This window comes from Gorilla gorilla, chromosome 20 (assembly GCF_029281585.2).
Source record: "Gorilla gorilla gorilla isolate KB3781 chromosome 20, NHGRI_mGorGor1-v2.1_pri, whole genome shotgun sequence".
Classification (NCBI taxonomy): domain Eukaryota; kingdom Metazoa; phylum Chordata; class Mammalia; order Primates; family Hominidae; genus Gorilla; species Gorilla gorilla.
Window position 1 is genome coordinate 42,326,123 of NC_073244.2, and position 72,089 is coordinate 42,398,211.

The 72,089-nt window shown below is 45.1% G+C and overlaps 1 long non-coding RNA gene across 1 annotated transcript; it reads left to right on the forward strand.

Moving 5' to 3' along the window:
* The first annotated feature begins 31,095 nt into the window (after positions 1-31,095).
* Positions 31,096-36,462, forward strand: LOC129528722 (uncharacterized). Its single transcript, XR_008674010.2, has 4 exons — positions 31,096-31,218; positions 31,688-31,849; positions 34,114-34,210; positions 35,316-36,462. It is a non-coding gene; the product is annotated as an uncharacterized lncRNA (long non-coding RNA).
* The last annotated feature ends 35,627 nt before the right edge of the window (positions 36,463-72,089 follow it).

Here is a 72,089-nt window from a genome sequence, read left to right on the forward strand (position 1 = left end):
TTACTTTACTTAGAATACTAGTCTCCAATCTCATCCAGGTTCCTGCAAATGCCATTAGTTCATTCCTTTTATGGCTGAGTGGTATTCCATTGTACATATATACCACAGTTTAGTTTCTTTATCCACAAGTTCATTGTTGGGCATTTGTGTTGGTTCTACATTTTGCAATTGAGAATTGTGCTGGTATAAACAAACGTGTGTGCAAGTATCTTTTTCATATAATGACTTCTTTTCCTCGGTGATTGCTGGATGAAATTGCAGTTCTACTTTTAGTTCTTTAAGAATCTCCACACTATTTTCCACAGCGGCTGTACTAGTTGACATTCCCACCAGCAGTGTAGAAGTGTTCCCTGTTCACTACATCCGCGCCAACATCTATTATTTCTTGGTTTTTTGGTTATGGCCATTCTTGCAGGAGTAAGGTGATATCACATTGTGGTTTTGATTTACATTTCCTTGATCATTAGTGAGTTCAGCGAGGTTAGCATTTTTTTCTTTTTTATTTGGCCAGTATATATTCTACTTGAACGACCCGCATTCTATAAACTCAGACATCCAACCCGGAAGCCCTTCTTCTTCATCGATCAGAAGGGGAGGAGAGGCCTGGAGAGGGGAAAGGAATGGCTCCCAGCCATGCAGCATATGGAGCCAGGAGTAGAGCCACTGATGCTGTCTCCCAGTCTAGGGTTGAGCCAAGAGCACCTTTTTGGCCTATGCCTTGCAGGTGACCATCTTTCTCTCCCATCAACACTGCACCGTAGACCCAACCTTGTGAAATTTTTGCACTTTCACAAAACCCAGTTCAAATCAATGAGGCTTTCATGAGTTCTTATTGACTGCTCAGTAGTGTCCTCAGGCTACAAGGAGGCAAGAAAGAGAGGAGTCAAGGTGCTGCCTTTGGTCCAGGAAACAATAACCACGGCCAGAAAGCAACCAGGAGTGGTGGCTCACGCTTGTAATCCCAGCACTTTGGGAAGCCTAGGAGGGTGGATCACTTGAGGTCAGGAGTTTGAGACCAGCCTGGCTAACATAATGAAACCCCATCTCTACTAAAAATACAAGAAATTAGTCAGGTGGGGTGGTGCGTGCCTGTAATCCCTACTACTCGGGAGGCTGAGGCAGAAGGATTGCTTGAACCCAGGAGGTAGAGGTTGCAAAGAGCTGAGATCGCACCACTGCACTCCAGCCTGGGCAACAGAGTGAGAGTTGGTCCAAAACAAAACAAAACAAAACAAACAAAAGGCATGGCCAGAGAGTAAAGGGAGAGCACAGCCAGGCAGGCCGGAAGCAAACACCCTGCAAGCATATTCCGACCCAAGGGGCAGGTGTACACTGCTCAGGGTGGGCCAGGAGAGAGGCTGTGGAGGAGGCTTGGGAATGACTTTCTGTCCTGGCAGTAGTGTAAGGATGTCAAGAAAGATGTATGGGAGGACAAAGGCATTGCCTAGGGTGGGTGGTCCAGGCAGGGCACCCCTGCACCTCTTAGCAGAACTTGAGGTGAGCCGGGAAGTCACATTGCAGAAGGACAGAATTGTGTCTGATGGTCACTGTGGCAGGCCCCTGTCCTACCTGGGAAAAGGCCACTCTCTTTGGAGTTCAGTCAATGAGTGGTCACACTGGAGAACAGCAATCCTTGATGCTCTGGTGACATCCAGAGTTCTGCAGAGGACCTGCCATGGTCGGGGGTTGTGATTCATAAGGAGGCCACTCGCTGCAGGCAGGCCAAGGCTGCAGAAGGAGACATCAGGGAAACAGAGGGAGGACACAGCAGCGGGGACATCCACATGGTAAAGATCACAGCAGATATAGCCCTGCAGGAATTAAAGCCACCAGAGATTAGAGTCAACGGCAGCAAAGGAGAATTTTGGGGGCCTTGCTGGGACATTGGGCCATCCCAGGCTTTTCCATGAAGGTGGGGACATCTGGTGTTTTTATGGTGAGGGCCACCCAAGCCAGGCAAGTGTCTTTCCCAGGCTGCTGCAGAGTGGGGCGGCATTGGGTGCTCATAGGCATGGGGTTGGCCAGCAGCAGCCCAGGGGTCATTGTACTTTGCAACATTGCACTTGCACTCCCAAAAAGCTGCATTCCTGGAGCTCCTTCCCAGTTGTGTTGGAAAAGGTCAGAGCAACAACTGCATTTCTAGTACCACATCAGCAATCAAACTCCATGCCTGGATTGGCCTTGTTGAGGGGATGATGTTTCTAAGTGGTTGAATGGTGGAATACGAGCCCATGAATGCAGGGGTGACAGGGACTATTGCTGGGTCCCTAGGCTCTCCTTCTACCAACATGTGCCCTATGTAATAGTCATTAGTGTCAGCAACAAGTATTCCTGAAGAAAGGCAAGCATTAATAGCTAGCTTTGTCAATGAAATGGGACAGATGTTACCTGTGTTTCTCCCAGGGTGGACACCTTTGGAAGAGTGCCTGATTTGCAATCTGCTCTGCTTCATGTTATGGGGACCAACAACATTCCAGGAAGCAGATTGCCTGTCAATCTGAGATTTCTGATGAAACCGCAAAGAACAGATTTCCAACACCATCCAACCCTGCAAAGATGGAGAAATTGTTCTAAGTTTGTGAATTCGTAAAGTTGTTTGTTACTGCAGCACAACTTCTCCTATCCTGACTAATACAGCACATCTCTGCTTAAACTCTTCAATGGTTTTCCTGGAAACTATGATATAATCCCAAATCCCCATCACAGCCTATAAGGCTTTATTTTTCTGCCTCTCTTCCAACTTCATCTTCCACTGGTCCTGCCTTGCTCACTCAGTTTCAGCCACAGTGAACTTTCTGTTTCTCAAATACGCCATGCTTATTCCGGTCCCAGAGTCCTGGCACTTGCTGTTATCTCTGCCTGGGATAATCTTCCCGACCCTCAGCTCTGACTGGATTCAGATCCTCTTAGATACCACCACCTTGAGCAGGCATTTATTTCCCTTACCACTCTGTCTAAAGTAGCCCAGTCACTGTCTATCATAGTAACCTCTTTTAAATTTTCTTTTGAGCATTCATTACTCTCTGAAGTTACTTAGGATTGTAAGTAAAATGCTTCTCTTTTCCCCTGGAATGTGAGACAGGAATCTTGTCTCTTGACAGCACCTAGAATAAGGCCTGGTATGCAATGAGAGTTCAGTGAACATTTCATGAGTGAATGAATGGATGTGTTATCCGTGGAATTCATTGCCTCATGGACAACACACAAAGGAGACACTAGATGAATGGTTCCATTTTTACAAACAGACAACTCAATGCGTCCCAGAAATCCAGCACTGCTGGCCCTACCTAGTTCCTGGCAGGGAACTCAGCTGATTTGGAGCGCTGACCATTTCCTCCCAGATTCGGGCACGAGATTCACTGTGATAAATGGCCTGAGCTCCTCGTTGCATTTAATGGAAAACCCTGATCCAAGTGGAACTGCAGCCAGGTGGCCCGTGGGAGCCCTGGGATATGACTTCCAGGGAGACCACAAAACCTGGATAGGCGGACGCTGTTCCAGATACATTAACTCATAATCCCCAGGAAGCGCGCACTTCTGATGAAGGAAGAGGAGGCTTCCCCTCTCACAAACACTAATAGCCGTGGTTAATCCTCATCCCAGGAAAAGGTTCTTGCCCAAGCGTCTGGAGAAGCTTCATCAACGTCAGCACAGGGACCCGATGCAGGGACAGATAATGGTTCCAGAAGGCGTCTGCTCAGCGGCCTTCTTGGATTATGGATTGTGTGGGGCCGTTGCTAGGGTGGTCCCTGAGCAGCAGGGAGACTGGTGCAGCCCCAAGCAGCTGCCTGGCTGAGCTCACCTGCTTGTTCTTGGTGTCCAGAGGTGGCTGTGGCTGTTCCTGGAATTTCGGATGTGTGCTTTTATGCTCAGTAGGGATGCGGGAGCCTGTGTCTGGGCTCCTAAAGTGAAAAGGGCAGGGCTCCAGTGATTTTGAATCAAGTTGGAAGTCCGAGATGCCCATAGAGCCAACTAGGCCGCCTCAGCCCTCCAAATGCATCTCGCCTGAGCTCCTCCTGCTGCCCTGCGACCCCGACACTCACCCCTTCCCCTTTGTCTCCTGCTCTTTTTCTTCTAGACTTGGCTGAGAACATCCTCCAGGTCTTAAAACCCAGCCTCCTGATTTTTGTTTCTCTCCCCTAGGCTGCGTGGTGCTGGGGGGATCCTGTGTCCTCCCAAATTTCCCATCTTCCCTCTCATGACTACTGCCAAACTCCACCCTTGGTCTTTCCCCCCACCCCAGTTTCTTCTTGCGAGCCAGAACAGAGGCTCTCAAACAGCAATTCACACACCTGTGTCATTTGTGTTAAACGAAATAAAAAGAAAGGCCAAGAAGTAAGTTTTTTTAAAAAAATATTTTTTGAAACAGGTTTTTTTTTCTTTCTTTCTTTTTTGAGACAGGATTTTGCTCTGTCATCCAGGGTGGGATACAGTGGTGCAGTCATAGTTCACTGAAACCTCAATCTCTTGGGCTCAAGCAACCTGCCCACCTCAGCCTCCCGAGTAGCTGAGACTATAGGCACATGCCACCGCACCCAGCTAATTTTTTTTTCTTTTTTTCTTTTTTTGTTTTGTAGATACGGGGTTTTGCCATGTTGCCCAGGCCAGTCTTGAATGCCTGTCCTCAAGCAATCTGCCCACCTCAGTCTCCCGAAGTGCTGGGATTACAGGCGTGAGCCACCATGCCCAGCCTTCCAAGGAGTAAGTTTTTCATAAAAAGCTAAATGTATTTTCTTTAAAGGATTATCTGTTATTTGGGGAGGATTTTCATTCTGAGACAACATAGAGATGGCAGCTATTTATGCTCACATTTTTATCATGTGGACTGCACCTGGTATCCCGAAGCCTGAGCACATCCAGGACATGGGACATTTCTACCTGCCCGTCCTGTTGCTACCTGGAGTGTGTTAGGCTGAGACCTCATCATCCACCTTTCTGGGTCCTGTGTCTCACAGGGAGGTCTCTGGGCTCATCTGTCCTCTAACCTCTTGACCCAGGGATCTCCTGCAGGAACCATCATGAGCTCACCCCTCATTCAGTGGATCACATTCATTAGTTCTTTTTCCTCTACTTCTTTGGGCTCCTCCTCCATCTCTCCATGCCACTGCCACTCCTGAAATTCAGAGACCTGTCATCTCCTGCTCACATTGCAGCATAGCCTCCAACTATTCCCGAGCCAGTGTGTTTTCAGCTCACCCTCATCCGCCAAGCAAAGGCCAGTGTGCCCATCTAGTTTAAACATGGCTTTAGTCTAGAAGTCACACACTGGAGGCCTTGGGGCTGTGCCCAATAAGAAGACATAGTAGCTACCCAGGGATGGCTTCTTCTTCTTCTTTTTTTCTTTTTGGTCAACATGTGTATATCTAAATATCAGAAGGCCCTGGCAAGGCTGGGTTTGCATTCTCGCATGTCAGTAATTACTTGGGGCTAAGCTTCCCCTTTTAGGCAGCTGGCCCTCTCCAGTTTGCCCAGATCCTGCCACTGCATGTTGTCTCTCACATGGTCCACTCCATTCATGAAGGTCACCTACCCATCATCTGAAGGCCCTGGTGGCTGCAACCCCTACGTGGTTTCCATCACCCTTCTTTCCAAGGAAAGTAAGCCCATAGATTCTGCACAGAACTGAAAGAAAACTGTTAAGTTAGGAGGCTGCCGTTAAGTTCCTTCCATGGTTTGGTGAGCCAGCAATAGCTCTCTACCTTGACTTCCCTTTCTGTGAAATGGGGACGCAATCAATCTTCATGTCTGGAGTACAAAGAGATGCCATGAAGAAGCACATTCACTTTGAATGCTCTGATCTCGTTGGAGAGCAGGTAACATAAAAATCCAAGGTGTTATTATTAGATAGTAAGAAATTTTGTTCCATGCTAATTAAACTCACACCTTACCACTTCCACACAGGGAAGAGGCAGCATGACAGCCTGACATGTTAGGAGCGGGAAGAGTTCTGCATGCGAGCACAAGACAGGCTGCCTCCTCCTCGCCGCGCCTGGCCGTGATGTGTGTGTAAATCTGCCTTCCAGCTCCTTCCTCTCATCCAGCCGGGACTCCGACATTTGCAGAGAGGCTGATGGAGCTCTCAGCTCTGCACAGAGCATTGACTGTTCTCCGCGTGTGTTAAGAAGTTGTCAGGCTGGGGTCAGGCAGGTGAAGATTTAGTGAAGCAGCCAACAAAGTTTCCCCGCCATTGGGTTGCCACCACTTATGGAAACGCCTGCAGAACGCAAGCGAGAAAACAGATATTTCTCCTGCGATGGCTTTAGCACTCCTTTGGGGATGGGGACATTAAGTCTTCCTCCACCACCAGGAGGCTGCTGACAGGGCTGCCTCCCGAAGACTTGGTAGGGGGCCCCTTGAAGGAGAGTGGGCGCCAGCTCTATCGATCCGATTGCCCTATTGCAAGGGACAATTGCAGGAGAAAACAACGGATTTTTTTTCTCCTCCTTATTCCAGGGCCAAAGAAAAGACTATCCATGGAAGGTAATGTAGCTGTCACCAAGGAGAGAGAAGTGGAAATTCACGGTTCTCTTGTGAGGCAAAGACATCTGTGTTATTGCACCCTAAGCCAATAGTTTTTAAAACAAAGTCATAAAACAAGCTACTGTATATAAAAGAGGTGGAAGATATGCAGGGCTCTCCCCTACTCTGTGCAGGGATTTGAAAAGAAGCAAACCTTAAAAGAAAAAAAGCAGAATGAGGATGACTGACTACAGGAAGCCTGAGGGATGTGGGTGGAGCTAAGAGGTGGTGGGGTGGCTTCCCTCCAACAGGAAGGATGCCTGCTTGCACTCAGGAGGGAGGGTTTGGGGGCACATGAAGAGTGAGGAGCTGGACAGAGGTGACACCCAAGCCTCCTTCAGCTCCAGCCCGGGAGAGGGTCAGGGCATGCGCAGTCCCAGAGCTCTGTCACTGTCATGCACACACTCACCTGTGCTGAGCACCCATGGGCATACTCAGCTTCCACAAACATCTACCCATCTGATTTCCAAAACCACCTGGGAGACAGGCCAGATGGAATTACCATCCTCATTTTTTTTTTTTTTCCAGATGAAAGAACAGCAGCTTGGAGAGATCCTCCTAGTTGGCCAAAGCCGTGGTGCAGGTCTTCTGACCTAAAATCCAGTGCCCTATTTTTTTTTTTTTTTAATAAAACCTTCTTCCTTCTTCTCTGTCAAGGTAGGTCCATCAGCCTGAGTCTAAAACCCACTTCACTCCAGTGGATGGTGACATGCACCAGGCTGTTCTTGCCAATCCTATAGAAAGCCATGTGTTTGGCCCTCATGGCCATTGTAGATCACCAGGACCTGCTAGAATCCTACTACAGCCTGTTGGCAGACTGTTTCTTGGATGGCTGGACTGGAAAGACTTCACCAAATGGGACAATTATCTAAATGGTGAGTTGCTGTTCTGTTTATTTCTAAGGGATACAGTTTGGGCCCTAGAATTACAGAATTCAGAATGGGAGGGGGCCTTCATTCAACCTCCCATCAGCATAAGAATCTTCTCCCAAAGTTCTTGACTGGTGATGCTCTGGTCTTCCTGCACTACAGGAGGCATGGAGCCTGTCCTATGCACAGACATGGTGAAGGGCACCGACCACCCTTTTGTACCAGGTATTCCCACCCTGTGTCCTGGCCACGCCCTTCATTGCACTGGGATGATGCCCACATGTACCAATCCCTATACTGGCCGGTGACCTCTGACCCTGCAGCAAAAGATAAGCTGAACCACTGTCCTTCCAGGAATGGGAGGTAAGATCAGTGTCAGAGGGCAGGGGACTTCCAGGTTGTGGGTCAGTTTCAGGTAGACAGAGCCACATTGGCAAGCCAACAACAAATAAGAGCTGGGGTTTTGTGGAATGGAAACTGTGAGAAGGAAACAAGGCTAGTGGGATGCAGGGAAGGATGCAGTAGACCCATGCCATGTGGCCGGCCTATGCTAGCATTGATCATCCAGGTCACCACTGGGGTCTGACCCTAGCTCAAGTCAGTATGAACAGGGGCAGACCTGCGGTATACGGCTGCACAAGCTGTGCACTGCACAAATTATGACCTCTTCTGGTTGGCAACATTATGGGAGCCTTTGCCTGGCTTCCAGAACCCAGGCTAGAGGTCACACACTGGAGGGTTGGGTTTGAGCTCAGCTCTGCCTCTGACTGGGTGGCTTCAATGGAACCCTGCCTCTCTCAGGGCTCAGTGCTGGCTGCCTGTGAAATAGAATAGCAATGCCAGTCCCACCTGCCTCAATGTGCTCAGGAAATGAGAAGATTGTGATGAGAAGGGGCGTTTAACATAAAAGCCCCATGCAAATATAAAAGTTATCGTTCTTTAAAAAATGTTCTGTGATGTGAAGAGTGGACATGGATTCAGCAGTGGAAACAGGAAATGGGTGGATGAGTCAGCTGGGCCCAGGTGGACACAGTTCATAGGGGAAACACTTGCTCTCCGGCATTGGGAAAAAGAGTGTGGATGGCTATTAGCAGCCAGTGCCCTCCTCCTCCAAGTGCAGCAAGTGTGGCCACAGCTCATAGGTGCCCCTTCTCTGGATAACCGCCTGTGCCATGGAAGCTGCCATGCCTGGGAAGCTATGTTCCCGTCACCCCCTCCTAGGGCAGCCACAACCACTTACTGGCTGAGATGAAAGGCCAGGCCCTTCCCGCCAGTTGCAGGCTGTGCTCCAGAACCCTCTCCCAGTGGAGCCAAGGTGAGGCTTTCCCTGAGACCATGTCCTGATGGGGTGTTTCTCAAGCCCTATCCTGCACCCTCTATCTCTTTTTTTATTTTTATTTTTTAGAGACAAAGTCTCGTTCTGTTGCCCAGGCTGGAATGCAGTAGCAGGATCATAGCTCACTGCAGCCTTGAACTCCTGAGCTCAAGTGATCCTCCTGCTTCAGTTTCCCAAAGTCCTGGGACTACAGGTGCATACCACCTGTAGTGCCTGACTCTCCCTCCATCTCTTAATAGGCCTTGCACAAAGATACTCCTTCAGAGGTCATCTCATAAAAATCCCTGGGGCAGGCCCTACTTCACCAGAGGCCAACGTACAGTGGCAGCTGGCAGAGAAGTGAGTGTGGGAGCACTTGATTGAATCTTCATGTAGCCAGGCCCTCCACACGCCTGAGCCACTGTACTGGGGCATAGGGTAGGGGAGCCTGGAAGCAAACTCTGTGTCCTAGATTCACATGCAGACATGTCCTTAAGAGGGGTCCCTGAATCCAAATGTCCATCAATGATAGACTGGATAAAGAAAATGTGGCACATATACACCATGGAATACTATGCAGGCTTAAAAAAGAATGAGTTCATGTCCTTTGCAGGGACGTGGATGAAGCTGGAAACCATCATCCTCAGCAAACTGATACAGGAACAGAAAACTAAACACCGCATGTTCTCACTCATAAGTGGGAGCTGAACAATGAGAACACATGGACACAGGCATGGGAGGCCTGCCAGGGGGAAGGGGGAGGGAGAGCATTAGGACAAATACCTAATGCATGCGGAGCTTAAAACCTAGATGACAGGTTGACAGGTGCAGCAAACCGTGGCACATGTATACCTATGTAACAAACCTGCACTTTCAGCACGTGTATCCCAAAACTTAAAGTAAAATTAAAAAAAGAAAAAAGAGGGAAGGAGGAAAGTACTGAGCAGAGGGAGAAGGTGAACTGGGATGCAGGCACACGTGAGGCCTTGGCCAGTCCCACAGGCAGCTCTGAACTGAATGTCTATGTCCTCTGCAAATTATATGTTGAAATCCTAACCCCCAACGTGACGGTGTCAGGAGTTGGGGCCTTTGGGAGGGAGTAGGTCATGAGGGTGGAATCCTCGTGAGTGGTATTAGTGCCCTTATGAGAGGCCCCATGGCCAGGCACAATGGCTCATGCCTGTACTCCCAGTACTTTGGGAGGCTGAGGAAGGAAGATCACTTGAGCTGAAGAGTCTGAGACCAGCCTGGGCAACATAGCAAGGCCTTGTCTCCACTAAAAATAAAAATACCAGCTGGACATGGTGGTGAATGCCTGTAGTCCCAACTACTTAGGAGGCTGAGTTGGGAGAATCTCCTGAGCAGGGGAGATGGAGGCTGCAGTGAGCTATGATGGTGCCACTGCACTCCAACCTGGGTGACAGAGCAAGATCCTGTCTCAAAAGAATAAATAAAATACAATAAGATACATAAATAAAAGAGGCGCAGGAGAGCTCCCTCATCCCTTCTGCCATGAGAGGATTCGGAGAAGATGGTGGTCTACAAACCAGGAAAACTGTTCTCACTAGACACGGAATCTGTAAGAACCTAGGTGTTGGACTTCCCAGCCTTCAGAACTGTGAGAAATAAATTTCTGTTGTTTATCATCCACTCAGTTTAAACTATTTTTTTTAACAGCAGCTAAAATGAACTAAGACCTTTGGAAGGGCCCCATCTTTGCATCCTGTCTCAACCAGTAATTGGGTGTAGGCTGCCCCCAGGGCATGGTATGACCTTGGGGAGCCAGCTTTCTCTAGCAGAGGTCAATTCTTAGAAGGAATTCGGCTGAAAGCTGTCAGGGACCAGCCTTCTCAGGAGCCAGAGAATGTATCTCTTGTTCCTAAAGGGGTCATCTGCATGGTGTAGCTACTATGTCCTTCCATCATGGGGCAAGCAGAGCTTTCCCTCAGAGTCAACTTATCTCAAGCATAAAGGATTCGGTTTTTCCAACGGAATTTCCAAAGCATTGCTGGGTACCTAGTGCTGTACAAGTGAATCCCTCAGGTACGTGGCATCTGCCTGTGAAGAGACCGCTATGTAGGAGGAGAGGCAGGCAAGGCACGGCTTATACCTTGGCCACAGTGACTGCATGTCCGCCCAGGCCATTCCTCCCCATTCCGTCCCCAAGCTCCGTGGACCTACCTGCCTTTATAGGTTGTGAACCCAGAAAATCTGAGATAGGTCTCGGTTAATTTAGAAAGCTTATTTGGCCAAGGTTGAGGACGTGCCCGTGACAGAGCCTCAGGAAGTCCTGATGACATGTTGCCCAAGGTGTTCGGGGCACAGCTTGGTTTTATACATTTTAGGGAGACATGTGGTTCGGTCTGTAAAGGTGGGACAACTTGAAGCAAAGGCAGGAAGACTGGAAGTGGGGAGCGAGCTTCCAGGTCACAGGTGAGACACAAACCCTTACATTCTTTTGAGTTTCTGATTAGACTCTCCAAAGGAAGCAAATCAGATATGCATCTATCCCACAGAGCAGAGGGGTGACTTTGAATAGAATGAGACGCAGGTTTGCCCCAAGCAGTTTCCAGCTTGAGTTTTCCTTAGTGATTTTGGGGGCCCAGGATATTTTCCTTTTTCAAGGTGCTGAAGGGATCCCAAGAAGCAAGGGACTGATTTTTTTTTTTCTCAGCCCCATTGCAATGGAATTTTTTCATTGTTTTCCTCATGTTCTACCTGCAGGAGTGTCCCCTGCACCGTTTCATGCAGGACATTCTGAAGAGTGTGAGAAGCAAAAAAAGAATCTTTGCAACGTATATTAGTAACATTTAATTAGCCTTGGATTACTTATTAAGTGACAATTATCCCTATTATGTCTGTCACAGATGAGCGACTACATACTGTCTATGGTTTATGGGCCTAAAGTTCTCCATGGAGTGTCACAAATTCCCATTATGTCCCCAGCGCTGGGCTTTGCATTTGGAATGTGAGCAGAAGTGAATCGTCCCCTTTGCACAGCCAGATGTATCCCTGTTGACTTGGCAATGAGGCAGGGTCGGGCCAGCCTTCCTTCGGGTAAATGCAGAATACTCATTAGCAGACACACTGTTGATGGGGTGCCCTGGCTGGCGGAAGGGGATTGAGCCACTGAAACTGGACAGGTGTCCTCCCCAGGCATCATCCTAAATTCTAGTCTCACAGATGTCACACTGGAGGGCTTCTGGAGATCATATCTTCAAACCTTTGAATTTGTCGCTGGGAAATCAGAGTTGCAGAGAGCATGCATGGTGTGTCTCTGGACCACAGCTGCATCCCTGAACCTTCCCACTATGCCAGAGGCATGCCCTAGACACAGAAGCCTGGACACCTCGCTACAGAAAGGTCCTTTTTAGCCAAATGTCCAAATGTCCCATAAGCCACGTTCCCTCTCTGTGACCTCTTTCCAACAACTCGCTTTCCATAGAAGCTGGAGATCTCAGGAATATGTAGACAGCTAATGACCTCCCCCATCATCACCACCCCAAAAGTCAATGTGATACATGGAGAGATGGGCGCCATATTCCTCAAGTTCTATGCTGCATGAAATCCTGCCTTTGGACTTTTTATGTGGAATATGTCATACTCTTTTTTTTATATTTTTTTATTATACTTTAAGTTCAGGGTACATGTGCACGATGTGCAGGTTTGTTAAATACTCATCATCACTGGCCATCAGAGAAATGCAAATCAAAACCACAGTGAGATATCATCTCACACCAGTTAGAATGGCGATCATTAAAAAGTCAGGAAACAACAGGTGCTGGAGAGGATGTGGAGAAATAGGAACACTTGTACACTGTTGGTGGGACTGTAAACTAGTTTAACTATTGTGGAAGACAGTGTGGTGATTCCTCAGGGATATAGAACTAGAAATACCATTTGACCCAGCCATCCCATTACTGGGTATATACCCAAAGGAATATAAATCATGCTGCTATAAAGACACATGCACACGTATGTTTATTGAGGCACTACTCACAATAGCAAAGACTTGGAACCAACCCAAATGTCCAACAATGATAGACTGGATTAAGAAAATGTGGCACATATACACCATGGAATACTATGCAGCCATAAAAATGATGAGTTCATGTCCTTTGTAGGGACATGGAATATGCCATACTCTTTAAAGAATGTATACTGTCTCCAACACAAGCCATCAACTCTTCAGCACAAACGAACTTTCGAATTTCCTCTGTAAAGTGCATTTTAAAACACCAAGGTCTAAGAAAAGTCAGACATGGGGCCAGGTATTGTGGCTCATGCCTGTAATCCATCACTTTGGGAGGCAGAAGCGAGTGTATCGCTTGAGCTCAGGAGTTAGAGACCAGCCTAGGCAACATGGCGAAACCCCATCTCTACTAAAAATACAAACATTAGCCGGGCACGGTGGTGCATGCCTGTAGTCCAGCTACTTGGGGGACCAAAGTGGGAAGATCACTTGAGTCCCAGAGGCAGAGGTTGCAGCAGTGAGCCTGGATTATCTTTCTCGGATCTGTGAGCCAAGATCACACCACTACACTCCAGCCAGGGCAACAGAGCAAGACCCTGCCTTCAAAAAAAAAAAAAAAGCCAGACTTGGAGAGGGGACCCAAAGGTAAATCAGGGACAGTCCCACCCTGGGGGAGAAACTGACCAAGATGGGGAGTTTCTTGCAGGCTTCCCAAGGAGTGAAGGAGGTGGGCAAAACAAGGATGGAGAATGAGCAGCCTTAGAGGCCACATGCCCCTGGCGGGAGGTGGGGGGAAAAATATAAGCTGGGGAAGCAACCTGGTAGTGTCTTACCATCTGACCATTTTACACAACTGAAACTCAGAGCTTTTGTACAAGGGCAGCCAAAACAGATTTGCAAGTTAAATATAAACAAAACCACAAAACTATTACATTTAAGTAGAAAGTATTACAAAACAATGGAATTTAAATCAGCAATATTAATTCAGCACAACGGATTTGTCCTGTTCTGACATAAAAGGCTGTTCACAGTATATGAGTGGCAATCAGGGCCACCCAGTGCACTGTGTCCTGTTTGGCCAGCCCGCCTTGGCGTGGGCTATGGGCTGATTCCCTCACTTAACACAGTGAAACCTTCACACATCCAGCCACTGTGTGCCAGGCGGCCTATCCTTGGACAGAACACATCACCTATTCATAGCAAGTCTCTCTCGGCAATTCTCATTAGTCTGCAACAACTGGGACTGCACTACTTTGCCAAACTGATCAAACCATAAAATCAAACACCAGCTCGGACATCACATGGTGGCATTCAGGCTGGGCTTCCATAATCCTTGTAAACATAACATTATACAATTCACAAATAGTAAGAGCTTATGATCTACCAGTTAAAAGCTGAGACATAGAGATCAGGTTGAAACTCTCTTTCATCACTGCCATGAACTTCATCCCATCTAAGTACAATCTTGTCCAAAGCAGAGGCAGATGTTGCAGGATTTTCAGGATGGAGTCTAAGGCCCAGAGGCCTGGGGTGGAGTCATCATTCTACCACTTTGTGCTGTGTGGTCTTGGGGAGTCATCATTCTGCCGCTTTGTGCTGTGTGATCTTGGACAAGTGACTTCACCTCTCTGTTCTTCAACTCTTCATTCTGTAAAATAAAACTCAGATGGTAACTGCCCCCATAAAATCGCTGTGAGCATCATAGGCATGTTAATGTATGTGAAATATTTAGAACAGTGCCTGGCACTATGTTAGCACATGTAATGTAAACAAGCATTACTCTCAGGTTGATGTGGCTCTTTCTAGATCATTTGTACACATTTACTAATGTGCAAATATATTCAGTATGTTTTGATGTTTTAAAAAATATTTAAAGATGCAATCATACTTCCTGAATCATTCTGCAACTAGCCTTTGCTCTAAATAATCCATGAGCTTCAATATTTCCTCCCCAACCCATCACTACACACGTGCCAAGCAGATCTGAAAGAGCATTTGAATGGGTGTGGCAGCCCACACCTGTAATATCAGCACTTTGGGAGGCTAAGCTGGGAGGACTGCTTAAGTCCAGGAGTTTGAGTCCAGCCTGGCTAACATAGTGAGACTCTGTCTCTACCAAAAGATACAAAAATTAGCTGGGCGTAGTGGCACGTGCCTGCAATCTCAGCACTTTGGGAGGCTGAGGCAGGGAGATTGCTTAAGACCAGGAGTTCAAGACTAGTGTGGCAACATAGCAAGACCCCTTCTCTATAAAAAAATAAAATAAAATTATCCGACCCTGATAGTGTGCACATGTGGTCCTATCTACTAAGGAGGCGGAGGCAGTAGGATTGCTTGAGCCCAGGAGTTCAAGGCTTCAGTGAGCCATGATTACACCACCGCACTCCAGCCCGGGTGACAGAATGAGATTCTGTCTGTAATCCGACCAACCAACCAAACCAACAAACAAAAACAGACATATAGAGCTGAGACTAAGGGTGGTGCTGGCTCATCCTCCGCCTGCTCCACTGGTCCTCTCTGGCCTAGCCTTTCAGAGCACAGCACTGCAGTAGCTCTCTCTGCTGATTCTGCCGTGCTGGGGCCTCCAAGTGCCTTTTACAGCACATTAGGAATCTGGCACCGTAAGCACTGAACTTTCCTAAACTGAAGTTCATTTTAAATGCACTAAGGCAAAGAACAATATAGAGGAAACTTAGCCCATCTGTGTGTGTGCGTGTGTGTGCACGCATGTGTGCATGCATGCAAGTATGCAAAGAGTCCCCTGGGAATTGCTCTAGCTCATGTATTAGGGCACATGTGGACTGTGTATTGTGAGAGCAGAGCTACCTACAATGGCAGCCACTGTATTTTTCAATATTAAAAAACACTCCAGGTTACTGGTAAACAGCCACCTTCTCTGCTGTGGAAAGCCTCATGCCCTGGGCTCCTCACCTTACCTAATGACAAGATATGCACATAGGCAACATGTTTGGAGGATGGCAGGGGCTGAAGGGATTATGGCTAGAGCACCCGGCCAGCAGCCCTGCTCTCCTCCACAGAAGACAGAGCAGAAAGCATGGCGGCAGGCATTTAACTCTGCACTTAGCCGCTGCTCATTAACGAGCTCTCTGGTGGAAGTCTTTGCAGCTACTCTCTGGCACTGGAGGTTTTGTCATCCCACCCACGACAACCTCTGTTAGTCAATAATAACAGCTTATTTAAAAATAGCAGCATCAACTGTTTGCACTGTTATTATCTGTGCCCGGCTTCTAGCCCCAGAAGACTTGGGAAAGGTGTGCGACCTGCTTTTCCGGAGCTTCTCTTGCTGAACCTGTTTCCAGATCTGGGGAAAAGACAGGCACATCTTTAGCAAACACTCACAATGTAATTGCCAGGCAGTTATCGGCTGCGACAGTAAAATACAGCAGTTGGCGGCACGGTAGGTTCATTAGTCAATAAAGCATTGCCACGCGTTTTATTGAATTGTAACCCTATTTTGCCCTGATGCGGACCTTGTGGAGCCTCTACCTCCATATAAATCTGAGTGATTCATTTAGCATTCAAAGTCCAGTAAAAGGAGGATTTGGTCCAATTCCAATGCAACCCTGCTCCATTAGCTATCTCTATTATTATCTGCCTTTGCCTCCTCCGTCAGTGGGGACATTTTGATAAAAGCTTACATCGGAAATAAATCAGGGAGTGAATGGCAGGACATGAACAAAATAGCTTTCCTATAGGCCACTCTGTCCCTGGAATGCCCAGGAATGGCTCAGGGCTGGTAAGGAGACCGAGTGGACGATTCCCCTGGCATCCCTGCATCCAGCCATCCAACCCACTCAAGACGCCGCTGGTTAATGTATACTACGCTCCTATTTTTCTAACATCTGACTTGAAATACATTTGACATGGTCTACTTAATGTTAGATAGCTGAAAAATATTTTATCATTTACGTTGTTTATTTCGGGACAGAGATTTAGCTCTATCACTAAAATGTCCACCCCCAAAGTGAGCAGGATTCTAAAACTAGAAAATAATAACAGGGCACCAGTCAATGTTATTCATTCCATATCTGTGAGAAGTACCCCAAATAATTTGCTAATTTTAAAAAATCATATCTGTTTGCAAGCAATATTCTCATATGGTTGGGGGATCTGGGATAATCAGAGCAAGAAGATGGACTTACAAATTGTAGGGAGTGGAAAGAAAAAAGATTTATAAAATAATATGAAAATATGGGTGCTGATGAGAAACACCATTTTTACTTTTAGGAAATGGTATTTTTAAAGTGTAAGAAATGCAAAACTGATTACTGAGATCTATGATCAACGACCAGCTATTTTTTAAAAAAACTGGCCAAAAAAAAAAAATAGGAGGAAAATACTAAAAATTAAGGCAAATTCAAAAGAGAATAAGACAGAAGACAGGAATTTCAATGACCCAACATCAAGTCCATACTCTGACCTGCCTGGCCCACTAGAAGGAAAATGAGCATATCTTTTTACCCATGCCTTGTCTGAGAACCCCAAAGTGTCCAGTTATTTCTGAGACTTGAAGACAGTGCCCCATAATCCCATGGTGGGGTGCTGCTTGGCTTTTTAATTATGTTAATTACATGTTTGCTTCCTTGGAGTTTGAGGCCAGTGGTCCCGTTCAGCATTGCACCTTATACAGAACCAGTAACAGCAGCATCGGGGGAGGAAGCATCAGTTAAGGGAACCACAGGTGTGCTATTTGTTTCCGATGGCCTTCCTCTTCTCCTGATAGCTGACAGTTCGGCAAAGGGAATTAGTAGCACTTGTGGGCAAAGAACCGAAGAGACTCTTTTTCCCTATTCGATGAGTGCCATATGAAAGGTTGTTTCCATAACAGCTCAGAGCCCTCCTTGCTGTCTCCTAAAGAGAAGCCTGCCAAGTCGGGGCTGTGGGTTTTAAGAGGTACAAACAAAGGTGGCATGGTAGGGCAGACCAGAGGTGTGGGGACTCAATTCAGACTTCCCCATGGTTTTAGGGTGTCAATTTCCAAAATGTGGTCCCTGCTCTCCTTCCCGCCAGACTCTGAGAAGCAAACCTTGCTGGCAGGAAACCTAGGCAGGAGTGGCTCCGTTCCCTGGCTTCTTCTTTTTTTCTGCCACGTGCAGCCCTGATGCCCATAACTAAAAATCACGTTCATAATTTAATTTGGGGGGATCGGTTGCCAAATGCTCATTAAACAATTGGGTCTTTGAAAATGCTATCTTTAGATTTTTTTTTAATTGACCTATTATTTTCTGGCTCTAGCTGCCAGATCCCCCACCGCAAACAAGGAGAAGCTTGCTACCTGGACTTTCTTTGATGAATAGTTTTAATTAAAAAATTCTGTACCATAAGTATTTTAATCTTACAAACATACCAAAGGTATGCAGTCATAAATTTACAAACACATTTAAATTAATCTATAAATATGCTGCAAAATTGACAAGGCATATTTAAGCCGAAGGATGCACCAAAGATGTGCTAATAATGACAATTAAGAATCGTGTAAAATAAATGAAAATCAATACTCAGAACAGGTAGACAAAAAGGAAAAAAGAGAGGAACTAAAACAACGTGTAGTTTGACTATTAGGGGAAAAAATTAGTAGCTGCTCGTAGTTTTGAAATGTCTACTACCGTGAAGGAAGGGCTCCTGGTGGCATTTTTTTTTTCTCATTTTCGTGGATCATAAAAACGCCCCTGCTGGGGTGACAAGACGGACCTACTTGGGTTGGGTGGTCTGGAAGGAGGAGGGCTCTGCTTCAATTCTCTAAACAAAATATACACCTTGCCAGTTACAGATCTGAAAGGAAACCATCCAAGGTGAGCTATGTGCCTAGATGCTGACACATGGACACTTTTTTTTGCACATGGTGATCTGTTTTCTGCTTTTTAAGCACTGGGACAAGTTGTGGGGGTGTCTGTGCTCCAGAAGGCAGAAGTATTTTGTGGCCAAGACAGGTAACTACCTGTGCTGTAGGCACCACGGGTCATCCACTCACAGGAGCAAGAGGTGCTCAGGAGCACCTTTGTGTCTCCCGGCAGAAAGCACCAACTGCAAAGAGACGTGAGTGTGCCGCTCCCACTAATTCAGAGTGCCTTGCTATGCCGAACCAGGAAACACACGCTAACCTTCATGGCTACATTCATATTAAAAGACAACTTTGCGTCTTTCAATCATGTATTTCCCTCTAATTAAGGCATATTCACTTTTTCCCCCTAATTAGGTATTCTTTGTTGCATAATGTTTGCTCTAATCTTTCGGAATCTTTCTCAATATCCAGTCATTACAGGCTCCCCTCGAATTCAACCAAAGCATGTTATTTTTTCTGCTAATTACATCCTCATTTACAGATTGGCGCCTCCTCTGATTGGCTCTGCGCACCAGTTGCTATGACTTCATTAGTCGTGTCTCCTGACCCTGTTATTTCTTGTGACAGGACTTGCTCCTCGTGTCCTGTGGCTCCAGATCCCTGGGTCACTTCTCGCCAGGGTTGAAATAGTGTCAAACACACGAGGGTTTAGGGTGTGGGAATCAGTGCTGCAGTTACTAATTACTACACACAGTAACGGTACAAATTACTGCTGCTGGCTGGGCCTTTATTTCCTCCTCTTTTTTTTAAATTAATGTTTTAAAGGTGTCATTAACAGGTTAGTTTCATTTTAAAAATGTGCCTGATTTAAAAAAAAAAAAAAAAGCAAAATGTGTCTCCCTGCCAGGGCTCTTTCACATACAGAACCCCAAAACCTTTAGTTTTGTAGGGGGCTGCCGCCTAGTGAGCACAGAACTTCAGCTTTGGCTCAGTTACCATCAATCTCAAAAATATTGAATTTTAAAATCTCGAAGGTGGTGCTAATAGAATTTTCTAACCCAAGGCATTCACACATTAAAAAAAAGAAAACAAGCGAAATTTTAAAAACTATACAAAATTTCAACACACGAGAATAAATTGTATTTATTAAATAACAAGATGAAGCTCTCTAGGTAACCACATTTTAAAAAAAAGAATGTAGCTCGTTAGATGAGTTATGTATATTAAGGGATAATTAAAATGAATGAATTACATTTGAGTACCAATGCTATCTTTTTAACGAGCAGAATTGGGTAACAGGACCTGAACATTTGGGGGGTGCCCAGGGCAGAGAGTGTGTGTGCTCCTCACTTTCGGATTCTAGGCCATCGGAATATCCCAGTTTCCTGGAATCAAAGGTCCAGGAAGAATCAAGCCTGCAGAGTTTAAATGCAAGTTAGTTAATATGAAAAATGCTGTATCTAGTTGTTTGCAAAATTACTTTTGTTGATTAAAAGGCTCTTCAGAACTTCCGGCTGGTGAAAGGGTTTTAAATTGTCTAATGCTGATTGTGATTGCTATGCAGAAAAAAGGCAGTGCAAAGCAAACCATTATATCACTGAATCTTTGTTAAGCAGGCCTTGAAAGTGTCTGACAGCATAATTAATCTTGTGATATTAACAAAGAAACCAACTCAATAGTATTGAAGATGCTTATTAAAAATACTAAATACCTTTTTCCACTTAAAAAACCTTTTGAAACAGTGTGGGAAGTGGCATTACCTTTTTGTTTTTGCAGCATTTTCAACTAAAATTGATACTAGGGTCTACAGTGCAGCAGCAAAATTGTGAAGTGGACAACAATAAGAATTAGTTTAAAAAACCATAATTCCCAGCCAAGAACATCGGCTGGGCTCATCATCCTGGCAGCCGCAGGCTCCGACAACACCCTTTGCAGAAAACCCACTTTCCAAAGTTTAGGCAGAATGAATGGTTGGTAACAAAAATCTGCAAAATATGAGCCTTCTACACATTGTTATTTTCACTTGGGGATCTCAAGTGAAAAGAACAAAGTGTATACGACCATTTATGCTTCCAAACAGTTTGAGAGGCATGGGACATATGTGGATTATTCGGGGTTCTTTTTTGTGAAGGCAGGGTTTGTGGGCCAGCTATTTAGGGCTTCCTGGACCCCCTGGGGAACTGAACCATGTCCACATCTTGGGAAAATAACTGGGGCCCCGACAAACCTCAGCACTGTATCTCACTTATTCTGGCAATGTGTGAGTATGACAATGGTGTCCTGTAAGCCGAGTGAGACACTGGGGGTATGGGCACGGGCCTTGGTGAGCAGGGGTAGAGGAGAGGATTCCCCTTTGATATGGTTTGGCTCTGTGTCCCCACCCAAATCTCCTCTTGAATTGTACTCTCATAGTTCCCACGTGTTGTGGGAGGGACCCGGTGGGAGACAGTTTGAATCATGGGGGCGGTTTCCCCCATACTGTTCCCCTGGTGGTGAGTGAGTATCACAAGATCTGATGGTTTTGTTGGGGGGTTCTGCTTTTGTATCTTCCTCATTTCCTCTTGCCACCACCACGTAAAAAGTGCTTTTCACTTCCTGCCATGATTCTGGGGCCTCCCCAGCCATGTGGAACTGTGGATCCATTTGAATCTCTTTTTCTTCCCAGTCTCGGTTATGTCTTTATCAGCAGCGTGAAAACTGACAAATACCTACTGGCAGAATTTTTACCTTGGATGGTGACTAAAGAGAGCATTAATATGTGACACATTTGCAATTGGCAATTGCTATGCAACCAAACTAGTAACCACACAATGCAATCACCTGAATGCCTAGAGCAACAGCATTTATCCAGATTACATGTCTGTGGGATGACCTGAAGATCGGCAGGTCTTGGCAGGGCAGTTCCACTGATTTTGGTTGGGCTGCCTCGTTCCTGCATCTGCAAGTCAGCTAGACTAGCCTGGTGGACCAGGCTGGGGCAGTTCAGCGCCATGAGTCTCTCATGCTCACTGTCCCCAGCATGGCCTTCTCATAGTCATGGCAGAAGCACAAGAAAGCAAGTGGAAACCCAGGAGGCTGCCTAAGGCTGAGGGTCCTAACTGGGAGTAAATGTCACATTGAGTGGCCAGGACAGAGTTAATGGAACAGAAACACTTTGGGAGGAAGTCACGAATAGGACTGAAAGGCATATGTTAACACATTTGGATTTATCCTGCTTCCATCCTGCACTTTTCTTAAAGAAAGTTTTAACACCTAATTATAACTCAAGTCTTCTGCAAAGTCAAAATGCGAGGTAATTTATTTACTTTGGTATTAAGGAAAAAAAAATTAGAATGCAGTATGGGTTTTCCACGATGTCAGTAGTTAAAAGAGAGCCAGTTAGAAGAGAATGGGTTGGACAATGTTTTAAGCCATCATCATTTTCAGATGACTTGATCATTGACCAAGCAAGCACACAAACAGAAAAATCCAAACTCAACAGAAAAATTCTTGTAATGAATGATAAAGTTATTTTATTTGTCAATTATCTCTCAATAAACAAGGGAAAATTAAATTCAGCAGAAATGTTGGATAGAACATCAAACTACAAAATTCAGTGGTATTTCTTTTTATCAACCATAACCAATTAGGAAATATAATTCTAAAATATAATACCACTTACAATAGCAACAACATATAAAGGATACAGAAATAATACTTCAATAATCCTGACAGATAACAATATAAGCAGATCAACTCTCCTATACTAAATCTATATCTTTAATTCAATCTAAATGAATATTCCAGTTGGGATTTGAAAAAAATAGATGTTTACTATAAAGCGTACATTGATTTTAAGATCGCTCTAAAATTTGGTAAACATACAAAATAGCTAATTAAACAATAAAGAAAATCAAAGAGGGAAAAATTGCTGTATCAAATATAAAGTCATATTACAAAGTCAACACAATATAAACAGTGTGGTATTGTCAAAGAAAAAATAAACTAATAAACAAATAATGGCGCTGATCTAGGGCAAGCTAGACCACTCTACAGAGAAATATAAAACAAGATCTCTACTTAATGTCACAGTTAAGTGAGCTCAAAATTGATTAAATGTGAAAATGTGAAGTGTAAATTTGAAAGGTAAAAATATATAATTATTAGAAAAGAATACAGTGTCTTTATGACTTTTTAAACAGAACTTCAAAAATAAAAACAGTAGACCAAAAAACTTTAAAAGATTTGATCACATGAAAATTAAGGTTCAATGAAGGACAAGATAAAGTTAATAAGCCAATGACAGAATGGGAGATGATTTTGCAGTATTTTCAACTGAAAAGGGATTAATACCTAGACAGTAACCCCAAAAGGAAAATACCAAATAAGATGTTCAGACAATTTATTTATTTATTTTAATTATTGTTATATATATATTTTTGAGATAGAATCTTGCTTTGTTGCCCAGGCTGGAGTGCAGTGGCATGATCTCAGCTCACTGCAACCTCTGCCTCCCAGGTGCAAGCAATTCTCCTTTCTCAGCCTCCCAAGTAGCTGGCACTACAGGCGTGAGCCACCACTTCCAGCCAATTTTTGTATTTTTAGTAGAGATGGGGTTTCACCATATTGGTAAGGCTGGTCTTGAACTCCTGACGTCAGGTGATACCCCCCCCTTCTCGGCCTCTCAAAGTGTTGGCATTACAGGCATGAGCCACCAAGCCCATTCTGTTCAGACAATTTATAAAATTATACTTATTAACTACAAAAGTTAATAAATATAAAAAAAGAGACCAAAAATCAATAATAGTCAGAGAAATGCAAGTTGAAACAAAATGATACGACTTTATACATAAAACATTTGTTAAAAAAAAACCTGGACTACTAGAAAAACCCAAGTGTTCACAGGGATGAGGGAAGGTAGGACATTTCTGTGGGGCTTGTGGAGTGCTGGCTGTATCCCATATCCACCCTGGAGGGCAGCCGTGACTGCTTTCAGTGCACACACTATCTGCGACTCAGGTTGGTTGCAGAGTGTGCAGTGCATGCAGGAAATTTCCCAGGGAGCATGTTCAGAATTAACATTCAAGAGAGTGAAATCGGTAGAAGTTGAACTGAAATGCATTCACCACAGAGGCCTCAGCTATTCCATTATCTTTTTTTTTTTTTTTTTTTTTTTTTTTTTTTAGGCAAAGTCTCACTCTGTCACCCAGGCTGGAGTACGGTGGTGCGATCTCAGCTCACTGCAACCTCCACCTCCCAGGTTCAAGTGATTCTCCTGCCTCAGCCTCCCAAGCAGCTGGGACTACAGGCGCACGCCTGCACACCCGGCTAATTTTTGTATTTTTAGTAGAGACGGGCTTTCATCATATTGGCCAGGCTGGTCTTGAACTCCTGACCTCATGATCCACCCACCTCGGCCTCCCAAAGTGCTGGGAATTACAGGCATGAGCCACTGCGCCCAGCCAGCTATTCTGTTATCTTACAGGGAGATCTGGAGCTGGGATGGCCCTTCAGAGCTGTCTACCATTCCCCACCAGATACAAAGAGGCAAGTCCCAAGACCTAGGGCCAGGACCTCTCTGAGTCCCCTGGAGAAAGACTCAGTTGAGAGCCATTGGCAGCAGCTGAGGCTCCCTTGGTCTTGAACTGGATGGCTTGGTGGCCCAAAATTGTAACCACCATACTCTATGATCCAGGAATTCTACCACTTGAAACGTCTCTTCAGGAAGCTCTCACAGAGGACCCCAAGAGGCACAGTATGGATGCTGGTCACAATATTAATTGTTGGGGGCAGGAATTGGAAGTCTGTATGGGGAAGGTAAGTAAAATGTGAAAATGTGTAGTGAGTCAAAGTAATGGATTATATGTTCACATAGCAATAGGGAACTTATCATTTATATCAACTAAAATACATGCACACTAACAATATATGCCGGTCAAGAACACATACAAGGCTGGATGTGATGGCTCATTCCTGTAATCCTAGCACTTTGGGAGGCTGAGCTGGGAGGATCCCTTGAGCCCAGGAGTTGGAGACCAGCCTGGGCAATAGAGTAAGAACCTGTCTCTGCAAATAATAATAATAATAGCCAGGTGTGGTGGTGTGTGCCTGTAGTTCCAGCTACTCAGGAGGCAGAGGCAGGAGGATTCCTTGAGCTCAGGAGGTTGAGGCTGGGCGGCAAAACAAGACCTATCTCAAAGGAAATAACACATACTAAAGAATAGATAAGCATTAAACACACTGCAATGATTGTCTACAGAGGGAAGGGAATTGGGTTAAAAGAGAATAAATAAATAGACAAGTCAAAACCAAGGAATCTGGCTGGGCATGATGGCTCACACCTGTAATCCCAGCACTTTGGAAGGCTGAGGTGAGCAGATCACCTGAGGTCAGCAGTTCAAGACCACCCTGGCCAACATGGTGAAACCCTGTCCCTACTTAAAAAAAAAAAAAAAAAAAGTTAGCGGCATGTGGTGGCTTACGTTGTATTCCCACACTTTGGGAAGCTGAGGTGGGTGGATCACCTGACGTCAGGAGTTTGAGACCAGCCTGGTCAACATGGTGAAACTCAGTCCCTACTGAAAATACAAAAAGTTGACTGGGTGTGGTGGCACATGCCTGGAGTCCCAGCTACTTGAGAGGCTGAGGTGGGAGGATTGTTTGAATCTGGGAGGCGAAGGTTGCAGTGAGCCAACATCGTGCCACTGCACTCCAGCCTGGGCAACAGAGTGAAACTCTGTCTCAAATAAATAAACAAACAAACAAACAAACAAACAAAACCATGGGATCTTGCATAGATCAATGATGACAGTGTGTTCTAAATTGAGGATTACAATGAACTCAAACCTCTGCACCTGAGTCCCAGGGGAAAAAATCATAGTAGTGTCAGAAATTTGTATCCATTATTTAGGTTAACCTCAGATTATTCCACATACCTTTTTTTTCCCACACCTAACCTGCAGTAGGTCTCCTAGAGCTGTGGTCCAGCTGATATATCTATTTTTTAGGAAATCAGGGATGATTTTCCAGATGTTTTGGATAGATGTTTTCATATTTGAATCTAATTAAGGGTTTGCAAAAAACAACAACAACAAAAAACTTGTAGAAAAAGGTTTACATTCTTTCTTCACACTTTGGATTTGGTTTGAAGAGAACAAATCCAAGCATGGGGTTTGAAAAGATGTTGCCGATGGAAGTTGAGCATGGAGGAAATCAGAATTAGGAGAAGGGGGAAGAGAGCACTGCATTGCTCCAGTCGGGTGGAGGGTGTTCCTGGAGGAAACACAAGTGAAAAGTGAAGTTTTACAATGAGGAGGAGAAACAAAGTTAAAGAGATCCTCAAGTATTTTTAAACTGTGAAACTGCCAAAGAGAATTTGAGGCAGAATGTACACGGTCCACATGGGGAAATGTTTTTTATAGAAAAATCCAGTTTCTAGGATATTCTTATCACAGGGCTGGGAGGCAGAGAACAGATTCAGAACAATGGCTTTGTCGAACTCTTAAAGCCAAGAGAGTCCAGCTCCTTGTCTGAAAGTCTGGACTCCTGAAAGTAAGAAAATATATACAGGAAGATGCATTAAGAGGCAGCCCAGGTTCCAGTACCAACAGTCACAACCCTCCTCTGCTCCTTCCACAAGCCTCGCTCTTCTTTGAGCCTCAGCTTGACCATCTGTAAAAGGAAAAGGTCAACTTTTTTTTTTCTGAACTTTTAGGAACTGATGCAAAAGAGTGATGTAAGAAAGTGTTGATAAAATCTCTGCCCCAGCTGTCAGGAAGCTACGGAGAAACAGCTGAGTCCCATCATGTAAGCAACAAACTGATGGTATTCTTTGGGAGGAGGAGAAGGATGAGAAGGAGGGGGAGGAGAGAGAGCAGGAGGAGGGTCTGGGTGGTGGTGGGAGAGGAGAAAGAAGAGGGGAAATAAAAATAATATTTTAAGTGGAGTGGCTGGTGATATTTGTCATTCTCTCAGTCGGTTGTAGTGTGAGCATCTTACCACGCTTGTGTGAGTGTAGGGTTTTTAAAAAAACAAACATATACACATAGATTTTCTATTATATGACCTCAATGCAAGTCAGCTACATCATCTGCCGCTCAGTGGAAGTAGCAACAATTTACTCCAACTCTGGAGAAAAAGTAGCCCTGTTGGATTTATTGAAAATTGACATATCTGTACATGGACAGAAAACTGGATGATTTAAGGATTTTTAGGGCAATTTTGATCAGATGTGATTTCATTTTTAATTTACACACATTATTAGACATGTGCTATTACAATTGTCCCAGCATCAGATCACACTTCTTTATGAGGCAAAGTCCACCTGCCTTTATAGAGATCAACATTTTCAAATATTTTTCTATCTTTTCTTGAAAAGAGGGAATAGAGACATGAGTCTTTAAATGAAACCTTAATGAAGCAATAAAGTGGGGACTTCAAGGAATCCATTCTGCAGAGTGCAGTGGCAGCAAACTGTCCACACCTTACTTCCTGAGGCACCAATAGCATAATGAGAACACCAGTGATAGGTGTGTGGTGTCTGTGGTGTTGGCAGTATAGGCCGTGTGTCTGGACTCAGTTGTGTGACTATGGCACCTCTCTGGAGTTAAGTGGGGTGTCCTTCTCAGTCCACAATTGCCATACCTGGCTCTACAAGCCTTCTGGATAGAAAGGTTACTCAAAATCTTTTTAGTATTTTTTTTTTAATTCTAAATTAGTCTGACTTTATTTCTGATGCTTGGAACTAAGAATCTATTCAGACTTTGGAATTCAACTCTCATGCAAGATGCAAAAATACTTCTTTAATGTTTGGTTTATTCACCAAGGAATCCATCTGGATCTGCAGTTTTCATTGTGATGAGTTGTTTAATTACTTTGTTGTTGTTGTTGATAATATATAGGGCTATTTAAATTTTGTATCTATTCTTGTGTCTTTGGTAATGTATAACTTTTCATGTCTTTTATTTCTTCTAAGTTGTTGAAATTATTTATATTAACTTTCTCACACCATTCTTTTATTATCTTTTAAATGTTGATAGATCAACATTAAAAAGGGGATGTACCCTCTTTCATTACTGTTAGTCTCCATCTGTGTCTTCTCTTTTATTTTGTTCAGCATATCTAGAAGTTTGTTGATTTTATTAATCTAGTCAATCAACTTTGGTTTCATTGATTTTTTTCTATAGTTTGTATATCTATATTTTATTAATTTCTGCTTATTGTTTTTCTACTTATTTGGCTTTAATTTTCCTGAATTTTCTAGTCTCTTAAGGTATAAGCCTATATCTTTTATTTTAGACCTGTTTTTCTAATGTTAGCATTTAAGGCTATAGATTTTCCTCTAAAGAATTGCTTTAGCTGCATCTGATGAATATATATGTTGTGTTTTATATTCACTCAGTTCAAACTGTTTTGGATTTTCTCTTGTGACTTCTTTTTTGATCCATGAGATTCCCAGAAATATTTTCTCCAAATATTTGGGGATTTTTAGATCTCTTTGTTTATTGCTAATTTTTATTATATTGGAAATATATCCTGTATGATTTCAATCCTTTTAAATGTATGTACACTTTTTCTAATGGCTTAGGATGTTGCTTATCTTGGCAAATGTTCTATGTGCCGTTGAAAAGAAAAGCATTTTGCTGCTGTTGGGTGAAGTGGCGAAGTGTTCAATAGATGTCATGTCAATTAAATCCCACTGATTGGCAGTTTTATCCAGGATTTCTGTATCCTTATAGATTTTACATTCCTTCTATTAATTTACATTCCCTCTATTAATTACAAATCTGTAAGAATTTCTGTATTCCTATAGATTTACATTCCTTCTATTAATTACTAAGAGAAGTGTTGAAATCTTCAACTATATTTTGTATTTGTCTTTTTTTCCCTTTTAATTCTGCCATGTTTGCTTTAGGTACTTTGAGGATTTTTCTGGTGCATACATGTTTAAGTTTATTATATGCACATATATATTATATTTATATTGAGATTTGAGCATTGTGTCCTTATGAAATGTCTTTTTTATCTCTGGTAATAGTTATTGTACTGGAGTCTACTTTGTCTGATATTAATATAGTAATGCCAGTCTCATAATTAGTTTCTGCATCACATACTTTCTCCTATCGTTTTCTTTTAAACCATTCATATATTTATTTTTAAGGTAAGTTTTCTGTAGATATATATTAATCTTTGGTATTCAGAAACAAAAAATAGAATTCCAAGGAAATCTTGGGAATTCCTTAAATTACATTAGTCTGTATTTTTCATAACACTTTTTTGCTAAAGTACCTATTTGTAGGTAGATTTTTTTTTCAGTAACATAAAAGTAATCTCTACCTGACATAGACATTTGAGAATAGAAAATATTTTAAAGGTGAATATTAACACAAAATAAATGCCATGCAAAAATCATTTAAAATTTTGAAAAATAATACCACAAAATGTAATACCCCAAAGGTATCATTAAAAAATGGAAATACACAAAGAATTAATTGTCCTATGCACTAGTCTTTTCTCTTTTTTCATGACAAACCTTACAAATGTGGAAAATTTTCATTCATTTTTGCATTGATGTTGGTTGAATGGCCAGGAATGTACCTGAAAGCATTTGTAAATTGGGCTTTAGGGCACATGTTTCTTCATATCAGATTATATCATTTTTTAACAATAAAAATATTTTGTGTGCTTGCCTTGATTTTGATTTTTGCTAATGAAATTGATATTCTTTTTGCAATTCAGGTTTTAGATCAGTTTCTAATCTTATTTCAGAGTATTCCACAAACATGTGTTTACAGCCTGGCAACAGCTACGACTGAGACTAACCGAGGAGGTTATGGTTACTCTTCTGCCTGCTCCTTCCCTGGTTTCTGTAAATGTTTATCTTAACCTTAGACTCTGCACATTAGTGGTTCCTGTTCATGCTTTTGAATTGACATCAGCGGATTCCTCAAAACCACTAGGTTGGTGCAAAAGTAATTGCGGTTTTTGCCTTTGAAAGTAATTAAAAGAAATGTCTATATTTATCGTTAACCTTGAATTCGCATCCAAGATTTATACTTTTTTCATTTTCCCAATTTCTTGACTGAAATATAAAAATCTCCCAAAATGCGGAGCAGGAATTTTCACAGGAAAACATTAAGCATATATTTGGTCTTGTTTCTTCATCAAGTCTGTTCATCTCTGGCTCTTAAGTGGTGTGTTAGACTATTATATTTATTATAATTATTAATGTGGTAGGGTTTCGGTCTACCATTTCCGTATTTATTTTCTATTTCTCCCGTCTGTTCTTTGCTTCTTTTCCTACCATCTTTTGAATCAATCGAGTATTTTTTAGTATTCCATTTTATTTTTACCTTAGGCTTATCAGGTATATATTTTTCTTCCATTTTTCAGCAATTGCTTATGGCTTGACATGTGTACCTTTACTTCTTTAAAGGCTGCTTTGAAATACTATTATGTTACCTCAGGTTTAACATAAGAACCTTAAAATAGTATCTTCCACTTTCTCCTTCCCGTCCTCCCATCCATTGTGCTATTGTGCCCAGACATTTTAATTCTGCAGATACTTTGAACTACACTACTATCTATATCTTTTTAAAGTTATCCTATCTAAAAAAAAAAATTGAAACCTATTTCATGATTACTCACTTATTAGCCATTTCTGGCGGTGTGTTTACTGGAGCTGCTGATGCGCAGTGTGCTTACTGGAGTTGTACGCATGCTTTCTTCCCTTACCAGTCCGAAAGTTAAACCAGTTAAACTCTGCCATTTTGCCTCTTAGTGGGCATGCTTAAGCCCGCTTGCCCAATTCTTGATCTTATCAAGAATTGACAGAATCTTATCAAGAATCTTATAAGATCCCAGGTCTTGAGATCTTATCAGGAAGCTGCTGATCACCAGTTTCAGATGTTTCTGTCCATCAGGAGACTGCTTTCCCTGGCACTTACCCCTTTTTATAAATCTGTTTCAATTTGGTGTCATTTTCCCTCTACCCAAAAAGCTTTCTTTAATATTTTTGTAGCCTTTACATATGACATTGCTTCTGCTTGAAAAATGCTCTTCCCCCATTACCTGCATGGTCAGTTCCCTCAATCCTTTATGCATTTTGCTCGAATGTTGTAGTTTATGTGGGGTCCTTTAACCACCTTTCAATACTGCAATGCTCTGTCCCCATGGCTCTCTCTGTAACCCCGCCTTACTTTATTTTTCTTACAACACTTAACATCTGACCTGTTTGGTAGTTTGGTTTTTGTCTGTCTCCCTGTCATTAGAATGTAAGCTCCATGAGGATGGAATTTTATACATATTTTTTTCCACCCATGTGCCTGTACACCCCTTCCTAGTTATGTTACCAGCTGAATGTACCCAAGTCACACAGCACCAAAGTATGTAAGCGGTGGCGAATCCATACGGGTCTGCAGCAACCTCAATTCTTGTCTCCTTAGAAGAATCCAAACGAAGAGCAGAGTGAGAGACCTAGGCAAGTTTAGAGAAGGAGTGAAAGTTTATTAAAAACTTCTCCCCTGTTTCTTCCCTTGCGGTGGGCTGTGCCCATGTACAGTGGCCCAGTAGCACTTGGGAGGGGCTGCATGCGTGGTGCGTTTACTGGAGTTGTACGCATGCTCACATGAGGCATTCTTCCTTTACCAGTCCAAATGCTATACCGGTTAAACTCCGCCATTTTGCCTCTTAGTGCTCATGCTTGAGCCCGCTTGCCCAACTCCTGAGATGTCATCGGGAAGCTGCTGATCAGCAATTACAGGTGTTTCTGTGTATTGGGAGACTGCCTTTCCCTGGCATTGATCAATTATTTTTTTAGAGAGATACTTAACAACTACCTCACCATCACTTGATGTTTGCCTGACATTCCTGATTGGTGAGGGAGAGAGGGAGGGAGTCAGGGGGCTCTCCTGCCCTGTTCCTGTCTGACTAGCTACCTGCTGTAACAATTATACTAGTACTAGTGATAAACCTATCACTTGTGCCTATGACAGGGCCTTGCACAAGGTAGATAACCAATGATTATGGTTGAATTAATAAACAAGGCCTCTCTTATGCCCCTAAAAATGCAGAGATGCTCTTCTCACCTCTCATTCAGAATCTACTCTCAATTATATATAAGACGGTAAGATTAGTCAACTCACTCTCATCAGGTTGTTAACGTGCTAGTGGTTAATCCAATCCAATTACTTGTTCAAATAATTAGACCCATGCTGGATGTGTTCTTTCAGCTCAGCCCCGCCTTCACTGAAACTATCTCAGAACCAGTGGCTTTGGTTGGGCACTGGAAGTACATAAAGAAGAAGACATACATGCTGTCTCAGGGTGATCGTGGGTCTCTAGCCAGGAGTCAGATGACATCACCACCATCACAAGCTGGTGATGCCAGAGAGGTATGAATGGGGAATAGAGTTGAAATTCATATGCAAGTGACCAGTGGAGTTGTCGGGGAAGTTTTAAAAAGAAAATAACAAGTAAACTGGGTTTTGACAAAAAATAAAATAGGGATTTCTTTTCTGCATGTGAGTACATATCTAAAGTAGAAAAGTATAGCAGTTAAAAAAAATACACAATTACTTGGTTCAGGTTAATGCCCACAGGCCAGAAGAAGGCCCAGAGCCTTCTCTGTGAGTGTAAAGTTTATCCAAGCCACCTTGGACACCATCACATTCTCTGCTTAAGCAAAGCTGCTTGTCAGAGGAGTTTCTGCATATTCTGAATATTCAGGGACCCTACTGGCCCTACAGGTGGCTCAGGAAACCTTAGAGAGGAAACGCATCCTCATTGGTGAAAGGATCTCACCTGGCTTTTGCTGAGGGTGAGCAGTGTAGAGGGAGCATAATAAACTCTCTTAGACAACATCTGATTTCCAACAGCTGTCCCACTTCTGAGGCTTCGTGCTCTCAGCACCGCCACCGCCAATGCAATATCCTCCAGTTTAAGGTTAGGTACCAGAAACATTTCTGCCAGAAGTTCTTGATGTAATCAAAATGGGATTTTCACGGACTTGCATAATTTTAGGATCTGGGTGAAGAAGCCTTACCCAGCCCCGCTTTGAGGCTGGCCCTCACTCTGTCACACGGTGAAATAGCTCGACATCTGACTTTGAAGCCAGGTTCTTGGGTCAATTCCTACCTTTGTGTGTGTACCAAAGAACTCCTCCAAACACTTCCTTTCCCCACCCATCTGTCCCCACAGACATGTACCCCAATGCCCTTAACTTGTTCCTGAGTAAACAAAGCTTCGGTAACATATAAACATGATTTATGAAAACAAATCTCTCCCCAAATCTGCTTAGGGAAGCAGTGTCACATAACTGTAAGCAAAGATGAAAGACCACGATTAACAGGGTCCACATCTGTTCGGGGGAGGACGCAGCTTGAGTCTCTGCCAGCCTCTACCTCAAAGAATGTGTGCGCTAGGTCAATAATGAAACTCGTGGCCCATCTGTCCTTTCGGTGTGCCCTGCACTGTGCTAAGAACTTCCCATCCACTGGATCTCACGGAGGTTCACAGTCATCTGAAGAGGGGGTCCTGTGCTCACCTGCATCTTGCAGGTGAGTGGACAGAGGTGTGGAAAGCATGAGAGCTAGTGCAGAGAAGAGCTGGGGCACCAGCAGTAGGACTGGAGGCAGGACATTGTCTTGGGTTACTACCTGGATGGACAAACTACATAGATGAAGATTAAAAAAACAAACAAACAAACAAACCTGGGCCTGATTTATCAAATTGGGATGTCTCCATCGATCCAGTTGCTTGCATCATGTGTTAATTCTCTTCTGTTCTCTTTCTCATGTAAGCACCACCTGTCTTCCACATTATGATGCGAAGCTGAAGATTCACCCCACTAGGTCAATGGGGACACTAATTGGGGAATATTTGAGGTGCAGAGAGAAGGTAGATGCTACATCCTGTGAACCTCAGTAAGGGGGATGCCTCTGTGTGTAGGGATGTCAAGGCCCTAGCCCCGTGTCATCCCCAGACAAGCCCCGTATCACACTGGGAGCTCTGCAAGGACAGAATCCTTGCAGAATTTTGGGAACTTCTAAGATGCTAATCAGAGGCCTTCTCCTCTGAGTTCTCAAACAAATGAGAAGTAGACCCAAGGGTCAATGGTTGATGAAAATAGCATGGTTGTTTGCAGAGCTGGATTGGATCTGCAGAGAGCCCAAGCCTCCCTGTCTTCCTCTGTCTAGTCTCCGGCCACTGACAGAGTCCAGGCAGAGACAGAACCAGGCCGTAGACTTGCTGTGGGGAGGGATATCTGTCACATGGAAGCAGAAGCCAAGAGCATCTTTCCCCTGTGGTCCCTAAAGGAAGAATTGAGGCAGACCACAGGGAATAGCAAATCTTTCGTAGCTTAAGACACCCATGGACATCTTCTCATCCTTCCCAGCAGCTGTCCTTCAGGAAAGAGGGAATGGAGTGGGAATTTTTCCCCCAATACTTTCAGGGAAGAAGTCATCATTTGCTATTATCTGAATGTTTGTGCTTTTTCCCCAAATTCCTATATTGAAGTTCACCCCTAAGGTGACGGCCTTAGGAGGTGGGGCCTTTGGAAGGTGATTAAGTCATGGAGATGGAGTCTTAATGCACAGGATTGGTGGTTTTATAAAAGAGGCCCAAGAGAGATCTCTTTTCTTTTCCACCATGTGAGAACACAGCAAGCAGTCACCGTCTATGAACTAGAAAGCTGATTCACCAGACACCGAATCTGCCAGCACCTTGGTTTGGACTTCCCAGCCTCCAGAACTGTAAGAAATAAATACCTGTCATTTGTGGGCCACCCAGTCTATAGTATTTGGTTATAGCAGCCTTAATGGACCAAAATACCATTCCTGCGCCCATCAGCAGCATGAAGAATAGGAAATGATATCTTCCCACTGTAGGTGTCACTGTTGACCTCCATCACAACTTCTTGCATCCACACCCTTGCTGTGGCCTCATCACAGGTTGCATATGCTTCCTTAACTCTGAGCTCTGAGGTTGGCTATGTGATTTACTTTTAGCCAATGGAATGTAGATGGAGACAGGAGGGTGCCAATTTTGAGATGAGGCATTTAGAAGCCCTTGATTTCAGTAGACCCTCTTGTGCCTCTGGTATCACCATGGGGAGAACATGCCCCAGTTACCTCTCTGATCCAAAAAGTGCGAGAGACAGGTGGAAAGAGACATTGTAGACACCCTAGCAATCCCAGATGGAGAGCTGCTTAGTCAAGCCCATTCTAGATCATCCAAGCCCCAGCCAACTCATAGACACCTGGGTGGTAATGCAGGATTGCTGCTTAAGTCCACGAGTTTTGGGCTGTCTGTTATGCAGCAACAGCGAACTCATAACACTTACCTTTCATATTTATTTTGGAATCCCCTAGACCTAGCAAAACTCCCAGAATAGTGTAGGTGCCCAAAAAGTATTCGTTGTTTGAATGAATGAATTAAATCTCCTTTTTGTAAACCAACTCATCATAATGTCTCACTAACAGCTGTTATACATTGCAGTATTTATCTATGTGATTTTGGAGGAATAATTTAAAAAAACAATAGCCAAGGCAAGACAGTAACCTCTCTTGATATGAGCTGCTAAGCATTTAAAGTCCTAGGAGTCAGAGATCACCTGGCTATCTTCAACATCACCTGCAGGCAGCTGGTGCATCACACGCTGTGGTGTAATGAAGCCAGTCTCCTTCACCCCCGTCTAAACTCTGATGGGGAGAAATGAGCCAACATTTATCCGGCCATGCATTTATCCGGAGTCAATGCTGATTCTGACTGCATGGCCACCTTTACCCTCAGGCATGTGAATCCCATCAGAGAGGTTGCCAGTATGACATCAGATCCACTTTTCTTCCTATTTTTCAGAGGAAATGTTCCAACACATCTGAGGAAACACATGCCTTCCCAGACTGGCCTGATGCTGTTCCCCAGGAGCTGCATTCTGGAAGGTGGACCATCAGGTGGAAGAAGTATTCTTCAGAGAGCTGCCTTCCCAAGGGAATGGTGACAGCTTGCGCTTGCCGGGGAGTCCTGCTGCCTTCCGAGGTGTGAAGGGAAGGCATGCACTGTGCATATGCTGTACCATACAGTTTTGCCTACAACTGCTTGTAGCTTCATTGTAGCTGTGAATGCTCCGTTCCTCTCCTTTTCACCCCTGAAGATTCGCGAACATGCAGGATTCAGCTGTGTGAGGCATAGCATTCCCCACATGGTAGGCGAAGGCGGATGGGGGTCTGATGGCTCTACCGCCGTCCACCCGGGCGGATGGACATGTGTTCCGGGATATCAGAGCTTGCGGCTGACCAGCCCACATGTCCACGCAGCCCTCCCGCTGGCTGTGTGGACATTTTGGGTGTCACTGAAGGATTTTACCGGTGCAGACTTTTACAAAGGCAAAATTGTTTCTCAAGGAAGTGGACATGAAAGATCTAAAATCAGGGCTGCTTAAAAAAAGCAAGCACAGATTAATGACCTATCTACACCCTACACGGTTTTAGGACTGCGCCTAGATGGGCTTAAAGACCCTAGCCTAAAACCTGTAAATGTGCTTCCGTCTTTGCCCTGTAGGACAAGAAAGCCTTACGGACTTGCTTCTAACTGTGAGAGGAGGAGAGGCCGGGAAGGGAGAGGGAGAAAAGGAGGAGAACAGGAGACGAGAAGGAGGGGAGAGTGAGGAGAGGAGGAGAGAGGCTTGTCAAAATCTTTTTAGTGCACAAAACTAATTTTGTTCATCTTGGATTTGGTGAGCTGGGTAATATTCTGTGCACGGCTTCTAAATGAATTATTAAATGTCAACTCAAGATGGCTTAACTAAAATACTCAATTTAATAACCAAAAGTATCTAAGGTAACAACAACAATTTTGCAGGTGATTGTAGAGTTGTCAAGTCAAACCATTATAGACAAGCATTTGGGGTTTTCACATAATCTCCTTCCACATCTCATCTTCTGTCACTAAATACCCACTCTGGTGAGCATATTCCATTTCAATAAAGATCATCGCTTCGGTGCCAGCTTGTTTTTATTCAGATCGAGCCAGAAAACCGTTTTTTTTTTTCTAAAATATAAAGCTAAACAAGATCTCAGTCACAACCACCAAATCTTTATTAATGCATTCCTTGTGCTACTTCTGAATATTAATAAAAATTAATAATTAATTTTGCCTTTGGCATTGCAAGATATACTAGTTTTAATTAGTGTACTGTACTCCTATACAATTAAAAAATAATTGATGTCCATGCTTATTGGCGGTGTCTGTGATCTTCCTTTCTGTTGTTGTCAACAAATGCCTTAAAAAACAGTTTTCAAGAATGTTGTGCTGCCCACTTGATTTACACACCCAAAGTAACAGGCAAATCTTTTATGATGAAACAGAACAGTTTTCTGTTTAAATTATACACAAGTATATTAACTAGAAAGAGAAAATTAAAGGCTGATGGCTACAAGAAATAATGGAAAGTCTATAAAAATGTTTTATCTATCAACAAATTTGCCTGGAAAATATCAATGGTTGGCACCATCTCTCCGCTGAAACATGGGGAGGCCATCTTGGATGTGTTATGTCAATTCCATCAAGCATTTAATTCTGACGTCCTCCTTAATCAGCTTCAGTTATTTAAATTCAGCATATCGTGTTACTGTTCTACTACATCATTTTAATTGTGCCATGAACTACTTTATTATAGAATGCTAAAGTATTTCCCTGTGCCTCCTTCTTCCTCTGTCTGAACAATGCTGGCTGTAGAGAGACAGCCCATGGTGAAAGGAGGGAAATTGCTTTCTTTGAAAATATTTGTGTCAAGAATCTTGCATAGAGAGAGGGTAGTGGTTGTTTTAGCAAGAAATAATTCAAATCCCACAGCACATGTTTCTTAGTTTTCTTTCTTTGAACCAGGATTTTTATTTTTTATGAAATCTCCATTGAACAACTACAAATGTATCTGTAATACCAAGAGGTAATAGGCTAAGAGGAAAGAGACTTAGGAAAACACACGGCAAGGAAGAAAGAGTCAATGTGAGATGCAGATTTCACACTTTACCCTGGACTCACTGGTTAATAAGGATGTTTACGGCAGAAAAATCACAAATTGATGCAAATTTTTATCATATTCATGATTTAATAGCAATTTTATTTTTAAAAAAATCTACTCTACCAAAGTATCGGTCCTAAAAACGTAATCTTTGGTTTATTTTTCATAAGAGAATTGGCTTCAGAGAACCTATCACAATCTAAAATCATCTTGTCCATGTGTCTGTTTACTTGTTCATAATCTGCATCTCCTCCTAGGTCCAAGTGCATGAGCCCCGGTGCCTGACTGTCCCCTTCACAGCTGCACTCACAGTGCCGAGCACAAGCTCTAGCAGAGCACTGACGTTTCGCAAACATCCATGGAATGAATGTATTAATTCTGACTCAAAATACTTTTTTTCCTCCCCCTTTCTAGAGTCTTCTAAATTTTCTTTTTCCATGTCCATCAAAATGTGAATGGCTTAACCAGCTGTGGTCTAACTGTAAAATGTCTATTACTCAGTGATAAAAAATAAGCCACGAATACACACAATACCACGTATGAGTCTCAAAACAACGGGTTGAGCCATATAAGCCAGCTTCCAAAGAGTCTACGCTGTAGGATCTAATGCATATGGAGTTGCAGAGCAGGGAAGGCTAAGCTATGGTGAGAGAAATCAGAACAGAGCATGCTTGCTTCTGGAGAGAATCTCCCCAAAAAGAGGCATGAGGGAACACTCCGGGGTCATGGAAAAGTCATAGAGCTTGATCAGGCTGATGTTTGCATGAATGTTATGCATGAAACTATACACCTAAGAGCTGTGCATGCATCCTATGTTAATTATGTCTTAATTTTTAAAATCTTAGTAACACATTTTTTTTCTAGTTCATTGGCAATGGAAGGAGGAAACTCAGGATATGAATACAGTTGAGAGGCCCTGGAATTCCTGTTTCCATATCACTACCTCCCTCCACAGATTCAGGGAACAGTGCTACTAAGCAGCAGGGTTGACAGATGTTCTCGCAACTCCCCTCTGCCCTGATGCATTTTCCTACCTGGTTTCACCCAACCCCTGGGGGCTGTAACAGGTCTCTCTCATGCACAGGTGATGAAGGCAGGGGTTCCTTCATTGCAAGCACGCCGTCTTGGATGCAGGGAAGCACCCAGCTCTCTGCCAGAAGCTGTGAATAACACTCTTAACAGTCCATGCAAATGCTGTGGTCTATGTCTGCATGCCCAGCTGGTCTGCTGATCAATTTTTACTTCTCAAATTGGGTCAGTGAAAAAGGACAGCGCTTTCTGTTCCTGCGATCTAAATTCTCAATGTGATCTAAATTCTATTAACACTGGGGAACCTGAAAATTCCAAAGCAAGCCTTTAGCCTCACTGGGACCACCTTTCAGAAAGGCCCATTGACCTATTTTCTTTTTAAACTTTCCCTTTCTTTTAATTAAAAGGCCCAAATTTCCTGGATGTTAATCAAAGATTAGCTTGAGAATTAAAATGCTGTGCATCACTCAGAAAAAGAACCAAGTCGAATGGTGAACAACACTCCTCCCCTAATCAGTCCTGAACCACCTCGGAAGGACCTTCTATGCAATTTCCTCGTGTCTGTGAGAGGAACCAAGACAAGTGGGAAGGCCTCCTGCTATTGTGCTCTGGTGGGGAGATGAGCTGTGGATCTGGGGCAGCCTTTGGGGATTCTCTGTTGTCTTCCTGTAAGAACTGGATCTTCTCCTCTGACTGCACCTGAGAAGTCCTGATTTTCTCATCCTGACTTTTCTTCTCTTTTCCTTTACTCATGGGTAATGGGTCCATATTCGACCAAAGGGTCTAGGCATCGCAGCTGGCCTTGAGCTTCCTGGTCCACTGTTTTTGATTGGCTCCTGGGGTGCATTGGAGACCTGCAGGTGTCTGAACTGCCAAAGTGAGTCCTACACCTGGGACAAACGCTCTTGGTCTGTCCAGAGCTGTCCCTTCCACAAATCTGTGTCTCTTGTTGTCCCTCAGGTTCACCTAGGACAGCCTAGGTCATGTCTCAAGGATGTTGAATGGCAAACAACACAGCCCCCCCGGGCAGTGCATGCCTCTGAGAACCACTTTCATTGCATGCAATGTAGGGACATTATCAGGCAAGAGACGAGATGCTGCCTCCAGCCAGAGGCAGAGGATGTCAGGGACAGCATGTCCCGCAAGAGTGAAACTCAGGCTGCATCCTCAAGGGAGGGATAGTTTCAGGTGAAGGAGGATATTCTGGGCTCCGCAGGCAAAGGAATATTGTCTGATGAGAGAATAAGAGCTGTTTTCTGAAGAGCAGTTCTTCCCTGACATTCAGACATTCCCATGCTGGCTTCACGTGTGTTGCCATCTCATGTCCCCTCTGAGCACATATGGCCTCCCCAAAGCTTGCTGCAGTTGGGGCACACAAGAGGGACACACGGAAAGCTGTGGGCGGCACCAGCCACCATGCACATCAGGGAAGAGTGTCAGGCGGTTCCACTGCACGTCTCAGGTCTGCCCACTGCTCCCTGTCTCTGTGCCCCATCTGTAAATGGGGTCTGTGGGGTTGGACTCAGGGAGTTGTTGTGAAGGCTAATGAGGCCCATTGCACCCTGTCCCTTGACATGTTGTAAAGGCTGAATGCATGATAGCTATCATTAATCGTTTTCTAGGTTAGAATCAAAGGATAAGAATATTTGTCTTAAATAAAAAGCCACCAAAGGGTGACTTTTAAAGAACAAGAAACAAGCACTTTGGGAGGCTGAGACGGGTGGATCACTTGAGGTCAGGAGATCGAGACCAGGCTGAGCAACATGGTGAAACCTGGTCTCTAATAAAAATACAAAAAAAAAAAAATTAGCTGGGCGTGGTGGTGCACACCTGTGATCTCAGTTACTGGGGAGGCTGAGGCAGGAGAATGACTTGAACCTGGGAGGTGGAGGTTGCAGTGAGCCAAGATTACGTCATTGCACTGCAGCCTTGGCAACGAGAGCAAAACTCCATCTCAATAAATAAATAAATAATAATAATTATAATAAAAAATAAGAAACAACAAAAAGTCACAGAATCATATAACCAGGCCACTCCAGTCCCTGTTTTCTTTTCTGTTGCCCAGCCCTGTCCTCAGTCAGCTCTGCCTTATCCCGACCGCTGAGCCTTACCTGCCCTCTCTCAGAGTGCAGTGTCCTCTGCTGAGCCCGTTTCAGTCAAAGTCACCTTTAAAGAAGTTTGTGTTTTAAAATGGACCTGAGATCAATGCCCCAACTGCAATACTGTTTCCACCACAGTGTAGTTTAGTGCATGCTCCTCGGAGACCTCAGCTTTCACTGCTCCCCCGCTGCCATGTCACCAGGGGCGAGGTTGGCCTTCTGGAGTCTGCAGCTCTGTAAGTCCCTAACAGGGTGGGGCTTATTTAGCGATGGCATCAGGCTGCAATGTAGGCTGAAACACACCTACTACACACTGCGTGTGCAGAATGCTTTCACACGCATGAATTAGTATGCGGGCTCTCCTCTGCCCTGGAGATGAAGGGTTTTTTTTTAGGAATGTATCTCATTTTGCTTTATTAGGTAATAAATTCTTTAAGACTGGGGACTTGGTCGTATCCTTATGATCCCTCACAATACCTAAGTGTCCCTTGTGCATTTTAGATAGTCAATCTGTCAATATATATTTTATTTTATTGATTGATTGATGGATTGAGATGGAGTCTCACTCTGTCACCCAGGCTGGAGTGTGGTGGCGCAATTTCGGCTTACCGCAGCCTCTGCCTCCTGGGTTTAAGCAGTTCTCCTGCCTCAGCCTCCCAAGTAGCCGGGGCTACAGGTACGGGCTGCCATGCCCAGCTAATTTTTGTATTTTTAGTAAAGATGGTGTTTCACCATGTTGGCCAGGATGCTCTTGATCTCCTCACCTCCTAATCCGCTTGCCTCGGCGTTCCAAAGTGCTGGGATTACAGATGTGGGCCACCGTACCCAGCCTTATTTATTTTACTTTATTTTTCCATAAGTTACTGGGGTACAGGTGGTATTTGGTTACATGAGTAAGTTCTTTAATGGTGATTTGTGAGATTCTGGTGCACTCATCACCCGAGCAGTATACACTGCACCATATCTGTTGTCTTTTATCCCTCACCCCCTTCCCACTTTTCTTCCCAAGTCCCAAAGTCCATTGTGTCATCCTTACACCTTTATGGCCTCATAGCTTAGCTCCCACATATCAGTGAGAACATATGATGTTTGGTTTTCTATTCCTAAGTTACTTCACTTAGAGTATTAGTGGAAACAAAGTTATCTGTGTGACATTTTGTTTCACTGCTCATCCTCCTCCTCTCAATTAGACTGTACGTTCTGGGAGGTCAGGGATTGCATGGGCCTCAGTTCTTACCACATCTCTGACCCTGGCATAGTGCCCGGCATACAGCTAGTGATCAAGAAGTAGTAAACGGAAAAATAAATAGTCACATTCAATAGATATGAATATCCAGTCTTCTCTTGAGTCCGAAAACCAAGTGGAGCTTTCATGCCCCAGGGTGTTGACACCTCGCTGATTCCTGCCCTTGCAAGTCTCCCAGGAAAGCTAAGGTTCCCATTGCCCTGTGTCCATAAGTTGTCTTGTGTCTGTCTCTGCTATCACACTGGATACTGGAACTGTCTCCCATACTAGGCCCAGGGCTGCTGGGGGACAGGGGCTTTGTCTGCATGTCACCTGAGCCATACAGTGGTTGACACTAGCAGTGCCATACAGTGGGTGACACTAGCAGTTATCAATAAACACTTGTTTCAAAATTACGGCTGGGCGCGGTGGCTCACACCTGCAATCCCAGCACTTTGGGAGGTGGAGGCAGGCAGATCACTTGAGGTCAGGAGTTTGAGACCAGCCTGGCCAAAATGGCGAAACCCCATCTCTACTAAAAAGGCAAGAATTAGCCAGGCATGGTGGCACACACCTGTAATCCTCACTACTTGGGAGGCTGAGGCAGGAGATTCGGTAGAACCCAGGAGGTGGAGGTTGCAGTGAGCCAAGATTGCGCCACTGCACTCCAGCCTGTGCAACAGAGTAAGACTCTATCTCAAAAAAAAAAAAACAAAAACAAAAACAACAACAAAAAAAACAAATTAGTCTAATCCTGGTCACGGTGGCTCATGTCTGTAATCCCAGCACTTTAGGAGGTGGAGGCAGGAGGATATCTTGAGGCCAGGAGTTTGAGACCAGCCTGGGCAATATAGTGAGACCCTGTTTCTACAAAAAATGAAAAATAATAAATTAGCCAGGTATGGTGATATGAGCCTGTGCAGCTACTCAGGAGGCTGAGGTGGGAGGATCACTGGATCCCAGGTGGTCGAGGCTGCAGTGAGCTAGGATCAAGTCACTGCACTCCAGCCTCAGAGACAGAGCAAGACCCTGTCTCCAAAACAACAAAAACAGTCCATCTCATCTTTTTCCCTACCCACCCTGCTAACATTGTGGACCTGGAAATGGGCTTAAATTCTGATCTGCCATCAAGGTCACAAAGGACCTGAATTATGTTGGCCAGCCTTCCTCACTGCTGCCTTTAGAGAAGGCATCCAGGCATCCTTCATTCTAGGGGACTTCACACCATCAGCACTGTGGGAACACCCTCAGGAAAGGGGAGCAGAGGCCTCAAGGGGCTTTTTCTGCTCTGTCATTCCTCTGCTGTCGGATGGAGCTCGTTTCCAGCCTAGTCCACTCTAGGCCTCTCCTTGGACTACACAGAGAGACATCAAGATGAGAGCTGGCCCCAAATGGGGTTGAATGTTGTGTGTGCTTAACTTTTTGTGTAACTGGCCAACATGACATGTCTAACTATACAAATGGAAATTTTATGATGATAAGATCAGTAGTTACTGAGATATTTATGTGACAAGCTGACAGATATAAAACTACAAAGCTTGCTTTTATGCCTCCCATCTTTTCAGAGGAAAAATATAAATACTGAGATGATGGGTCACTTTGAGGAGAATTTATGATCTAAATTACCTAATACCTGGTGAACTTCTAATATGCATGATGAAGTCTGTCTGTGGTATTAAAAAGATAAACTTCATTTCCCAAGACTGTAGCAAATAAATTCATCCTGAAGAGGGATCCAAGTATCTCATCTTCTCCTACCTCAGGTAAAAACCCGAAAACCCTGCCCTGGAGGAAGGGATTTTCACCAGGTTGCATTGCACAAGCATCTTCCCAGCCTGGGTCAGGATGGCCTCACGTGGTCATCAAACATTAATCCATTCTTTGGAGAGAAATCTAAGTCCTGAAATAATTGTGTGTTGATAAAATATAGCAATAAAATACAACATTCCCTTGCCACTGCGGAGTGCACGTCAACCAAGAAAAACAGCAGAGGAAGCTGCGCGACACGTTGTGGGCACTGCGGCTGTGGCTGCTGCCAGATCTGTCCTTCAGTCCAGGTGACAATTGGCAATGCAACACCTACCTGCGCACCTGGGGTCAGCCTTCTCTCCATGCCTGGCTGCTGCCACTTTTCCTGCTCTGATGGGCATGGGAGTTGCCAGGCTGACACTGGTGGTGTCTGGGATAAGACCTTGGCAGCTGGACAACCTGAGCTTTCTTGTTGCCTCGGTGCCCCTTGTTACCACTTCTGAGGAGTGCAGCCAAGCCCCGGTGCCATGAGTGTACCTCTGTGCCAAGCCATGACCTGGCACTCTGCAAGCCTAACTTCCTTTCACACTCACAGGTGCTTTGCAAGCGGAGGCACCACTCATCATCCTCATCACCAGACAATAACGAGAGCCTGCGAGGAAGGTGAGGGAGCCCTGTGCTCTGCCCTGTCGGTGGTTGGGAAGGCTGAAGAAGCATCATGCTTTGAGTCATTAAATGTCACCTTCTCATGCTACTTACTCAAGATTGCACAGTCCTGATGGGGCTGGTGTTTAAAACCCAGTCTCCCTATATTCACAACCTCAAACCCTGGCTGTATGGGGAACAGGAATAGATTAGAGCTGGACGAGACAGCAAGTTTCTCTCTTCTTTTGTAGTTGCTCCTTTACAATAGTGTCTCTTCCAGGGAATCATGGAGTGTCAGAGCTGAGTGGGCTCATTGCTAGACAGAGACATGGAACTCCAGAGAAGAGGGGGGCTTCTCCTAGGCCACACAGCAAGATGGTCTGCAAGGGAGGCCGAAAGCCCAGCTCCCTTCAGACCCTAGACCAACTTTCCACTCTGCCTCCTCCTGTCTTCTTTGAATTTCATATTTCACTTCGTTAATGCCCTGCCTCTGCCCAGCGCGTTGTCATGGTTTGATTATTTTAGGGGTGTTTGCAGGGCACTAACCTTTCCCCTCAGTGTGTTTGTGAATTCATTGTGTAAGCCTGTGTGTGTGTGAGTGTGAGCTGCGTATCAAACCCAAATTAAACTCTTTTACTGTATTTTATCCTATCGATCTTCTGTGTACTCCTCAGCACCGTCTCATTTAAATAAAACTTCCATTTGTAACAATCCTATAAATAGAAAGTCTTATTGATCAGGGCCCCACCGGCAGGCTGCACTTTGGTTATCACTGAAGCCTGACCAGTTAATGCGAGGGCTACTATTTATTATGCAGCAAGACACAAGGCAAGGCCGTGCCATTTAGATCTCTAAACAGAAGCGTGCTCAGCTCCAGCAAGCAGATCCAATGGGGCTGTCCTTGGGATCACAATTTGCTCTTCATCCGCCATTTCCCAACCCCAGATGCTCAACGGGGTTGGCCTTGTTGGAGACACACTTGCCCCAGCCTGCATGGGAGAAGTCAGTTATTCACCACGGCAATGTAGATGTTAGTTCAGGAACATTACAAAAGCTGGGTTCTGGCCTCATGTGGCGGCTCATGCTTGCAATCTCAGCACTTTGGGAGGCCAAGGTGGGAGGATAGCTTGAGCTTAGGAGTTTGAGACCAGCATGGGCAATATGGTAAAGCACCATTTCTACAAAAACATACAAAAATTAGCCAGGCATGGTGGTACACCCCTGTAATCCCAGCTACCCAGGAGGCCAAGGTAGGAGGATCACTTGAGCCCAGGAGGCAGAGGTTGCAGTGAGCCTAGATCGTGCCACCACACTCCAGCCTGGACAACAGAGCAAAACCCTGTCAAAAAAAAAAAAAAAAAAAGCTGGGTTCTTCTCCACTTGGAGGTCATGCTGGGGAAATGTGAGTGGGCTTGTGGTCAACCAGAAATGTTAAACTAACCACATTGAAGTGTCAAGATTCTCAGCAGTACTAAATACTCACTATGAGCAGGACATGGTTACCTAGGAGTGGAATTTCTTTCTGTTGGAAGCTGTGCTTTAGAACATGCAGCTATTGCTTTGCTGAATAAGCCACTAACCATTGTTGTCATCATTCTGCCGGCCCTTTCTTAGAAATTGCCAATAACGCCAACCAGTGTTCCCAAAAGGTTTGCAATCAAACGGCTTCCCCCAAATCCGTGGAAGCCAGGCATAAGTGGAATACTGGGCTACTCATGGAAATAAGGTCACATTTATGCTACAAGTGGAGAAATTTGGCCCAAACCCCTTGCTTGCTCCCAGGGGCCCTGCTGCCTAGCCAGGCCGAAACTTCCTGCTGGGGCTTGCCTGTGTCTGAGGCTCCATGCTGGGTCTGCTGACGGATGGACCTGTGGATACTGAACACCATAGCCAACAACCTGAATGCTGGATGTGCTGGAAACTCACTTCCACCAGAATGCTGCAGAGACCCATCAGAGAAGCTGGTCTCTCATTCCAGACCCCAAAGCCTCCAGGACTGCTGGTTTCCTGTGCCCCATCTGCCAATATTGGATAGGGAGCCACCTTTCAAGTCCACACGGCACAGCAGGAGCTAGAGTGTAACGTTCCTTGGTTTTGTCTTTGGTCTTGTGGATCTCCCCTTGTGTCCTTAGCTGTCTGTCCCTATTTACAGCAAAGAGAAGGTGATCATGTTAAGGAGCCAGTCCAGTGTCCCCTGCCACTGGGCACTTATGTCTTCCATTAGATCTCTCCTCTGAACAGAATGGTTGACAGGTATCTCCGGACACACTAGGGTGAGGGCTTGTTTACTTGCTACGTGGCTTCAGGGCAACTGGGAAAAGACCTGCCATCAGACATGGGGGCCCTGACATGCCAGTATCAACAGGAAACATCCCTGGGCCATTGGTGTCACACAGTAGCCCAGGTTCACACACACACACAAACACACACACACACACAGCTATAAGCAAGAGTATCTCTTTCTGTGCACAGTGCAGTCTACTGCTAGATCAGAAAAAATAAGCACAAGGACACCTCTTTCCAAAGCATCAACACGGCCTACAGAAACTAAGCGGTCTGAACACTCAGCCTAAAACATCTGTTTCCTCGGGTTTATCCAGGAACAAAAGTTAGAACTTTCATGGGTACTTGTTCTATATCAGAGTAACTAACACGTTCATTCAGAGAGGTGTCCCAGGAAAGAGAAAATATGTATCAATGAAGTAATCGCATCTCCTTTGTAACTAGTTGAAGGCAAAAATAATGGTTTTTCCAGTTACTTCTGGGTCTGTGGAAGTTAAAAAATCACTCGGCCCAAGTTCCTGTGGGGACACTCGGCTTCCAAAGTGATCTCTAAACTCTCATTTATGGTCCTCTCTCATTACGCCAGATGCTGAACTTGCTCATCTGTTACACTGCAATCTGGGTCTTCATAAGGTTTTTTTTTACTGTTAAATTTTAATAAGTTGTGTTATAGGTAGGATAGAAACAATATCTTAGTGGCATTTAAAAGCAAATCTATTAAATTTGAGGGTAATGGCATTACATGGCTAGAAACATTATCATTTCAATCCTGTGGGGGAAAATGGCTACCATACGAGCGAAGGAAAATTCTGTACTTTGGAAAACACAATCCAAGTCTAATATCATTTGTGAGAAGGAAATTCTTTGCTCATTACCAGGGAGATTGTTTTTATCTTACCTAGAAATAAAGTTATTAAAGTTTGAGAACTGTAAAATGCTTAATGAGAAACTGCAGAATAAATTAGAGCAGCCAGGACCTGCGCTGGTATTTGCCGATGATAAACTTCAAATCTCGATTGTGAGATAGTGCCTTGGCTTACCCAGAGCCCCCCTTGTGAGTGTACAATGACTAAATGGTTAAACGGAGCAGTAAAATATTAAGTAGGTAACCACGGAAACCATGATGCTGTCCAGTGTGGGGACAGACCGGGGAGCATTTCCTGTTGGATTCAAGGGAGGCGTTGATATTCCAGCCAAAAGCCAGGGCAGCTTGACCCATCTTCTGGACTTGCTTCACTATCCTGCCCCTGTATAGACCCTGCATGCGATGAAGAGGAGAATGTTCTGGCAGGCACAGAAAGAGACGCAGCAGCTTGCACACGAGACAAGCAAAGAGAGGCACAAATGACTAGCTGCAGAATATTGCCACCTGCCAGGAGTGTCCACCGGGCCCCCCAAATCACACAGCTGAGGAGGTTCAATTGCAGCTCTGGGCATCTGCAAACTGTAACAAAAGTGCCAATATGATTAGCCAAGGAGAGGCTGGCTCTTTGCTTCTTTAGGGGAGGGGAGGTGGAATTGTTCACTAGTCTCCTCTGCACTGGGCCCAAGGACTGTTCCATCTGGTGTTAGCTCCTTGGGACCGTGAACTGTGTGGTCTACTTGTCACTGCACGTGATAGGTTACCTTCTACTAAATTGTCCCTTGTCCTCCTGGAGTCCCACTTTAAAGCACCTCCTGAACACTGCTGTAGATCACTGGTTAGACCAACCTGAAGAGCGTTTTAAAAAATATTCATGGCCAAGAGCCACACTGGGAGACTTCCATTTTATTAGTTTGGAGAGAAGATGGATATCCATGTGTTTTAAAGGCTCCTTGGCACAAGCCAAGGGCTCTGGCTGAGAACCATGAACTCTGACCAGTTGTTCACAATCTTTACTGCACATGGGGCTCACCTGGGGAGCTTTAAAACTACTGATGTGATGCACGAGTCCCACCCCCAGGAATGCTGCTATGATTGTTCTAGGGTGCGCAATCGGGACTGAGACCCATTCCTGCCTTGGAGGGTGGGCCCTGAGCCAGTCTCAACATTCAGGGAAGAAAGAACAGAGAGTGCCTCAGTGTCTCTGGGTAAAGTGCAGGGTGTTGCAATTGCAGAGAGGGGATGCTGGTTGGTTGCAAACAGGCACTTGGACCTGTGAGGTTTCCTCAGGGCTCTTGCAGACTCTTGGAGTGGTTTGCATGCACTTGGTAAGAGTATAAAAGCACCAAGGGGTCTTATAGATTCCCACCCGTGTTTCCCAAAGTCCCAGAGTAGAGAAAAGGAGTTACTGACTGCTTTCTGCACTTTCTGTGGGCACAGAAGCTGAGAGGGGCTGGAGTCCTAGTGGCGGATGAGTCCTAGTGGGGGATGGATGAGTGTTAAGGTTGGAAAGGTGTTTGAGGATCAGGAGTGAAGAACCTTGAATGTCAGGGTAGAGGGATCTGGCTCTTATTCTATAGGCAATGGTGCATCTTGGAAGGGTTTGGGGCACATCAGTTTGGGACATAGGGAGGGGAATGTGCTCAGAGCTGAGTTTAGGAAAATTAATTTGCAGGGATAGGACTTGAGGAAGACACTAGAACGAAGAGATGTTGACTAGAAGCAGTTATAACGGGTCAAGAAAGGGGTGATGTTTGTCATCCTTTCCTTAGAAAGACCAAGAACATACACTTGGTGTTGTTCAGGGTCTATGATCCCTCCCAGATCTCACTTGGTATGAAGGATGGAATTCTGTTCAGACAAAGGACTTGTTCAGGCCAAAGAGCCAAACTGGTCCACAGGTGTGTGAATCAGGCTGTTTGAGAAGGACTTTCTGAATGGTGTCTCTTATGTAACACTGGAAAACACACTTGCCAGCAGGTATTCCACTTCAAAAATACTAAATTCTGAGTCAGCCTGATACCTCCCCCGGGTGCATTTGAGCTCCAACTTAGAGATGGGCACTGCATTGGGTGACTCCAGTTCTCTTGCTACCCCCTCCTACTCCTTAACAGAAAGTGATATGGTTTGGATCTGCCTCCCAACCCAAATCTCATGTAGAATTGTAATACTCAGTGTTGGAGTTGGGGCCTGGTGGGAGGTGAGTGGCTCATGGGGGCAGCAGTTTCTCATGAATGGTTTAGCACCGCCTCCCCACCGCCCTTGGTACTGCACAGTGAGTAAGTTATCTCAAGATCTGGTTGATTTTTTTTTTTTTTTTTTTTGAGATGAAGTCTCACTCTGTCTCCCAGGCTGGAGTGCAGTGGCATGATCTTGGCTCACTGAAACCTCTGCCTCGTGGGTTCAAGCCAATTCTCCTGCCTCAGCCTCCCGAGTAGCTGGGACTACAGGCACGCGTCACCAAGCCTGGCTAATTTTTGTATATTTTTTAGTAGAGACGGGGTTTCATCATATTGGCCAGGCTGGTCTCGTACTCTTGACCTCATGATCCACCTGCCTTGGCCTCCCAAAGTGCTGGGATTACAGGTGTAAGCCAATGCACCTAGTCGATCTGGTTGTTTAAAAGTATGTAACACCCCTCACCCCTCTCTCTTCCTCTGGCTCCCACTATGTGAAATACCTCTCTCCCTTTTGCCTTCTGCCATGATTGTAAGCTCCCTGAGGCCCCTTGATGGGTGCTTCCATGCTTCCTGTACAGACTGAAGGACCATGAGCCTACTAAACCTCTTTTCTTATAAATTACACAGGGTTGGGTATTTCTTTATAGCAATGTGAGAATAGACTAATACAGGAGGCATCTTCCTCCTAGTATTTTGTGTCTTTCATCTTGTTCTCTCCATATATGGAGTGGTGTGGGGAAAACCCGCAACAAGGTAATGATGGGTGGAGAAGAAGGTGCCAAGAGAGGCTTCAGATCTCTTAGCCACTCAACCAACTCTGTCCACTGATGGCTGTGGATGAGCTGGGCCCTAGCAAGCTCAGGATCAGCCCAGGGAGACTTCCCTGCACCCCTCCCTCCACCAGGCAGAAAGTGTAGGCCCTCACCTTCCACCCCTGGCAACCCCTTATGTCCCCCTTCTGCTTACAAGCATGCAATTACTCACAACTCCAAGCCCAAGAGGGGGTTGGGGAGGGGAACAGCTCTACTTGCAAATTACTGAAGATTGATTTGCATCACTTTCCTTTAATTATGTAAGAATGTGTTCGAAATTATTAGGTAAAAATTTGATGTAACTCTTCTTCAATTAAACACAATGATGGAGGCAAAATCTCTATTCGTGTGCAAATTCTTTGGGAGAGCAACTTCTCCGCACAGCGGAATGTCTATTAGCTTTCTGCCAAAATAAAGGTCACCAGACAGGAGCCTTCCCCATCACACTCTTACTTCCTTGGACATGCAGTGTAATCAGGCAAGATGTGTCACACTCAGGAAACCAATGGTGCAATTATACTGAATATACCCAGTGCATTACAACCTGGTCCCCTGTTCCCTAAAGGTGCTCAGAATCTCATAGATCCTGGAGACTGGCATAAGAGAGGGGAGGACAGATGTTTAGTTCCAAGAGCTGGAGTTTATCCTTCCTATTGTCCTGATTTAAGGAAGAGGCAAATAATCCCAGTGCCTCTTGAACCACCCCAAGTACAAGAAGCTCACTGTGGGTGATGTAAGCTGCAAAGAACATTTAGAGGGAGAGGGAGAGAGAGAGAGAGAGAGAGAGAGAGAGAGAGAGAGAGAGAGAGAGACAGCCTCAGTCCACAAACTCAGAGTGCCAGAATGCAACCTTCTTCATTTTTCTGCAAAAACTTAATGCTTACTTTTAGTCTTCATTCTGTTGTGTGAAAAATTAATATCAGATTGTTTGCAGTTCTTGTCCAGGATTGGTGTTAAGTTTCAGAAATTTATTATGAACAGCTAAGTGGCTGACAGAAGGAGGAAGGGTTCAGTGCTTGGTCTTCAGTCCATGCTGGCATCCACCAAAAAGTGCATGGTTCTGCCTGATTCTTGGTTATTGATTTCAGCAGACCACAGCTTACAGCATCTCGCTTATCACAACAGAAAATAGGATCTGAGACATATTTGCAAATGGGTATTTCTAAGAGAAAAAAACAAACATACACACAACTTTGGGTACAAGACATCTTTGAACTCAGCTAGCCCAGCATCTATTATCCTTAATTCTGGTAAGATCACACTGATTTTCTTTTGGGAGACTAGCCCTTCTCAACTCTCAGTCTAGATTATTTGAGTGAAATTGACTCTCTGTCTTGGGTCTAGAAGGGGAGACGTGACTTAGCCAACTGGCCCTTTTTGGCACCCTAGAACTTCAGGATTGTCCACGGAGGGTCTGCCCCTGGAACTTGGCTAGAATGGCTTTGGAAGAAGCACTGTTTCCTGGGGAGATCACTAAACTGGAAGGCTCAAGCTGGGAATGGCTGGTGGCAATCTGCCACAGGCTGGAGACAACTTGCCTGAGAAAGAAAGCAATGTGGAAGACTACAGAGCTGCGAGATGGAAAGAGACGGGGTTCTCACGGCATTGTTGAAGCCATCCATACCTAAACACTTTTCAGTTACTTGAATTGGTAATTTCCCTTCTCTGTTCAGGCTAGTTTGAGCTGGGCTTCTGTTGCATGTAACCAGAAAAAATATAAGTAGAACACTACAAATCTAAAACTGAAAATCATTCCAGCTCAAGAATTACTTACAGGCAGGATAGATCCAGGTATGGAGGGGCCTGAAACTGGTCCAATTTTAAGAAAAATAATACAACTTTAAAAATACAAAAACAGGCACAGAGCCTGGGAAGGGGCGCATGCAAATGAGACCCATGGAATTTAAGCTCCTTTAGCTTCATTGCAATTGGGAGGCCTGGGTACTTGTCTCCATTTCCCCGAAAAGCCTTTGACAAAATCACTTCATCTCTTAAAGTCTCCATCTCACCATTGAGAGCAAGATGGTTGATCTCAGTTAAATTTCATCCAGCTCGAAAAACACCATGTCTCTACAATCTTTGCTGAGGAAATGACATTGCTTAAAATTAGATTTTTTTGATACTTGCTTGAATAAAAGTTTCTTTGTCTGTCCAGGACCTGCCTGGGTGTTCTGATGCTCGGAACCTCTACATCCTTCTTCCATGCCTCCTACCTGAGGGCCGCTCTACTGGGCCAGTGAATTCACGACAGCTGTTCATTTCTGCCATCTTGGTAAGCATAAGGCCAACCAGGAAAGGAAGGCAGATCTTGAAAGAATAATACCAAGCTATTGTACTCTCTTAGGAAGTGTTTCTTCCTCAGCTGTCTGGGCAGAGAAGCTTTCTTAAAGAATGTTTTCATACAAAATTTCTAAAATGCTGAAAATACAATAAGATTAACGGCCCCTGGAGGCTATGGCTTAAATATTTTATCTTCTTAGATATCAGTTACACTGCACTTTCCTCCAAGGATCTAAAGTCTTTTAAATATAGCATCTAATTAATCCTCCTGTCATCTCTGGATGGAACAGCATCATTACCCCGATTTCACAGGTGAGGACACAGAAGCTATGGGAGGGGTGTCCACAGGCAGAGGCGGCCTGATTCCTATCAGTAGAGACCTTGGCCACAGCACTGGTGACTGACCCAAGAGGGACATCATCAGGAAAAGTCCATTCAGAAGATGACACTCCCGCCCTACACTGCAGAGCTTATAGACTACAGCCAGCAGTCAAGAAAATGGTACCATAGGAGGCTGGGGGACATCTCTGCCTCCCATACACAGACAAGGCCTCAGAGAGAGAGTGACTCACCTCACCAAGAAGTGACAGATTCATGATCCTGATGACTGCATGGCCAATGAATTACACAGTCATTGCGTCTTCACAAACAGAAACAACCACTTTATTAATACAGTTGTTGGATCAAAATGGTGTTTTTTGGCCGGGCACGGTGGCCCACGCCTGTAATCCCAGCACTTTGGGAGGTTGAGGTGGGCGGATCACGAGGTCAGGAGATCAAGACCATCCTGGCTAACACAGTGAAAACCCGTCTCTACTAAAAATACAAAAAAAATTAGCCGGGCGTGGTGGCGGGCGCCTGGAGTCCCAGTGACTCAGGAGGCTGAGGCAGAAGAACGGCGTGAACCCAGGAGGCGGAGCTTGCAGTGAGCCGAGATCGCGCCACTGCACTCCAGCCTGGGCGACAGAGCGAGACTCCGTCTCAAAAAAAAAAAAAAAAAAAAGATTTTTTTTCTCCCCAAATAACCAGATAACCGCACAGATTGTCATTTGCTTCCATTCACCTGACACCTGCCATGTGTATCAGACATATTGGCCATGCATGACCTCTGTTTCCCAGCCCTGAAATGTACCTGCTGCTACTCTCATTCAGAGAGGCAGGAGACAGCTTAAACAAGCTTATCAAATTGGTTCCAGCAAGAGAACTAGTGGACAACAGGGCCAGGATTCCTTCCACAACTGCTTTCTGCCTGCCCTGTTTCCTTTTTTAAACCATTTTTATTGTTTAGATCCAGTGTTCAGCAATGTGGCCCATCACTGCTGGTGAATTCTACTGGATAACACAGCAGACGGAAGCTCCAAAAAGAGACGCTTCCACGGATTATAACCATGTCACCATAGTCACCACCACTGCCACTGCTTATAGGAGGTCAGGTGCGGGGTCTTGAGAAGGAGGAGTTGAAACTCAAAAATCACCCAAAGGCTGTCTCAAAGAAAGGCATTTTTCTCATTGTCAAAACTCGAAATTACTCACTCTTAAATGCTTTTCCTGCCTCCTTTTCGAATCTAAAGCATCAACTACATAGGGAAAGTCAGGCTGCTTTCCAAGCATCAAAGCCAAAAGAGTCTCACTTTTGGCAAAGGTAACAGGGTTTAAAAGAGAAAGAGAGATAGAACCAGGGAGAGAGAGGAACCAGGGAGAGAGGAGGCTGACAGTGGAAGAAAAGGAAAGAGAGGGAGGGGAGAGAGAGGAGAGGGAAAGGAGAGAGAAGAGAGAGAGAAAATAAAAGAGAGACAGAAAGAGGGAGAGGAGAGAGGAAGAGTGAGAGGAGAGAGAAGAAAAGAGAGACAAAGGGAAAGGAGAGAGAGGGGGGGGAAAGGAGAGAGAGGAGAGAGAGATAAAAAGGAGAGAAAGAGGGAGAGGAGAGAGGAAGGGGAGAGATGAAGAGAAGAGAGAAAAAGTGAGAGGAGCGAGAGAAGAAAAGAGAGAAAGGGAGAGGAAGAGGAGAGAAAAAAGAGAGGAGAGAAAGAAAAGGAGGGAAAAGAGAGAGAGAAGAGAGGAAGAGAGAGAGAGAAAGAGCAAGAGGGGAGAGAAGAAAAGAGGGAGAAGAGAGAAAAAAGAGGGAGAGAAAAGATGGAGATATAAAAAGAGAGCAGAGAGAGAGCATGAACATGAATGAGTCTATGTCACTGTGACAGCAACAACAAAGGAAAGAAGGAAGGAAGGAAGGAAGGAAAGAAAAGACATGTAGCCATGGAAGATGAAATAGAAAGAGAGAGGAAAATGTGGAAAGAGGTGGAGAAGAGAAAGAAAAAAGAAAAGAAGAAGCTGCTGGAGAAACCCCAGCCTTGAGACGGGAGCCTCTGACCCACGTTGTAAAATGACAAGGATTGAGTGAGCGGTTTTTAATACAGATAATATTGTCCGTGTAGTCTATAAATATAAAATTAAATGCTGACCTCTCTGGTCCATGTCAAAAGTCCAAGCCAGTGTCAGCACATATTGTTTTTATTTGTTTCAAGAGAAAATAGATCAACAACATTAACCTCCCAATGAACAGAGAATTGAATGAATTAAAAAGCAGAGCCATAAATCGCACCGGTTTTATTGGCACCATGATAAACATGCCCGAGGCCTCGCAGGGAGTGGGGTCTAGGATATTCTCAATACCCTGCAGCCTCTTTGCCACCAAGAAAGGAAGAGAGATATTAAGAACTAAGAACGGGGCGCTGTTCTCCCACTTCCACCACCTCTATCCATCACCATCTGACAAAGGCTCCAGCACACGCTTTGAGAAAAATATTGAGAAGAAAAAGAACCTAGAAACAAGGCAATTTGGAGAGGCCTTCAGGGAGCCAGGGGTGCCCAAGCGGCCCACTCACCAGCTGCAATTAACAAGAGGACTTGTCAGGGAAGAGGGGGAAGCTGGGCGTGGGATTTCCAGGACACAACTCACAGGCCATCAGCCGGAGAGAGCATCCTGGGGGCTGCTGGCTGGTCCCCTGCCCTCTCCCGGCTCCAGCCCTCCTCAGACCAGTGGGTTATGCACACGGACAGCTGCTTGCCAATGAAGGAAACGCACTTTATTTCCAGCTTAAGAATTCACACCATCACTTGGGCAGTTGCTAAATAAAGCACCATTTCCTTTATCCATTTCGTGTGGACCTTTTAGCACTTACTTTATAATGATTCAGAACCATTTTTAATTATGAAGACTTAGCTGAACACATTCGTTTACAAAGAAGAGATATTCACAGACAGTTGTGCTTTCTGCTTTGCCAGCCTGGCCTCAGGAAGCCATGCAGAAGAAAATTTCCAGGAATTTAGAGTGTTCATTCCTCCTGTTCACACCCCTTCTTACCTTCATTCACTTCCTCTTTTAGGGCTGGAAGTCTGGAGCTAGGGTGATGAGCAGAGTGGAGACTGAAGAAATTCTTTAAAGTCCCCGGTTGACTTTTTGATAACTTCCTTAGCCACCACCAGCAGAGAAGAGGAGGACTCAGTGATTTGGGGAAAAGAATCTTACATGAGAGAAGTACGTAAAAGGCGACATAAATCATACTGAAAACAACTTTCGTTTATAAACAAAAGAAAATGTTATATATTTATAAACCAACAGCAGACCAATTGGCTAGACCTTTAAAACTCAAAAATAATTACCCTTTGGAACAAACGTGCAAAGCAAAAGATTCTTCAGCTATTAAACTATTTTCGGTAAGTCATTATTTTATGAAGCTATTATTTGCTCTACCATCTCTACTGATTTAGTTACAGATATTTTAAGTCTGTGTCTGACTGTGACAAAACTCGGTCAGGGTGACCACCCAGTTAGCTGGGCTCATGGACATGGTATTCTTTTAACCAGTTAAGGTTACATTTACTTAATTAGATCTGAGAAGTGTTCTCTTTGGCTGTGGGAGTATGTGCAGGTGTGAGCTTGGCACATTGTCCACAATCTTTCCAATTAGGACTTCCTTTTTTTAAATAATAAAAATAACAATAATTGTGGCCAGCACACACAGGACTCATGGTGTGTCATGTATTGCTCTAAGGGCTTAGCCCAGATAAACACATTTCATTCCCACCACTCCCCTGCCAGGCGAAGCATTGGCTGTGTGTCCAGAAAACAGAGGCACAGACAGGTTACATCATTTGCGCAAGGTTACCCAATAAATGGCAGAAGTAGGATTCCAGCCCCGGCCGTCTGGCACTGGAGTCTCTGCTCTAGGTCACTCTGCTGTACGCTTCTTCCTTTCCTGGGCCCTGTCTGGCAGCTCCCTGAGTCTCTCATCATGTCATTTTAAAGGCCACATTTGTCTTTTCCAGTCTGTGTACAATGTAGGTTGCCAAGGTCCACCCTGCCCAAGGCTGCAGTGTGGCTTAGAAGAGGAATAGCTGGAACTTGGCTGGAATTGACCCCAATCTGGTCACCCAGGACTCCCATCCCCTGACACTCTCTCCAGTGTCTCTGTGTGTCCCCTCTAGTGGGCTCTCTGGGAGTCACAGTCATGTCAGATGGTGGAGGTTGGCCCAGAGCTATTTGTGCTGAAGCATTTCTCAGTGCTCCTCATGGAAACAGCTCCTTGAGATTTAAACTGCAGCATCCCAGTCACGGGGCATAGGGCGGGGAAAAGGGATGCCCCTCTGTCCTGCAGGATTCTCATCTCTCAGTCGCCAGCATCCATCTTTTGCCCAAACAAAAGAATATTCATGTAAACTGACTCAAGCACATTGCAGTGGGGCTGGATTTCAGTTTGCCAGACTCTCCCAAGCACTTTTAGATTGCAGTTTGCATGAGGGATGACATCCACTGTTGGAACACGAAGCAGGTATACCCAAGTCAGTCAACACCATTTCCATTTTAATATTAACACACACATAAACAACTCAAACCTGTGGCTTCACTGAACTGATTTTTCTCTCTCCAGCAGCCCAGTTACCTGAGACATGTTGGACAGCTTGGCTCTGGTCAGAATATATCACCCACCATGGCCTGGGGCTTCAGAGACTACCTGCCGATTCCTCTACTATAGACATTTGTTGCTGTGAGACCTGGGAAAACTTGCTCAGCTACTCTGAGCCTGTTACCTCCTCTATAAAAATGGGAATTTCTAAAGTATCAACCTCATAGGGCTTTTAAATGCTTTTGTAAAGCACCTGGCAGAGTTCCTGGGGCATAGTAGGTGTTCAATAAAAGTGAGCTTGTGTATGTGGCTGATCTTCCTAGTAATGCAAAATGAGACACATCACCCATGGGTGACAGGCATCTCCCACTGCCCCACATCCCAGGGGACCAAAAAGAAAGTAGCTGCTGATAAACATCACATTGCTCTCAAATGCACCTATTTTGCAGAATTCTTGGGTTTTATCCAGAGGCTTGATGTCATATGATTTCAGCTTAATATTTTCTTTTTTATTATTATTATGCTTTAAGTTCTAGGGTACATGTACACAACGTGCAGGTTTGTTACATAAGCATACATGTGCCATGTTGGTGTGCTGCACCCATTAACTCGTCATTTACATTAAATATATCTCCTAATGCTATCCCTCCCCTCTCCCCCAACCCCACGACAGGCCCCGGTGTGTGATGTTCCCCACCCTGTGTCCAAGTGTTCTCATTGCTCAGTTCCCACCTATGAGTGAGAACATGCATGTTTGGTTTTCTGTCCTTGCAATAGTTTGCTCAGAATGATGGTTTCCAGCTTCATCCATGTCCCTACAAAGGACATGAACTCATCCCTTTTTATGGCTGCATAGTATTCTGTGGTGTATATGTGCCACATTTTCTTAATCCCCAGTGATCCCATTACTGGGTATATACCCAAAGGATTATAAATCATGCTGCTATAAAGACACATGCACACGTATGTTTCTTGCGGCTTTATTCCCAATAACAAAGACTTGGAACCAACCCAAATGTCCATCAATGATAGACTGGATCAGCCTAATATTTTCAAGCCTGTTGGTAAAACGTTTCTAACCCATTTCCAAGACAGCCTTGGGAGGTAGGTGGTCTGCCCTTAGAGAAACATCTCTGAGAAGTGGGTCTGGCCCAGGTGATGTAGAATGTGGTGCCTCTGGGACTGTTCTAGAGGGTTCTGTCCCCACTAACACCCAGTAACCACACTTCCTTCCCAAGACATGGCTAGGAAGTAGCAAGTCTCTACAGGGTGAACGTCCTTTCCCAAGCCTGAGCATAGATGGACGATCAGATTTCCAAGCTGTGGAAATTCACTCTGATCTGCTTCAGGCCTAAACATCACACCTCATCTCCCCTCCTTGAAGGAGACCTTTCCATAAGGGCTTAGAGACGTCCAAAAGAAAGAATAGAAGGAAGACCTGCAAATCAAACACAAACAAACACTGTGCTGGACCCCAAGCCAAATGCGTTCCATCTCAGCTAATGGAGCCAGAAATAATTTCTGTTAATTTCTCTGCCTCTTAGAAAGAGACATTTTCAATTCAGGTAAGATATTGCTGAGCTAAATGCCAAGATCTTAGTCTCAGACCATCAAGATCCAGATTGGTTTGTCAGAGAAATGTGAGTCATTTTCTGGGGGTGTGTGTTGAAAAGAATGTCAGGAAACTGGCTGTACCGGCACAAACCTATTCACCTTTCCAACTAGTCAATGCCCTTGCATTTGTTTCTATAGATGATTTTCTATTTAGGAAGCAGAGGTCTTGTTTATAATGATACAAAGTGATGAGTGAGTCCATAGTGATGAGGTTAATTAATTCAGGAGGTGTAGATACTCCAACTGGGTAATTCAAGATGAAAATATGGAGTTCGGCATGTGTGAGAAATAAAAGTCTTAATCTCCTTTATCACTCTGTTTTATATAGAACTTTTATTAACATGTGCTAGGGAAAGAGGGCAGAGGATAAAACATCCACATGTCAGCCATTTTCTCCGAGAGACTGGCAGGGGGCTGGCCTGTAGATCTTCAGAGAATGATGTTGAATTATTACCCACCATTAGGAGGGAGTGTTCATTTCTCATTTGTCTGGGATAGAAAAGCTTCTTCCATAATACTGAGAGCTAATAGCTCCACAAAGAGTAGAGTTTGGGTTCCTAAATTACCAGGACTGGCTAGGTACCAAGTCTAAACTCACCCAGCTTTCCACGTCTCACTTTCCATTTGAGCACGAGAGATACCAACCCCAGATCAGACGTCCCAGGGGACCAAGGAAAAATTAGCCAGGCATCAGGCTGCTGATAAATATTATGTCATTCTCAAATGGATCTATTAGGCAGAATTCTAAGGTTTTATCCAGAAGCTTGGCATTATGTGAATCCAGCCTCATCTTTTCATCCCTGTTGCTAACATGTTTCTAACGTACTTTCAACCCAACTGAAGACTGTGTGCCTGCAAAATGAAGGGCTCACTTAAAAACCAGTGATTTTCCTTCTGCTCTGAAGGGGGTGCAGGCAGGTACATCTCTGCTGCCCTGTCATTATCAGGCCTCTTGTTGGCCCCGCAGGCAACTGAGAATCCCCCACGAGGGGAGAGGAGGTGCCAAAGGCAGGCAGGAGGTGATTGGTTCAGGTATTGATCAATTCTTACTCACACATGACCCTTCACCTCCCTCACAGTATGGCGGCCACAGCTAACGTCTGATAGTCACATGTGTAATTAAACTGGAATATTAAACATCTGCATCCATGACAACCTGGGCGATGATCTCATTTGATCCCCCATGCCCAGCAGAGAGCAGCTCCCAGTGAGCAGGAGAGAGAGTGCACCAGGGACGCAGCAGCCACACAGCCTGCTGGGCAATCCAGGGGGTAGGAGGCTCCGTTGCCTTTGCCCAATCACACTGCACTGCCAGTCTTCACTACTTGGGACTGGCTGGAAGAATCTGGATGCATCTATGTCAATGCAGGAGGGAAACTGAGCCATAGCAACGAGCATTCACTAAGCATGCTGCATGCCCAAGAACCATGTTATTGGGCCCTGCAAGTGTCTCCTCACTCGGACCTCCTGGTTGTACAGATGAGGACAGGCTCAGGGACCCATGACCAATGGCTCAGTGATGGAAACCAGAGCTCCATGCTGAAGCAGAGCGTTTTATACCCCACAAAGCACCTCCTGATTCAGTGCTACAACTTCTCCACACAGCAGCCTCTAAGACATTGGTAGGGAAGGATCATAACTATTGGCGATAACGGACGAGAGGCTCAGCGGTTATGTCTCCCATTTAAGCCCTCTACAGGACACTCATAGTTTTTAAAACTTTGCATATAACCAAAAGACAATGAAGTAGAAAGACAAGGTTTAGATATAATGGTATATTTTATTTTTTATTTTTATTTATTTATTCTTTGGAGACAGAGTCTCACTCTGTTGCCCAGGCTGGAGCGCAGTGGCATGATCTCAGCTCCCTGCAACCTCCACTTCCCGAGTTCAAGTGATTCTCCTGCCTCAACCTCCCCAGTAGCTGGGAGTACAGGCGCGCACCACCATGCCCAGCTAATTTTTGTATTTCTAATAGAGACGGAGTTTCACCATGTTGGCCAGGCTGGTCTCAAACTCCTGACCTCAACTGATTCACCTGCCTCAGCTTCTCAAACTGCTGGGATTACAGGTGTGAGCCACTGCACCCAGCCTAGAAATTATGGTACATGTTAAATATTTACTTTTTACAAATTAATATCTTTAACATATAGATGTAATGTAATATTTTTGTGATAACTGAAATATTTATTAAACCTATAATACATAAGTACATTACAGATAGTGTGGGCTGGTGATGGGTCTCTTGCTTAAAATCAGCGTGACAAAACCATCTGCATCCGTGTGTAACTGCTCAGACTCAAGTGGAAGCTGAGCCAGACCTTTGTATGTGGCAAGCTCTGGTTTAAATAGCACCAGGTCTGAGGTCCCCTAACCCCCAGGCCTCTGAGTTTTCCGCCATTCCAGGGCCTTCAAGTGAGCGAATGTTCAGGTGGACAATTGTATGCCTGACAGTGACCATGGGGAGGGGACGTTTCTCTGTCTACGCACACAGCCTGGCCATCCTGTATAGTTAAACAGCTCTTGCCTTCTTCCCAAAGATGCAAGAGTTGATTGCTGGAGATTTGACTGACAGTTTATATGGCATTCTTGGATGCATCAAGACCAAAGGCATCTATAAACATAATTCAATCACATCAATTTCCATTACTCTATGTGAAGGAGCACTCTTGGGGAAGGATGTGCTCCAAACTAGGTCATTGCTCTTCACACTCTGGAAGGTGACCCACAGGCAGCAGTGTATAGATCATTCATGACGGTCTTGGCAGGAGACCCTGAAGGAGCCTCTGAGGACATGAGCAAGAGGCAGACCAAGGACTCTTGCCTGGGAAGCTTTGCAAAGGACATCTCTAAAACTTACTGGAGATCAGGCACTTTGGCTCTCTTCTGCAGTGCCAGCACTTTGGGAGGCCAAGGCAGGAGGATTGCTTGAGCCAGGAGTTTGAGACCAGCCTGGGCAACATGGCAAAACCTTGTCTCTATAGAAAATACAAACATTGGGCTGGGCACGGTGGCTCACGCCTGTAATCCCAGCACTTTGGGAGGCTGAGGTGGGTGGATCACGAGGTCAGGAAGTCAAGACCATCCTGGCTAACATGGTGAAACCCCGTCTCTACTAAAAATACAAAAAATTAGCTGGGCGTGGTGGCGGGCGCCTGTAATCCCAGCTACTCAGGAGGCTGAGGCAGGAGAATGGCGTGAACCTGGGAGGCAGAGTTTGCAGTGAGCCGAGATTGCGCCACTGCGCTCCAGCCTGGGCGATAGAGCCAGACTCCATCTCAAAAAGAGAAAGAAAAAGAAAATATAAACATTAGCCAATGTTGTGGTGTGCACCTGTAGTCCTAGCTACTTGAGTGGCTGAGGTGGATCCTTTGAACCTGGGAGGTTGAGGCTGCAGTGAGCTGAGATTGTGCCACTGCACTCCAGCCTGGGCAACAAAGTAAGACCCTCTCTCTCAAACAACCACCACAACAACAAACTTACTTGGTGGGGAGCAAGGGAAGATGACAGGGGTAGAAAAACATATGTTGTCTGGGCTGTCCAACACTCATTTTCCCCTTTCATGGTCACTCAATACATATATAGTCCTTGGGGAAGCACCTCTCCCTTTCTCTTGGTCCTCATCTTTTGTATGGGCTGTGTCTACTCTAGGCTTGGAGGGGGCCATTCAGAGCATTAACATGCCCCCTGCATCACAGACGCACGAGTGTTCCCATCTCCAAGAACTCTTCCTCTAGTGCCTTGTTCCCAGCCAGTGACCCAGAGGACTAAGCCATGTTAATTTACACTAAAATGTTAGTGACTGAAGAGTTCCTTGTTATACCTTAGACAGTACTTGACTGTCACAGGGTATTTGAAAGCCATGGACTTTGTTATCTGATCCTGTCCCAACTTCCCTTATAGTGGTTATTTGGCCTTGAACAGAACAAATTGTTTAACCTTTTTTGGCCATAGTCTACTCCTTTGTAAAATGAAGTTAGTAATATCTACCTCTTCTGTCCTTTTGTGATGCAGATATTTGTAAATAGCTCAGCACAGCATCTGGTCTACGGTAGCACCCAATAAATGACCAATGTATGATCAGGGTTGGAGTGGACAGGAAGAGGCCTTCATGCATTCATGAGTGCTTGGTGTCTGCAGCAATACCTGCCAATGCTGGCTGTGGGCAGACCACACCTGCGCCTCATTTGGGACCCTCACCAGGGTCAGGATTAATGTCACTTCTCTGCATGGTAGTTGGAGATATATTTCTCCCCTGAAACCCCTTTGAACTTTCTGATTAGCACAGAGAATTGGCACTTGAGCTGGCACCTGGAGACCATGGCAAGGCAAGACCATGAAGGCAAGGTGGCAATGAAGTCAAACTGGTGCAGCAGAAAGAGCACTAGAGTGGGAATGTGGAGTTCTGGCCAACTGCCTCCCTGTCTCCTGCTCCCTGAAGATGCTGGTCATGTCATTCTTTTCTGGTTCACTTTCCCCTCACATGGCTGAGATGAGGATCCTGGGGTTGTTTCATAAACTGAATAAGTTCTTGCTCACAGCCAGGTCAGGATGGCTGCAGGTCCAGACCCTCCTCTGCCATTGTTAGCTTCCAGGGGTAGCTCCAGCATGCTTTATTCATGAGCCCTCATGTTGATCCAGGAGTTTGCTGAGATGTGGAAATTAGGGAAAGAGGTAATAATCCACTCAGGTACTGTTAGGGACTGAATGTTTGTCTCCCTGTCAAATTCCTATGTTGAAATTCTAAGCCCAAGAGCAATGGTATTTGGAGGTGTGGCCTTTGGGAAGTAATTGAGGGTAGATTATGTCATGATGATAAGAGCCCTATGATGGGATTAGTGCCCTTATAAAAAGAGTAGGACATGGGATCTTTCTGTCTCTCTCTCTGCTTTCCACTATAGGAGAATCCAAGGAGAAGACAGCTGCCTATGAACCACTGGATCTGCCACTTCCTTGGTCTTGGACTTCTCAGCCTCCAGAACAGTGAGAAATAAATGTTTGTTGTTTAAGTCCCCAACTATGGCCCTTTATTACAGCAGCTAAAACTGACCAAGACAGATGCACAGAATGAAATTCTCCAGGGGAACATGAATCATGTCCATCTGACCAGGAGCTAAGTCACAGTTCTGAAGCATAATTGGGAGGAGGAGGAGGAAAACACCTTTACCTACACTTAACCCTTCCTTTGGGGTTCATGAAAGGACATTTATTGCACATATCAGGTCTACATATAAGTGTGCATGTATACATTTATGTGCATGCATGCAGAGACACACATACACATATGACACCTATCTGCAGCATGCACAAACACACATATTCTCCCAGGCTATTGGAAGTCATGCTATGAGAATGCCATAACCCTGAGTGTTCTCATTCATGTCCCAGATCTCTTTCCTACCCAGACTCTGGGCATCTGACACTAAGCCTTTCTTCAACTTCCAAATTCAATCTGCCACTCCAGGCTGTTCTGAAATAGTGGGTATGTATCAGTTAGTTCTTGCTGCAAAACAAAATGCCCCAAAATATAGTGGCTTAGATGACAAGCAACCACCCAGCTCACTATCTGTGAGCCAGCAATGTGTGCTGGGCCCAGCAGAGCAGTTCTTCTGGACTAGGCTGGGCTCCCTCATGTGTCTGCAGTCAGATGCCAAGTCACTGGAAGCCTGGATAGTCTAAGATAACCTCAGCTGGGATGGCACGTCTCACTCTACATGGTTTCTCATCCTCCAGAAAGCTGGCCTGAGCTTGTCAACATGGAGTTCACAGCGTTCCAAAAGAAACAGAGCAGAGGCACGAAAGGCCTTTTGAAGCTGAGGCTCAGAAATGTATGTTGTTTTTTTCTGCTGCACTCTGTTGGCCAAAGCAAGGTACATGACTAGCTCAGATTCACCCAGAGGGAGAGGGAGTCTACCTACTGGTGGAAAGAATGGCAAAGTCACATTAGAAAGAGAGACGGGATGGGGGGCAATGCCATTTTTTCAAATAATTAATCACAGGAGAGATACAGCAAAGGGCCCTGGTGATGGCCTGGAGAATTACCAGGAGTCCCAACTAAGCCACACAAGGCCTGGCTTTCTTGTGGCTCCACCCTCACACCCTCCACCCCTTCCTTGCTGCAGTAACCCTGCTGTTTCCCCCAAACATGAGAAAACCATTTTGCTCTGCTACGTTTTTCACTGACAGTTGAGAATACTTTTTTTTACCCATTTATGGGTGCAAATTAATGAGATGACAACAGACTGAAACCAATGACAACTGCTAATCTGTAAGCAAAAACAAGGGATGAGGAGCCGAGAGCAGTGCAGCTGTTTTATTTTAATTGAGGAATGATTTTATATTAGGAACACTCAATATTCACAGCAAATTAAAAATAATGGAGTGAATTGATACCAATGATTTTTTTTTTTTTTGGTTACTTTCCCTTTGTAAATCTATTTCTTCACACAAATTGACAGGTCTAATTGATACATATGCTATTATTCCTCATTAGTAGGCTGAATAAAATAATTCTTGATTAAATTTTTTGCAATTTACCAATACAGCATGATGTTTGCAAGCTATAAAAGTCAATCAACCGGAAAACAGCGGGAAGCCAATGACGTTATTTCATTTTATATAACACATAAGTGGCCTCCCCGTCCTGGTGAAGGGAAGGCCATCACAAGACTCCCAAGTGGGCAACACACCTCAAAGAAGGGGCTCCAAACCCATGTTGGTTTTCATGATCATCAGCAGGGGCTTCAAGAGATCACCTCTCCCTCTGCTGCTGGCCTGGGCTCAAGCCATCCCTGCTCTCCTGGCCTACCCACCCTCAGCTGAGCCTTGCGTCACTTATGATTTTAAGCTGCAGTGACTTCCTGGGGACTGGGGCTGGCAATAAAACCTGTCACCTACACCCATCCCAATCTAGCTGAATATCAGAATAGAGGCTGCCTAGAGAGAGAATGAGAGAAGGAAGCCACACCATGGCCTCCTAGATCTTGTCTACTCAAGCCACCTATCTTAGGGCTTCTGAGTCAGATGGAGTCTTGAGTCCTGAGTCCAACTGTCCTGCTGTGAAGTAAGATCTCCTTGGAGGATCTGCCTCCCTCTTCTCAGATTTCACACCCTGCCAGCAGGAAGGATGTATCTGACTCCATGGATATGTTCTGTTTGGCGCACCAGGATTTAAACAAGTATATAAACTCGTTGTCAACCTTTCAAAACTTGGAGATTGCACATAAACCCCTGGTTTCCAGGTTTCTCTTGAAGATCAGGAATATCTGGCTCTGTGAAACCCCTTTCTGTGTGTAACTGAGCCAAGCAGCACCCCTTCGGTGAGAATGTGTTCTCTACTCCCCATTGTCTGGCATTCTGTTCCCTTCCTTGTTTTCTGTCACCTGCCTGTCCCGAAGGTATCTAAATCTGTGACTTCTGCAGTAGATAGGCTTTGAGTGCTTAGGGCTTTACCCTTTGTACTGATGGATTGTCTCATGGTGACTGTGCACCTAGCTGGGGTGTAATCGGATTTAACAGGAGATATATAAACCTATAGCAACACCATAGAGGATGCCAGACTTGCTGAAATGCCTCCAGTAGCGTCTCTCCTGTGCTGGAGGCTCTCATCCTCCTTCTCCAGTTCCCCATTCAAGCTTTTAAGTTTTTTGCCCTCCAGAACCTCCTCCACCCTCATCAAACACATCCCTTCGGTGTCCCCTTTCCCATGATCCTAGTTGTTAGGCTATGAAGTAATGAATATCCACTCTCTTCAAGGTCACAGTGATGGGGAAGTGCCTTCTGGACTCCTAGGTCCCCAAGTCTCCACTTAGAGCAGTTCTCCAATGGGGATAAAAACTAGGATGGGTATTTTGACTAGACAGACCTTTGCGGAGCCTTTCCAATCAGATCCTCTGGAACATAGTAGGTATGCAGTCAATGCTTTTGGACTTGAATTCTAAGACTACCTTCCTGATTGTCTCTGATAGTTCCTTATCCTTCTCAGTAGAGAATGTTTTTCTCAGGTCTCCACATCCTTTGGGGACTACAGGTACATCTGTCCTAGAAATCTCTCAGGCCAATGGCTGGGCTGGAAATTTATGAAACCATTGATCAAGGAAGGTTGTCCAGCCATGCATGCCTCTGGCTTGTGCAGATGACAATGAGCCTGTAATCCTGCAGGTCACTTGCTCCTGACTGCCTCGCAATAATAAGAGTCCCTTCAGACTCCCTTATAGTAATAAGAGCTGCTAATAAGTTTGAAGGGCTTACTGTGGGCCAGGCCCTGTGCCAGGCACTGCCCATCTATCTTGTTCATCCTCACCACCACCTTTGAGGTGAGTCCTGTTATCACCATCCTTTAGGAGGCTGTGCCTAACTGAAATTTTTAAACTATGCCCTTCAAACTGATGCCAGTCTTGCCCCAATATTCGTGGACAAGAATACATGACAGTCTATCAACAAATAATTATTGATCCCTCGATAAAGTGCAATACTATCCTGGGCACAGTGATGGATAGAAAATTCATATGAGACACCTTCCCTGTCATTCAAGAACTTATCATCTATTTAGGGAGATGAGTCTCTGTATTGGCAATAAGTCAAGTACAAAATTGTTTTATACAATGATAAAGGAGCTTAGAGAGGGGAGGCTGGTAAAATTTGGAGCAATGAAAGATGGTTCCTGAAAGAGCCAAAGCTTTAGCTGGGCTTAAAACATGGGGGAGAAGAAGCGCACCTCCTCCCCCACGTCCCTGGCACGATCTCCTGCAGCTCCTTCATTCCTACCCAGCCCTTCTTGGAAGGATGTTCACGGGGTCATCAGCCTCCTCCCATGCAGTCATGATAGGCAAAATTAGACCACCTGACAGAAGCTGTGAGGAGGCTGTTTGGGGTAAGTATGAGAGAAGGACTTTCTCAGAATCAGAACTACTTGTTCAGGTAAAAATGATGAGTTTCCCATCACTGGGGGGTTTGAGCAAGTCTGTTGTCATCTGAGAGGTTGCAAAGGGGATTTGAACGTGCCTCCAGGTCCCTTCTCCTGTGGCCCTGGCATTCCAGGGTTCTTTGAGGCACAGAGGCAGCAGAGATCCCCTCAGGGGGTGAGCACAAAAGACAGGGCTGATAAGGAGGCATCCCTGGGGCCAGAGAAGAGATCCCAGGCACAAGACAGAACATACACCACCAAGCGCAGTGACAGCAGAGGGAGGCAAGGCCCGGGAACATGGAGGATGCTCTGCTGGTGATTCCCAGGGCCAGTACGGAAGTGTGCATAGCTCTGCGAAGGCCTGAGCCCTGCTGGGGACTGCAAACAGGCCAGCGGGCCAGGCCTGAGGAGGGTGCTCTGATGCTGGGAAGGGGACTTCTCACAGACATTTCCACCTGAAATTCCACAGGAACAGGCACGAAGTACACAGCTCAGGTCCTCCCACCCCAGCCTCCTCCTCTTCCTCCTCCACTCTCTCCTCCTCCCCCTCCCCCTCATGTTTCTCTTTCTCTTCCTCCCCGTTTTCCATCCCTTGCCTCCTCCTCCTCCCCTTTCTTCTCTTCCTCCCCCTCCTCCTTTTCCTCTTCCTCCTCCCTCTCCTCCTCCTCTTCCCTCTCCTCTTCCTCCTCCTTATCCTCCTCTTCCTCCCCAACCTCCTCTTCTCCATCTCTCTCCTCCTCCTCTTTCTTCTCTTCCTCCCCATCCCCCTTTTCTTCTTCCTCCTCCCTCTCCTCCATCCCCCTCTCCTCCACCACCTTTTCTTCCTCTCCCTCCTCCCTGCCTCCACTCCACTTCTCTGTCTCTTCCTCCTCCCCGTTCACTTTTCTCCTCCCCCTCATCTTTTTCCCCTTCCTCCTCATCCTCCCCTCCTTCTCCACCTTCTCTTCCTTCCTTCCTCCCCATCTCCACTCTACTTCTTATCCATCTCTTCCTCCTCCTCCTCCCCCTTCACTTCTCTCCTCCTCCTCATCTTCCTTCTCCTCTTTATTCCCAGTTCCAGGGAAGAGCTCAACCATATAGACTCAAACTGCAAACCTGGGAGACACCTCCACCTCCTTCATCTGGCACCACTGCACCATCCCATGCACCACCCTTCATAACACCCCTAACATTCACTAAGTTAGTCTTCTTTCCTCTGCCCTGTCCTGGATGTAGCTCAGGCCATCCAGCCGTCTCTCTCAAAAGTGCCCTGTGCCATGCACACAGGGGACTGCATCTGTCTTTTCCACCACTGTGGCCTCAGCACCCAACAAAATGCCTGATACAATGCAACAACAACAATAATAATAATAATAACCATCATAGTACCGTCCCTTACATTAGAAACTTATGGACAGGCATTGCATAAACGTCTTATGTGTATAATCTCACATAACAATTCTCTAGAGTGAGTATTATTATTACCATTATTCACAACTGAGAAGAATGAGCCTCAGAGGAACCTTGCCTGAGGTCCCACAGCTAGTAAGTCCCAGCACCAGAACTGGAAATAGGTCAGCTCCATCTGACCCCAGAGTCTGGTTTCTTAATTCTTAGGCTGTGATGCCTCCATGGGAGCTTAGTGCAGATTTGCTGATTCAATGAATGGATCACTGCAACCTCTCAGCAGCCTCCTTGCCCCCAGCTGCGCTTCTTCCAGGTCATCCTCCATCCTGTAGCCACCACAGTAGGTCCTCAGGCATCAGTCTCTTTTCCTGCTTAAAATCTTCAATGGGCCTCAGGATGTAGCCCCTCCCTCCCTCTCCATCAGTGCCTCTCTTCACTGCTGGTCAGCTCTACTGAGCTGCTCTAATGTCCCCTGAATCTGTTCCGTGTTGCTTCATGTCTTGGGCCATTGCACAGGCTGACCTTGCTACGCTGAATGCCTCCTCCTCTGTTGCAACCCATCTGGAGCTCTCTGTGCAGACCTTACCTCCTCTTACCTGATCCTATCAGCCTAACCAAGATGCCTGTCTGCTGTGTCCCTGTGTTTCCTCACACTTATCCAACAAGTCTGTCATGGCCAGGCACTCTTGCTCTCTGCTTCATTAAACTGCCAGTTCCTTGAGGTACAGGGGGCATTTTGTCCACTCTGGGCTCCCCATTGGCCAGCCCCATGGCTTACACATAAATGTCAGTGACCGCCATCAATGCCTCTTTGTGTTAATGAGCTGATCCAATAAAGATATCAGTGAACAAAGACACAAAAGGCACAATTTACATGGGCTGCAGGAATCCCCACCAGAGAAAACTCTTCACTCTTGGAGAGACAACATGACCATGTAGATGACTGATTTCAACCATTGGGGAGCATCATGATTGCCCAGTGGACTTTAATTAAAGCACAGAGTCCTGGACCCCACCCCAGAGTTTCTGAGTCAGTGGGTCTGTGAAAGGAACAGGGAAAGAGGAGTCTGGAAATGTGCATTTCTAGTAAGTTTCCAGGTGATGGTGATATTACAGACCCAGGAGCCACATTTCGAGAAACATTTCTTTTAGAAAATTCTAGCAAAGAACTGTAGTGCCCAGTAAGACTAGGATGAAATGCAGGAAGAGAAATGAAAACAGGCTTCTGTTCCTTCTCGAGGGTGTAATGTTGCAAACCTTACTGTAAAGCCAGCAATCTGAACAAGAGCATTTAAGGAGCGGCCACACCCAGTCCAACGTCCGTGTTCAAGTGCATTCCAGCCTCTTGTAGAGGAAATCCTGGCTTCCTATGGGCACACGCATATGGGAATAGCCACACTCGGGCCCAGGCTGCAGACACCAGACGTCTGAGTGCAGGGCACAGGTGTTCCTGAGATGCCCTGTACAATGGGTCACCAAAAGCTGACTGAGTAGCAATGCAAACAAAGAATGACCCCTCCTTGCCGGCCGACGGGAGCGGCTCCAGGCAAACCAATGGCATTCCCAAACAGCGTGAACAGGGAGGAAACAAACAGATTCATCTCTGAAATTTGATACCCGTTCCAGACACAAGTAGCAACAAACTTAGCGACAAAGCTGTCAAAATATGTTCCACAGCCTCATTGGCAAGAGATCTGGACACACGAAAGAAATTCAGCAAAACCACATCAGTTGCCAAATGGGGAGGTTTGACAGTGTGTTCGGGAATACATTTAGATCAAAACAGGAACACGTCCAAAGGAGCAAGTGTCTCCATAAATTATTATGGGATGATTAGAAATAATTAGTCAGTGATTTCAAAATATTACGTACATTTTTCAGTGGTATTGAGGGGACGTGTTATACAACGTGGGATTTTGTTTTTGCGTTGGGGTTTTCTCTTTTTTTTCTTATTGCTCTCTGGCAGTTTTTAAAAATGGGGGCCATGGAGGCAGTCTCACACCATGCGAATCCCTGGGGCTTAAAAGAATACGTTTTTAGGCAACCGGATTCCTTTGCAAAGCTTCCATTGGAAGTAACATAGCGGGGAAAGAGCCTTGTTCCTTTCTGGGCTTCTTTGTAAGAGTCAGTCTCTAGTTGCTGTCCCTGGGTTAGAGTTTGTCATCAATGGGGTGAGAGGATTTACATTTTCAAAGGCCTCTAAAGGTGCCTGGGCCAGCTCCTGATTCTATAAGGCTCAGAGAGGTGGAGGGAGGCACTCAAGCTCTTGGGAACCAGAACCAAGAACCAGAAGCAAGGCTGGACTCCCTGGCCTCCTGACTCCCAGACTGCTATCTTGGGTCAGCAGATAGCAAGAACCAGAAGGGTCCAGTGGCCTTAATGAAGAAACCCCACTCTAGGGAGAGTTCTGTGGGGCATGTCTGTTCCCAGTGCTCTGCCACACTGGGGGAAGATCTCTTGTCCAGGCCACAAAGAGACACCTGATGGTTCTCCCCAAGAGCCTCCTGCCAGACCTAAAACAGCCACCCCAAACCTGGAACCCTAAGAGCTGACAATGCTCCTTCAAGATTTAGAATCCTGGGAAGGCAGGCCTAAAAGGGAGTATTCTTTTCTCCCCGTTTTACAGAGGGGCAGGGA